The sequence below is a fragment of the Quercus lobata genome, chromosome 5 (assembly GCF_001633185.2).
Source record: "Quercus lobata isolate SW786 chromosome 5, ValleyOak3.0 Primary Assembly, whole genome shotgun sequence".
NCBI lineage: Eukaryota > Viridiplantae > Streptophyta > Magnoliopsida > Fagales > Fagaceae > Quercus > Quercus lobata.
Genome location: NC_044908.1, coordinates 67099372 through 67171460, shown reverse-complemented (window position 1 = coordinate 67171460; position 72089 = coordinate 67099372). Strand labels below are relative to the sequence as shown.

The window sequence follows — 72089 nt, the reverse complement described above, 5'->3', positions numbered from 1 at the left end:
ACAGAGCCAACATGGTGGCTAGGTTAGCTAGAGCATCTGCCATCCTATTCTCGTTTCTGGGGATATGCTCCAAGGAAACTTTGTCGAACTTCTCAATTAGTCGCGTAGCCATTTGGAAGTAAGGAATCAACCCTTCACGTTTCACTTCATAGTGTGTCAAAAGTTGATTGATTACCAACTTGGAATCGCCGTAGACTTCTAAGTATGAGATCTTCATATCAAGGGCCATTTGGAGGCTGGCAATAAGGGCTTGATACTCAGCAACGTTGTTTGAACATGATTCACTAAGCACGAAGGTGAATGGTAACACTTGTTTCTGTGGCGAAACAAAAACAACTCCAGCACCAGATTCTTCTCGTCGCGCGGCCCCATCGAAGAACATCATCCAAGGTGGGAGGACTTCAGTGTACAATACATCTTCATCTGGAAAGTCATCTGAGAGCTCCCAATCGGTAGGAATAGGATGATCAGCAAGGAAATTTGCTAGTGCTTGCCCTTTGATGGCTTTTTGGGGCACATACATGATTTCAAACTCTTGAAAGGCCACAGCCCATTTTGCCAACTGACCAGACATGATTGCCCTAGACAAGACATATTTTACTGGATCTGTCTTTGCAACCAAGTGTATTACGTGTGCTTGCATGTAATGCCTTAATTTTTGAATGGAGAAGAAAAGCACAAGACACATCTTCTCTATTGGAGAATACCTCAATTCTGCCCCAGTTAGCTTTCGACTAAGGTAATACAATGCTTTCTCTTTCTCTTCTTCATTTTTTTGAGCTAAGAGGGCCCCAAGTGATTGTTCTTGTGCAGCAATGTAGAGCACTAGAGGTTTTCCTGGCATAGGCACTCCTAAGACAGGTGGATTAAGCAAATACCTTTTAATGTTCTTAAATGCATTCCTGCAAGCCTCATCCCATTCAAAGGTGGCATCTTTCCTCATCAATCGACTGAATGGTTGACACCGTCCTGCTAGATTCGATATGAAACGTCGAATGTATGCAAGATGGCCTTGTAAGCTTCGAAGTTCTCGCAGGTTCTTTGGTTCGGGCATCCTTTGGATAGCATCTATTTTAGATTGGTCCACTTCAATACCTCGATGTCGAACAATAAAGCCTAGAAACTTCCCAGACGTGACGCCAAACGCGCATTTGAGAGGATTCATTTTAAGTTGATATTTCCTTAGTCGATTAAATACGATGCGCAAGTCCCGTAAATGATCCCCTCTTTTCTTTGTCTTAACAACTAAATCGTCAACATAACATTGCACAATTTTGTGGAGTATGTCATCGAAAATTCGTTGCATTGCCCGTTGATATGTAGCGCTAGCATTCTTGAGCCCAAAAGGCATCACCTTATAACAGTAAATCCCCTTTGGAGTTCGAAAAGCGGTGAGCTCTTCATCCTCGGGTGCCATTCGAATTTGGTTGTATCCTGATGAGCCATCCATGAATGATAATGCTTTATGACCAATAGTTGCATCAACCATAAGCTCTGTATTTGGGAGTGGGAAGTCATCCTTTGGGAACTCTTTATTCAGGTCTCGAAAATCAACACAGACTCGAATTTGTCCATTCTTCTTTTTGACAGGGACAATGTTTGCAATCCACTTCGGGAATTGTACCTTTCGGATGAATCCTGCCTGCTCGAGTTTGTTAACTTCTACCTCAATTTGTGGGAGGAGTTCGGGTCGAAAACGACGTTGGGCCTGCTTGATTGGGCGCACTCCTTGCTTTATTGCCAATCGGTGAACTGCAATTGTTGGGTCTAAACCTGGCATCTCCTTGTACGTCCAGGCGAACACATCTTTGTACTCCATTAAAAGCTCAAAGTATTTATTTTCTTCCTCCGGCGTCAAAAGCGAACTCATGTAGATTGGGCGAGGTTCCTCATCAGTCCCTAAGTTTAATTCTTTGAGCTCATCTACAGTTGCTTGCCCCCCATCTTCTATTACCCGAGGGGCTTCATTCGATTCATCATCTGATGCATCTGATTCGGAATCGGTTTCTGCTGTCACGTGGCAAGAAGGAAGGACTAGTGTCTCGTGGTCCTCCTTCCTATCTTCAACTTGCTTCTCGAGCTCTCGTGTATGCACAATAGTTCGCCGCTTCACTTTAAGGGAGTTTCCTGTACTAACTTCTACGATCAACTCACGTTTCATGCGTGAAGGGACAAGGCTATAAGCTTCGGTGTCATTTCTCTTTTGTAGATCACTTTTCCCTTCCTTGGGTCGTGGGGTGTCAATTGAGCTACTCGTAGACCCAAGCCTATCAAATGCCAACCTACGTGTACGTGAGGTTCCTTCCTTTGTAGGGAGAGAAATGCTTAATCTATTAAATACTGACTCTCGAGGAGTAGATGTTCCTAGACGGTCAAATACAGAAGATCTTGACACGGGCTCCGGCTTCCCCTCCTCCTCAACTTCAAAGGTGATGTGTTGAGACGTCACCTTTTTTCCTTTTCCTTTGGCCAAGATTCGAACCGGCTCTTGTGACGAATACCCCAGCCCGGTTCTAGGAATCTTGATCGCATAGCCTTGTTGCTTTAATTTGCTTTGGGTCGAGTTAAGCCCATGAGACTACTCTTCCACATAATCTGAGTAAAGTTGCCCCAATTGCAGAGGATTTTTGAAATCATAGCCTGATTTTGCCAAAAGTTTATACGCTTTAGGGTCAAAACCCTCTTCTGTTCTTTTGACTGGCAATGAATCTTCTTCAACAAGGCTACGTGTAGCTCTAGTGAAACCCTTGAGTGGGGGTTTTATTGAAGCCACTTGGTCTAACTTTGGTAATGGCAAGGTGAAATCACTTTTAAGGATAGTGATATCTTCCTCTTGAAGAGGCTTTTTGTGCTTATCCTTAGTCTCCATCGTCAACCCGAATGGGGATTGCCCTTCCTTCCGTTTAGACGCGGGCACATATCGTAAGACCATGGGTGCCTCCTTCTTCTCTTCACGAAACTTCTGTCTTACTTCAGAGTTAGGTTTTGGACCTTCCGTGAGGGGCTCGCCTCCTTCCTTATGTTTTGCCTTCTTCTTTTCTGTAGACTCTTTTTGTGGTACATCGTAGGTTGTGTCGCAATCCAAGTAAAACTTGGCGTCTGCGAAGTGAGATTCTGCCGCTGTAAATGGTTGTAAATCTACTGTCACCACCTTTATTTGCTTGCCATCGCAATACTTGAAGCATTGATGCAATGTAGAAGGTACAACACCATTCCCATGAATCCATGGTCTTCCTAACAACAGGTTATAAGAGGTCTTTGAATCGATCACATGGAAGAGAGGTCTTGCTCTCAACTCATCAATAGTCACATCTAACCGAATCATGCCGATTGCCCTTTATCCTTCTTGGTTAAAGCCTTGGATGACGAGTCGACTTTTGGATAACTCTTCCACAGATATGCCTAAGCATTTCATTGTTCCTTTGGGCATTATGTTGACGGTAGACCCGTTGTCTATGAGGATGCGGCTTACTCTTTCCCCTCGTGTGTAACCTGAGACAAAAAGTGGTCGATTGTGGGGTTTGGAGCCCAATAAGAGATCGTCATCAGCAAACGTCATCTTGTCGAGGTAGTGAGCACATGTAGCAACTGTTTCTTCTGAGGCATGGGTCTCACTTTCCTCTCCCTTTGTTCCTTTGGTTTCTTCAAGGTCCACTTTTCCCTCTTTTTTGGTGAGGTCTTCTTGATCATCAGCATCATGGCAAGAGACCATGTAAGTGGATGTCATTAGGCTCTCTGTAAGAAAGCCTTTAGGGAAAAACTCATGCAACGTGACCGACAGGGGGCCTTCATTCGGACGGGCTCCCTTTCTTTGTTTCTTCGGACCATTTGTTCCCTTTCTCTTGGGAGCAACTTTTGAATCGCTTACTCGAAGTTCCCTTTTCTTGCAAGGAATATGGGGCTTTGGTTTATGCTGTTTTCGAAGTCCCTTGTAGGTCACAAAAGTCCAACCCTCTTCGTCTCCTACCAATTCGTCGGCAGCTCTATCATCATCTTGAGGGTTGAAGCATGACGTGTGCATAGGCTCAAGTGTTCCAAATTGGATGTGCTTGCAATATGCCCTTGATGTTGATGGCAAGGTGGACTGCACTTTTGTTGGAGTTAGTGACTTCACAGAGATTGGGGATCCAACAGCGAATGTAGCATGATTTGCCTCAGCAGTTTCATCTAGGTCTAAGAGAATTTTACCATCCTTTGCAAGCCTTAAGATAAGGTCCTTTAGAACAAAACATTTTTCCACAGGGTGACTTACAACTCAATGGTATACGCAGGATTTTGGGTCGTTGGTACGCCCTATTTCCTCTGGACGCTTGCATTCTGGAAGCTTGATCACATTCTTCTCTAATAAGTCCTCGAGCATGCATCGAACGTCAGCATCTGGAAATGGATATGTCTTTTCTTCCATCTCCTTCAAAGTCAATCGACGCTTCTCTTGTTCTTGCATTGGACTGGCCCTTTTCTCCATTCTCTTATTCTTTTTACTGGAGATCTTCACAGGCTCCACAGCAACGGCCATGGATTCTTTAACCATGGGTCTGGAAGATTTATCCCCCCTCCTCGTATCTTTCTTCTCTTTACGCTGCTGGTCAACAGGCAAGCCCTTTTCTCCATGGTTAGACAGACTAAGCTCCATGTCATGGGCTCGGGTAGCAAGCTCCTCAAAGGTGTGAGGTTTGATTCCTTGGAGGATGTAAAGCAACCCCCAATGCATACCTTGGATGCACATCACCACTCCTGATGACTCAGAAAGGCGATCTTTGCAATCGAGACTTAATAAGCGCCAACGATTGATGTAGTCTACCACTGGTTCATCTTTCCATTGCTTCATGTTGGTTAATTCCACCATGCTTACAGTACGTCGGGTACTGTAGAAACGATTCAAGAATTCCCTTTCCATTTGCTCCCAACTATCAATAGACTCAGGCTCGAGATCCATGTACCAATCAAAGGCATTTCCTCGAAGAGTACGCACGAATTGCTTAGTGCGCAAGTCCCCATCCATACCAGCGTTATTGCAAGTCTCAATGAAATGAGCGATATGTTGCTTTGGATTCCCTTTCCCGTCGAACTGCTAAAACTTAGGAGGTTGGTAACCCGCAGGCATCTATAAAATGTCAATTCTCTTGGTGTATGGTTTTGAATACATCAGAGAGCTTTGTGGTGCCCCAACATATTGAGCTCGAATGGTGTTCGTTATCATGTCCTGCAACTGCTGGACCGATAAAGATGAAATAGAGGTGGAGCTCCCTTGTGGACCATCAACCTTCTTCGGAGAAGATGTATGAGCTCATTGGGATGTATGTTGCTGCGTGTGAGAATGACCTTTGCTGGACTCCCCTCGATTCTGAACCTTGAGCTTGTTTATAAGCGTGGCAATTTGGAGGTCTTTCTCCTCCACGGTCTTGGTAAGCTTAGCTATGGCATGTCCCATTTCAACAATCTTTTCGTCAATGGTGGCAGTCTCCGTCATCATGGCCGCCACAGCTATTGTACGAGAAGAATTCTCTAAGAAGATAGATGAAGTGACTTCTCGGGGGGATCCTTGGGAAGAACCTGCCTGTGAAGGGGTACTCGACCCAGCATCTGATGCAGAATAGTGATATTCGCTCCCTATTGTTGAGTCCTCTAGAGCAAATGCTGAATCTCCCCTTCTAGAGGAAATATACTTGCTTGTCCTCAAAGTGTTCAAGGAGATGACAGTCTTTGCTTGGGCTGGGGCACTTATGAGTTTGGTGACAGGAGCCTTTCCCTCAAATTCTTGTGATGTGAGGAGCCTCATTGCCTTGGTTTTGTTTCGAGTCATGGGACCTGTGGAAGTACTGCTGCTTGTTGACCCTCCAATGCTCTTGGTAGCATTCTTGGGCATCTGAGACTTCTTCGAGGCCATTGATCTTGGTAGATTGGAGACTTGAAGATTTCTAGGATGGAGAAAGAGATGAGAGGCAGAGATGTCCCACCGGGCATGCCAGAAATTTGTACACACAATTTTCGTAAAAGATAGATCACACGATCACGAAATAGTGTAACAAATAATCAACTTGTATTTGATCTGTATATATGTGTGTGATTACAATTCTCTGTATGAATCTTTACAATGAAAGAATACAATAAATTCCCCTGATTCGATCTCCAAGAAACGTTACAATCCAAAGGGGCTATGAAGCTTGATCTTGAATCGTGATGTGATGTCTCCAAGTTGAATGAATAGTTGAACGTGCTTGATTTGATGCGAGGGCTGTTGGCTTGATCTCGAGCTAGGTTAAAGGAGAATCCCCACTTTGATTTGAAGAAGTAGGAATAGGCCTTGATAAACAATGGACTTCTTGTGAACTTAGAGATGACTCTCTATTTTGGCAGAGTGTCGGTAGTGTTTTTTCTCTCAGTGTTCTCCCTCTTCTCATATGAGAAGCCTCTATTTATAGACAACTCAATCATATTTAATTTGGAATTTTCTCTCAGTATTTATTGAGAGTTAATTATGGATTTAATTTAGTCTCCCATTTAATAAGAACTTTCCATATAGGTCTTTTCTTCTGACATTGCCATATGGCTTTCTTATTTGATGTTGCCACGTGGCTTGATTTCATTTGCTGATCGTCCGCTTCATCAATTGAAGATTAATTTGATCACAAATATTTTATCATGAACAATCGGATAGTTGTGAGTACATCATAAAATTTTGATGTCTACACCTCCCTCCTCCCCCCCCCCCCAAAGATTAGATTATATCGTTGATTTTCGTTATGGATGCACTTCCACTCATGGATTCTAAGAATAACCTTCTAATGTATTCTTAAAAAAAAATATAAATTGCAGAAAATATATATATATGTGAGAGAGAAAGGGAACCAAATTTGTGTATCTGGAAAACAATGGCAAAAGAAATCTTATAGGAAATTGTGTTTTGATCATTATATAAGCCAACAGTGACAACAATAGTCAATGGTTACTAATAACCCATAAATACCCAACAACTAGATTAGAGAGAAAAATAAAAAGTATTTGGAATATGCACTTGCATCAACAACTTTCACTCTTGTGAAATTGTTCACAATGTACTTTTTTGAGTAGCTTCAAGATACTTTTTATAAACCCTTTATAATGAATAGATTTTTACCAAAACTTGAGTTTTGATTACAACCAAAGTTATGGAATGGTTATCACATTAAAATCCTATTATATATGTTTCTAAAAAATAAAAATAAAAATTGTAAGTTCACATATGTATTTATGTGTGTGTATATATATATATATATTTTAAACCCTAAATGTCTTGGAAATACTAGGAAGTACCAACCAGATGATCTATAAAGCTCTTTGCAAGTTCATTTTTTTTTTAGTATGAAAGTTTACTTCATATGCAATGCACCTTAAAAACATAAACACACACATATATATTTATATACACACACACACACGAATCTTTTCATTTGCTTCATCTAAAAGACAAGCAAAATGTTTAAATTTGAAATTATGAGTTCTAGATAGTTCAAATTTTTGTTGTGGACATTGCATTGGATTAGCACACTTGAAGTTGCAATTAATGAGATTATTTATGGTAACTGTATCCTCATTGAATAGACTATTTTAAAAAATTTTATTTTGTTTTTTTCCCCTCAAAAGTTAGAAATAAATTGCTTAATTCCAAGTAAAAAATGTAACACTAAACACAATCATAGCTCTCAGTCATAAACACTCGGACCGAGAATATGGAGGCATAAACTGGTTAAGTAATGTTCCTTAACTAAATTATGAATTTTCAAATTAGTCCTAAAATTTAATCTTTTTCTAAACATAAGACTAGATTATGGATTTTCAACTTAGTCCTAATTAAAGTCTTAGAGAATTAGGTCAGCATTATATCAATTAAGAACCAAATTTTGTTGCAATCAATCTAATTTGAGGGCGAATACAAATTGATATGAAGAAATATAACATGTTTTAGGAGACCTTGCTGACATAATTCGTAACCAGTGATATTCTAGATTTACAAGTACGCTACTTCTTGTAAAAAGACCAGTTTATATATAAAGGAAACTTGCTAAAAAACCAATAAAAACAAAACCAAAACTCTGAGAGAAACAATCCCATCCAAACCCATCTCCCAGCTTCTTTTTCTTCTGGTAGTGGACCAGTCTATATACAAAGATCAAGCATATTCCCACGAAAATTGAAAGTGCATAGAATTGGAAAAGGATGCGTCCCTTTGCTGACTTTGTTACAAAAAGAGGAAGATTATCATCGTTTCCCATCTGTGTGTGTGTGTATGAAAATGAAGTACTAGTGTACTACCAAAAAGATTTTAACAAAAAGAATGAGGTAGGAGATGAGCAAACGTGGATAAGAGTAGGGCAAATGCAAACTTTGCTGGCCAACAAAATTGTGGAGAGATGGTGATCACCTCGTTAGTTTTAACAGTCATTAGAAAACAAAACAAAAATGGACAAAAAAAGTTGTTTCCTCGTGACTTTGATTCCTTTTCACAGTGCAAGGCAATAAATTAAGAGATTACATTAAATACAGATTATATACGCATATATATGGTAAACTAAAACTTGCAATTTTAAGCCCCGGAAAGCAATTCCAAAGATATGTATTGAGGTTCCTAAACTAAGGGCATGTTTGGTAGACTGTAATAGGCGTTGTAATGTAATAGTTATTCATATAGTTTAATTATTCTTTAGTTTGGTTATGTTTTTTATTACAAGGAATAATCATTCCTTATGAATAGCTATTCTTCAAAATGAGGAATAACTACTCCTCTTTAAAAGGTTATATTAATTATTTCTTAGTAAGTACAATAATTTCAAAACATAATATATTTCCAAGTAAACAAACTTTCCATATATATCTAACAATTATAAAAATAAAAAATCATAAAAAAAAAAACACATATCTCTCTTAAATTTAAAAATAAAAATTTTTAAGGAAATATAATTGTATGAGTAAGAAATTTCCAAAAATAAATGTTAAGTTTTATTTTAATGTTATAACCCACAACCAAACTAATAAATAGGTTTAGTTGTGAGGACACGATTTGCAGCAACCCAAAACGATACTGGGTTCGCACGTAAATAGGCCCAAACAATATAATTTATAGAGCGTGGGTATTGAGAACTAGATTAACTTTTGTGGAATGAAAAGTTTCACCCTCGCGTATATTGAAGGCCCAGAGTTAGCACAACGATAGTTTTGTTTTGGTGTTTAATACAATTCTTGTGTGTTTTTTTTTTTTTTTTTTTTTTTACGTTCTTCTTCAGTCTATACTTTATTTCTTTCCTTTTTTGTTCCAATCCCCTTTTTGCATGTTCTTCTTTCAATTTGTATACCATCTTCTGTGTTCCATCCTCACTACACACGTGTAGGTTGGGTTCTGAGAATTTCTTTCTGTTCCATCTAGCACCTCCTGGAACTTCCTATGGGCTGCTGTAAGGTTGTCTCCTTACTGTTCAGGTATCATTTCCACATTAATGCGGTCAGAGAGTTGGTTGAGAGATAATTAATGCGAAGGCAGCTGTAGTTATAGATATTTGTTTGCCTTTTCTTTCTTACCCTTGGTTTGTTATCCCATCTTCAGTGGTGACATAATTCCGAAGTCCGGTTGTAACAAGACTGCGTCCCGATTGTCCTCAGACGCATACTACCGAGGAGTGTGGTGTCCTCGAACTAACACAGAACTCTACTTTCGTGATACTGACTACCACCCCCCCTGGTAATTGCTTTATGACCTGACTTGGTCTCCTTAGATGAATATGCATCCTCAGATGGGCCACAGGCCCAACGATCCTGACCTTAATGGGCCTGTTGATTGACTGGCCCTCACATTAGTTATTACATTACAACATATTTTATTTCTAGTAATAAAGATTACAATTCTTGTCGTAATTGTCATTTAGTGTACCAAACGTACCCTAAAACCTTTGTATGAATGGCAATAAGTCAATCCCCATTTTCCTTAATCGCTCCCACAGTGCTTCAATCCAGTATGGGATGCCACATGGAATGGTAGTTACTCTAGATATACCTCAACCATATATTGCTTCATTTTCTCTTCAAGACACAACCAAATTACACAACCTTTACTAGTCCTTCAAACGGTTGAAGACCCAATTTGAAAAAGATGAGGAAAATCACAGGCGGTGTGGTCAGAATTAATATTGGAACGTACAAAACAGATCCATGACCACAAATCCTTGGAACATACACATTTATAATGTTATCCCTAGTTGACCTCATCTGTAGTCAATTAGAGATGAAGTGGAATTTCTAAGCTAGCTATAATATTAGTTTGAGTTTTTTAGCTGTTAGGAATTAGGATTGTCTTCTCTACCATTACTATTTAATGAGATTTTAGTCGTTAAGGGTCTATTTGGTTAGAGGAGTGGAAAATTAGGAGGATAGAAAATTATGGGAGGACTGAAAGTGGAAGAATGGAAAAGATTTAATTTTCCTCATGTGTGTTTGGTTGGAGTGATGGAAAAGTGATGAGATAGAAAACTTTTTTATCTAGTTGAGAAGAAAAATGAGATGATGAAAAATGAAATTGATTTAAATTTACAATTATGTCCATGTTAAATAAAACAAAAAATAACATTTTTTTAAAAATTGTGTAAGAACACTTCAAAATTTTTATTTTTTTTAAAGGAACACAAGCCAAAGGGAGATGAGCACCAAAAAAGGAAGAAGAGAAGTACAGGAAAAGAAAAAAAAAGAATAAAGGAAAAAAAACGCAAAACAAAAAGAAAAGATAGTACAAACGGACAGATCGAAAAAAATTGAAGGGAAAAAAAAAAAAAAAAAAAAAAAAAAAAAAAAAAAAAAAAAAAAAAAGAATAAAGGGAAAAAAATGAAAAACGAAAAGAGAGATTTTATTTATTTATTTATTAATTTTTTTGGATTACCGCAAAAAAAGATAGTACAGCAGATAGTACACACACAGTTTTTATCTCAGTTTTCTCCCCATTTTGAGGAGAAAACATTTTGGTGGGGCCAGGAAAAAAAAATCTAAATCCTACTTTTTTTTTTTTTTCCTTCCTCCCTCTCAACCAAACACAAACTAAAAATACTGTCTCTTTACTTTTCACTCCTCATATTTTCATTCTTCCTAAAATTCCTTCAAACAAACATACCCTAAAGCTGACAAGACTTCCAACTCTAGCCAAATTCAATACTTAGTTCTCCTTGTTGAATCTCCAATGCCATAATTAAGTCTGAATTTATATTTTTTAATAAATTCAGATTTAGAATATGCACACTCAATCCAATTACTTGTTATTTTTATTTTTGTATAAAAGTGAACTAAAATATTACACTGATGTGGCTCAATAAGAACATAACAACAATAAATATCAAATAGAAGTTTTGTGCGGCACAAACATAGAAATTAATATAGGGCTATTGCACAAACCAATAGAGCAAAGATAGTTGATTGGTATGAAACTGAGGTGGGCAGGCTAGCAACATCTTTCCTGAAGAAAAGTCCTTGGTAAACAGGAAGGTTGATTAAAACTAATAGACCACATAGAAGAATTTGTAATGCAAATCGCTCCCAAACCAAAGTTTCCAAATCTGCAATCAACTTCTTCAGTCCTCCGAAGAAACTAAAGGCATTTAGTAATGCAAGTGTCGCTAAAATGGTAAACATTGGAGAAGAAGTACCAAACTCCATGACCTCTTGCTCATATCTCTGTGACACATCATCATTAGCCACCTTTGTTGTGATGACAAAGGCTGACTTTGTAAACCCCAGTCGTTTTAGGATATAGTCCAACAAGCCAAAGAAGTAGGAACTTGTTCTTTTATACAACCACATCCTTTGATCATTCCACCAACCTTTGAATGTGCCCCCAAACCAAATACATTCTCCAAGGCTGTATGCACGGTGGAGAAAGATGACAAATGCAAATGTGAGAACCCACGAATCTGAAATCTGTTAGTGCAAGATGATTCTAGTCTTAGAAGACAGTTTAGCAACAATAATACACAACTTCAATTTAAAAAATAAAAGTCTATTACCTGTGGAAACAAGGATATGCCTCTAAGCAAGCATAGGGATGGCACAGTAGCATAGTACAGTGTAGTCAAGCTGGTTGGAGCCCATAGTAAATAGATACAGTACGAAAGTTGAAGTTTTAAGGGAATCTTTTTATATCCAAGCACAAAGGGACAATTCCTAGAGGCAAATATATAAAAATCACCTTCAGACCATCTCTTGTGTTGTACAAGTGACTGTAGTAGTGTTGTTGGAGCAACACCAAGAAAGCCCTTCCTTTCTGGATTGAAATATATGGACCTCCAACCTCGACATTGTATGGTTAATCCTGTTAATACATCTTCCACTGCACAGTTATACTTCAAACCTATCTACAAATAAATGTATAGGAGGTTCAAATGAATTGTGCACACACATCACAAATAAGAATATAGAAGGTTCAAATGAATTCTACACACACAAACCTCTTTTCCCCACTGAGTGTTCTCCTCATAGCTAAAACTTGCAAGGACTTTGCTTGTCTCTTCTAGTACACTTGTACTCTCCTCTGCACTTCTATTGCTCCATCTTTTCCAATCTGCCTTATAATTCTTCTTATACTTTTTCCCAGAAAGAATCTCCCTTCTATGGAAGCACCCAGTACCAATATAGCAAGGCCCTCCATTCCCATCAAATCCTGGCAACTCCAGCTTTATTGCAATGTATAACATGAGTAAATTTTGTTAAAATTTCTTCTCTAATCAAGGGTACACATTTTCAATTCAACATATTAGAAAAACTATAAGTAATTTTTTTTATGCTTACCTCCATTATTACATTCAAGGAACTACTGTAAACATCATTTTTTGTTATGTTCTCGAATGCTTGTGGAAACTGTATGAAGCCAACTTCATTTCCTTTTTCTTCATCCATAAAAAAGCATAAAGCATCTCTCACTGACTTTGAATTGTTTGAATACATATCGCAATCCACGTTAAGAATTATTGGACTATTGCTTATCCTCGATGACACCCTTATCTAATATGTTTGATTATGAAAAATAATTATGAGTACAAAATACTTACAAACTTATAACATATGGATTTTATGGGTATTGAGAGTTGAAACAACAAAAAATAGAACTAGTTTGGAGAAGCATTTTGCATGTGGACATGATGTATGGCTTACCAATGCATTCATGGCTCCTGCCTTAAAATGGTGGTGGTATTGGGTTCTCTTTTCACGTGCCAAATATACCAAAGTAGGCAAAGGTTGTCCTTGAATGTCCACAGCCTCAGAATCTCTCCCATCAATAAGGATCTATAAATTAGTTATTATTAATTAACTAAGCCATGAAATCAAATAAAATTTAATTATTCAATTAAGTATATTCAGCTCATGAGAAAAGAGAATATATGGTATGTACTTGAAGAATTGTTTGATGATCATCTCGGCTTGCACCCAATATCCACTCGTTGAATCCCTTGTGTTCTTTGCTTATTTCTTCGGATATTTGACCTAGTTTTGTGGTGTTTTCAACCCGTTTCTTCATGTCTTCATATAACACCTACATACATGAAACATGATTTTTTTTTTCATCACATGTGAATTGAAAAATAAACTAATTTCTAACCTAATCGTAAAATAGATACAAAATAAATAGACGACTTTGCAAATGTCACGTATCAAAAAGATACAAGATAAATATTACAACCTTCCTAGCTAGAAGCCTTTTGATGGGTTTATAATGGTGGGTTATAATTGAGGGATATTATGGAAATTAAGTAAAGTAGATAAATGATTTCATTTTTGGGATTCTTTCACATGTATTGAGATGGATTTACAATTGTGTGTCAAAATATATATATATATATATATATAAAAGAATGCCAAAAGTGACATAAAAAAAAATAAAAAATTCTCTCATTTGACATTCCACCTCATTTTTTGATTAATTCCATATATCAATCTTCTTTGAAAGGGATATAGGTATTATCCATTTAACCTCTTTCATTAAGTAAAGGTTTTAATGAATTAATTTATTAACCTTTTAACTAAGAAAATGGTTTAATAAAATATTTAATCTTTATTATTTATTTGTATTCAAAAATAAATAATTTTATTTCTTTAGTTTTATATTTTTAATTATAAAAACTTTTGGACGACTACTTAGCAAGAAAATAAGAGATACTCTAAATTTTTCCTTCCGTATCAACAAAAATTTTAACCATTTTTTTTAATTATTTTTAGTTTTTTTCCATTCGGCAAAAAAATAATAGTGTTTTCTTTAATATTAATTTTTTTTAGTTATGTGTTTTTGAGATACATGAGCATTCCACTAATTATTAATATAAAAGATAATTTATATGTTTTCTTTTTCACACAAAAAGTGGGGAGGGGGATTCAAATTTATGTTGTTCTTGGAAAGTATATGGTTATTATTTAAGATTTATATCAAAAAACAATTTATTTGAAATATGACACACATGTTCAAATTTAATAATTTTAACAACTGGAAAAAAAAAAAAAAAAAAAAAAAAAAAAAAAAAAAAAAACTAAAAGGCACAAAAGTAAAATATAGAAAATGTTTTGCAAATAAATTAGTTAAAGTAATTAAATATTTGTAAATTCATTCAAAAACATGTTCGTAAATGAATTATATTAATCACAAAAATTCATATTTCTTCTTTTTAATGACATGTGATATAACTAATTATCAAATATAATATAATGAATAAGTATTGTACATGAATTATATTTTATATGAACTTGCAATGTACTCACATATTGCAAGAGATATCCATTTTATAATGGTAAAAGTATTAGTCCAACCTAATTCCCTAAATACTATTAAGTCAGTTAACATTTTTCTTTAACTCTTTTAAGGGTTGACTTTTGGAACAAAAAAAAGATCAATTTTGAAATATTTTAGACTTCATTCAGTGATTTGTATTAGCCCAATCCTTGTTAATGGAATTTACCTATTTCTATTTCATTCGTTTCAGGACAGGCAATAAGTTGCCAAAGCCGACACCAAAAAAATCAATGCACACTGACAACTGTCCTGAGGATTTGGATAGTGTTAATTTTGGAGGGTCCCATTGAATGATGTCGTTTCTTGTCAACTAGTGACGCTGTTTTTGTAACTTTTTTCCAAAACGGAACAAGAATATAGAAAGAATATGATCAGATTATTGAACACGGAAGACAACTTTTGTGCGTGTGTGTTTGGCTGTGCTTGCACAGGTAAAATACGGAAAGTTTGATTTTGACGGGGCTAATAGGACATTTTCTATCTCAGTCACTGGAATCAATAATCAGATGCCAAATTATAGCGCAAACAAAGAATATTACACTCCATGTGCCCTACAATAATACTTTTCGCCGTATGTTTGTCTACACGCCTCACCAACTTATACCATCATTAATTAAAGATCCGTTTGATTAGAGGTGTGGAAAAAATAAGAGAATAAAAAATTAAAAAAAGATAAAAAAAAAATGAAAGGATAGGAAAATTTTTAATTTTATTTCAAAGTCTTTACTTTGAGAGTAAAAAAAAAGTAGAAAAATAGATAATTTGTATAAATTTTCTTTTATGTCCCTAATAGATAAAAAATAACAAATAAGAAAAAAAATACAGATGAACAAAAAAAATAAAAGCACCAAAAGTGTACAGAGAAGGACAAAAAAAAAAAAAAGCTAAAGAAGGAAGTTTATAAATTAAAAAAAAGAAAAGAAAACGACCAAAAAAACAAACTGAAGAAAAAGGACAGAAAAACTAAAGAAGGAAATTTATTAAAAAAAAGAAACAGCTCACACGTATAAAAAAAAAAAAAAGACAACGTGTAAAAAAATTGACAAAACGGAAAAGAAAGTAGGAAAAAAAAAAAAAAAAAACTGTGAACTACACCCAACATGTTAGCTGAGGGGAGTTTTTTGTCCAAACATTTTCTCATTTGTTTTCTTTTCATTTTGGAGAAAAAAATTTTTGGTAGGCTCTGAGAAAAAACATTTAAGTCTCACCATTTATTTTTCTTCCTCTTCATCCAATTAAATATACTCTAAAAAGTTTTCCTTCCTATTTTCCTTCCAAAGTTTTCCATTTATCATATTTCACTTCCAAACAAATATACCCTAAGAGAAAAAAAAAAAATTATTGTATATATTCTATGCATAAAAAAAAAAAATTTCTTGTATATATTCTATGCATAATATTTATGTGAGGCTAACATGTGAGCTCCACAGACTTATGTAAAATTGACAAGTAGGCATTGTAGGGTCCACATGTTAGTTTCACATGAGTTTTATATGCCAAACTAATAAGATAACTTTTTTTTTTTTGGGTAAAACAAGCTTAATCATTACTTAGGAATTCACAAGTCTATTACAACGTAAATTAGCCTTATCAAAAGTTAATATATCCTCTACCACAGATGGCGGGTTACAAAAAGTTACAAAGCTAGACAAAAATTGCGCTCCTAATTTAGCCAAAGCATCAATGCATTAGTTTGCTTCTAATAAGATAACTTTTTTAGATGAAGAGAGCATAATACTTACAAAATTAAAAGAAGAAAAAGAAAAAAGAGAGTCGTATGCTTGGGAGACTGTAACAACAAAATTCTTTACTAGTATGTTTGGATGATATGATTTGAGTATTTGGATTTGGATTTAGGTGATTAAAATCCAGATAATTAACTTGTTTGGGAAGTTCAAAAAAGGTCAAGGATAAATCCACAAAGAATTTTAAACCTTTAAAATGCTTGAATTTAAAATAACTCCTAAAATTAATGGATTTAAAATCCCTTGACTTCAAATATATTAATTTCAAATCTAAATCCAAGTTCCTAAACTCAACCTACTAGTATTTACAGCGTATTGCTCAAGTTGCATATCCTTGCTTTTATGCATGGTATTTCACCCGTCTACTTGTAATAAATTTCACTACAGTTTTTTTTGACAGTTATTCACTTTAATTCTTCTTGGTCATGTTGGCCTAGCTAGTAAGGTTTTATTTTTTTTATTTTTAAGTTGAGTTGTATGAATTTCAACTATAAATGTCTCTGTTAAAAATACTAAAAAAAAAAAAACTTACCATTAAATTGTAAAACTCTTAATAACTATTAAAGTATATAAATGTAAGTAAGGAAGTTAATTTTGTACCACACCGACTGATATATACCGTACTGACTAGTATACCGGTACAGAGATTCTTGTTTCGTACCGAAAAAATACCGGCCATACCGGCTTCATACCAGCGAAATCCGACTGTTCGGTCCGTTAGTGGATACTGGACATGTACATTTTCTCACGCCACACTAAACTTCTATCTCTCTTTGCCTCCTCTATATCACATCGGTGACGATGAAATACCGATTGGTGGTGAGGAGAGGCGTTGGTGATATTGATTCATGCACTGGAAATCGGTTTGTAGTGAAGAAAAAAAATAGGATGGACTGATGCTAAAAGAGTTATACTGATCTGAATTGTGTGATACTGTGAGAGCGATAGAGATAAATAAATCTGTAACTAATGGGGGAAGAAATGAAATAAAAATTGAAAGAATGAAGACAAAATTAATTTGAAAGAGGAAGAGATAATGTGTGGTTGGAAAGTGATAGCGTGTGAAGCTATGATGTGTTGGAACTTGAAAATCAGAAAGATAGATTGGCATTGCGACAAGAGAGAGCTATGAATTCTGATAGATTGGCAGACAACTAGCTTTACTGCTTCAGGCGTGCCTGCCAATTTTTGGAAGATGTGGAGCGTTAGACACCTGTGAATGTAGTTCTTTTTGGAAGATGTGGAGCATTGGACAGTAGATAATGAATGTAGTCCTTTTTGGTACTAGCAAAGTTAATATTTAATGTTAAAAAAAAAAGTTTCAAACGTGCAACAGTAGAAAAAAATAAATGAAAGGATAAAATAAATGTAGGACAAGGGAAGAGAAAACTAAAATAAGAAAAGTGTTGGATTTTTTTTTTTTTTTTTTTACAAGTACTCAATATTTGGAATGGCAATATCATTAACTTTTTTTTTTTCTCTTTTTTATTTTATGTGTATATATATATATATATATATATAAAATAACGGTAAATTCGAAACGATATATCGATATTGATCGATATCTGAAATATATCGTATCAGTGATCAAACTAGTATAACTTTCGGTACAATATTGACTCCCTTAAATGTAAGACTTTTATATACTTACATTGTAATTTTAATGTAAATTTACACTATCAATACACAAAAGGTGACAAATTTTATACTTCTCTGCAAAAATAGCTAAATATTGTACAATTTTTGCTACTTTTTTCCGTGCTACTCTTTTCTGTCACTACGATATAAATTTACATGGTAAAAAAAAGAAGTATTTCTCATAATAATATATATGTATATATATATTTTTTTTGAGAATCATATATGTGTATATATTTATATATTTGTGATCTAAGAAATAATAAAACATCAATAACCGTGAAGTATAGTCTTTTTTTTCTTTTTCTTTTTTCAATTGAAATGATGAGGGTCATATTATTCCATCCAACAATGAATGGTGTTTTGCAAATGATGAGGAGAGAATGATAGTGTCAGATTTACCTTGACAGTAGACCACTCCTTGGCCAAGACAGGCTCCCCAAGTGGCTCAACAGCTGTGCGGAAATAAGCCTCCGGCGATCTTGGTTCTATTTTGAACTTCTTGCAAAATGGCAGCCAAATCTTTGAGAAACGTGAGGCCTCCAGCATAGCATAGAACGTCAAATCTGAACCACCATCATCTGATAGATAAACGCTTAGCTTCTCAGGTGGATAGTCATAAGCCATGACTGATAGGACTGTGTTAATCACCATAACTGGTGCTTCTATCACAGGATCTGCTGTGCAAACAAATATGTCTACGCCCGGCAAAGCCTTTTCATATCTGTTTATTATATACAACCACACTCAGCAAGAAAAGCATGTAATAGACAAACGCATACATAGAAAATCAAGTTTGCATGCAATATATATAAGCTAGCTAGGCATGTTAAACAGAGAGATATACCTGTGAGAGAGGCGATCTTTGAAAGTGTTACGATAGATGGGGTTCCATCGGACAACCGTAGTGGCAAACCAATAAAAACAAAACCAAAGCTCTGAGAAAAACAATCCCATCCATGCCCATCTTCCTGGTTCTCCTTTTGCTGGTATGTGGCTCAGTCTATATGCGAAGATGAAGCATGTTCCCACGAAAATTAAAAGTGAATAGAATTGGAAAAGGATTCGTCCCTTGGCTAACTTTGTTTCAAAAAGAGGAAGATTATCATCTTTTGCCATCTCTCTCACTCTTTCTAGCTCCTATGGTGCTTTAAATGAGTTACACTGCATGAATATATATATATATATAGTACAGCCAGAAGATAAAAAGAAAAAGGATGGGGAAAAAAAGGAAAAAAGTGATAGTACTGGCAAACGTTAAAAAGAAAAAGGAGGGGGAAAGGCATGTATAATAGGAGCCAAGCAGAAGAGTAGATAAGACTAGCAAGTATGATTGATTGACCAAAGGGTAATTGTCAATACAAACCGTACACACAAATAACAAGGTTAGCTAGAGCAACAAATTTGTAGAGGGGAAATTCTTAGGTGAACCGGGACAGCAAGCCACCTTGTAGTCCCAGCCAATAGAAAAGACACACATCATTGAAAATAGCTGATATCAACTTACCTGCCATGTCACTGAAAAACAATACTAGAAAGTCCGCATATTTTGACCAATTCAGGGTAAAAAATGGGGTTACTCCCTCAGCAAAATTGGGATAAAGTTGAGCCAAAAGACCCCGATTCAAGATAAATTCAAAAGGAAATAGGATCTCTTTAGGATCCACTCCAGCATTTAAAAATTGGTTAGTTAATCGGTAAAGATACATGTACTTGATACTCCGTCCAAGAAAGAGACCCAAGTCCTAATAACCCTGCTAAATGGTGATTCAACATAGATTCAACAGAAGGTTAACGTTTATCCAGAAACGTTAACCTTCTGTTGAAATTCAAATTTTGAATTGGAAATTGGGCGGGTTCGGTCAAGGTAAAAACTGAAAAACCAAAAAGCTTTTCATTTTCAATCTTCATTTTTTGAGCTCTATCTGTTCATCATCACCACTACCGTTTGGCTGCCACTTCCTTCCATCTTAACGTTGGCAACATTTCTGCACTTGTAAGGTACCAATTTTGCTCCCTTTTTTGTGGTACAGAAACTGCTTGTTGAAATGCTTCATAGAGATTCTTTTTTCCAAACTTCTTGTTGTTGTGGCCTTGTGTTCTTATTATTAGGGGCTGTGGGTTCATGTTAGCGTGGTGCTGAAATCTGATTTTTTTATTTTTTTTTTTTTGGTTTTAATTGGTTAGGATTTGATATGGACAACAGTTATAATGATATGAGGTGCTTGCACCAAATGTATCAAGTGGCCTCAGCCCTCAGATGGATGTTGTAGTTGGCTCAACAGTTGATAAGCTGACTTTATTTACATTTCTTGTTGTGCTTGTGGGTAGCTCTGTATTTAGGTGGAACCGTGGAAGGCCTTTTATAAAGAAGGAAATTAATTTCTAGCATGGCACAAGGACATCACAGCCTGGGTACAGAGTTGCTATTGCTCTTTTTTTTTACACCATTTTCATTACACTGCACTAAAGTTTCATATTTTTCAAGCAATTTTTGGGTTCATTTTAATGATAGTAGGTTCTAAAATTAATTTGCTCTAGGATACCTTTAGGCATATTTTGGTATATCATGTGTCACCATGAAACCTGCTTATTGGAAGGCCAAAAGTTTAAATTTTTACTGTGTTTCTGTTCTTGCAAAGAAATTAGTTCTTATACCATTAAAAAAAAAAAAAGAACAGTGGACATTAAATTACAAAATTATATTCCCTATAATGCTTTTGTGTGAACCATTGTTCATTATGCAGGAGTGGTAAGTTGGATTTTTTATTCTGTTGTGTTGTTTATTGTTTGTTTGTGTGGGCTGCTGTTAAAGTATCTTAACTTCATGCACTTTTTTTTTCAGGTTTAGTATCAGTCGGATCAATATTTAGAAAAAAGTAGAGAATACGTTGTTGCTGAACGACAAGATTTGTTGAATTCTTTCACTTGTCCGTTTGTAGCAGGCCTTTAACCTTCTCTATTTACCCTGTGTTCATGTCTCTTGTTTGAAAGCTAAATTGGGACACAAGACGATGCCTCTTTCACTTTTGCCGTCTGTCAATTCTCAAGGTATCCTTGCCTCTGAACCTGTGGTTGTTCTGCAGACTAGATCATGCCAGCTACGCAATAGAACCATTACTCAGCTTTTGATTTAGTGGCAAGGGGGCTCCTCTGATGATGCTACTTGGGAGGACTTGTTTGCTCTTCAGCAGCAATTTCCACATCTTGTGGGCAAAATGTTTTAGTGGAGGGGGTAATGTTAGGAGTCTAGTTTAATGGTGTACTGAAAGATTGGTGTAATGCATTGTATGTTAGTATTACTGAATTGCTGGTATGTGTTGGTATGTTAGTTACTGGTTTGTTAGTTGAGGTGTTCAATTAGTTTTTGCGGGAAAAGAATTAAGGAACTCTTGTATATAACTAATAAGCAACATAATGAGAAGCATCCTGGAAATTAACCAAATTGTTCTTATCTCTCTCTCTCAATTCAGGATGTTGGTTACCCTTCAAGTAACTATTTCTTCTTCTCTACTTCTAAAATTCTGATTCACCAAGAGCTTAACTTAACAACTCTTCTCAATTAAGTATATGGACAGGACTCGACGTTAGAGTGCTACAGGCCTTTATTCCTTTACACAAGATGAAAATGACCAATTATCACTTTCATACTAGACTATTCTTGAGAAAATTTATGATACTTTAGTGTTAAAAGATTTATTGAACACTCAAAACATCAAAACAGATTTCCAATGACTTGTAAAATAAATTTGCATAATAAAGGCAAAAACAAATAGTTTTTCTTCAAATAGATTGTAAAATAATCCAAATAAATGACATAATTCACAAATGTGATTTATTTAAGTGTCATTTAGCCAAAATAATATCAAATACAAAAGAACCAACAGGATATACATAGACCAAACACAATATAATGTCTACATCAAACCTTGAACAAATTTTAGCTACCCTCAACGCTTCTAGCTACAACCAACAAGAGGATAATTTCTAGAATTAATGTCTACTTTATTATTCAAATCCCATTGTTTTTTTTTTTTTTTTTTACAAGATAAAAATTATTCTTTTTGTTTTTTCAGTTTTTACCTTCACCTAACCCGCCCAATTTCCAAATCAAAATTTGAATTTCAACAGAGGGTTAACGTTTTTGTATTAATGGAAGTTGAAGTGTGTATTGTTTTTCAGTGACGTGGCAGGTAAGTTGATATCAGCTGTTTTTAATGATGTGTTTCTTTTCTATTGGCTGGGACTACAAGGTCAGCAAGCTGACCTTGTAGTCCCGGATCACCTAATAATTTCCCTTTGTGGAGAGGCTTAAATGGGTGCAGCTAGCGCTGGTTGAAGTCAAAGTTGAATAGTATCAATTTTGATAAACTAACAAAACAAGGAGAGAGAGGGAGAGATGACAGGCCATGATCGTGCCTGCGACGTTGCAAACAAATATGAGGCTATTATACAAGGCTACAACACAATCACGTTAAAATAAATTTGAGTTTGTGTGATTATCAAAAAAAAGAAAAGAAAAAAATTGAGTTTGTGTGGGTTATCGTGGAATAAGAAACTTGTGTTCAACTTCTAGCACAAAAACGTAACTCTCAAAAGCTGAGTAAAAAGTAGAGGTCCTTTAGGTAGTGGTGTTTAAGTATTGGTATTTAAAATGATATGAAAATTTTGGTTTGTCACGTATCATGAAAACACTTGTTTAAATTACTTATTATACAAGAAATATGTTTAATACCATATTTTAAATAACATATTTTAAAATGTGAAAAAACATAATTGTGTGTTATTACTATTTATTTATAATTTTTTTGAAGTGATGACTTGTATAGTTAAAGTATACTATTTTATTTAAGGAAAGAGAAAAAAAAAGAAAAAAAAAGAAAAGAGAAGGAGAACAGGCAGGACGAATCGTGGCAGAAAAAGAAGGAAAAAAAAGAAAGAAGTTGAAGTGTGCGTGAGAGTTCCAATTATGTTTGATTTTGTGAAGTGAGTCCCACGGTTTTCAACTTATTTACAAAACGGCCACTCAGCAGTGTTACTTGAACAATAAATACTAATATGTATAAGTTCTCAAAATATGTGTTTTAAATACCATAATTTGAGAATTGTAACTCAAAACGCTCTTAATAAATTATTCTTACCAAACACTTTATATTTTTTAAATACTGAAAATTGTTGTTTGAAATTTATTACCAAATAGGCCATATTTCACTCAAACTTTGCTCGAGTGTAGAATTGAGCAAAACAATTTGAGATTCAAAAAATTTGTAAGATTACATAAAATATATGTGCTTTAAGCGAGGGATGACTATTTGAAGGTTGTGATTCGTCAATTGTATCTTTTCATTTTTTTTTTTTTTGAGAAAGTATCTTTTCATTGGTATCTCTTTATTGACTATTTATATAATTATTCATCCTCTTATCATGCATTTCATATCTTTTGACCTAAAATTTGGGGTTTTTGAAAATGTTTGGAATTTTTCAAAATTGCTGAGTTATTTGCAAAAATTTTGGGATGGGTTTGTGTTCAAATGATGTAAAATCATCATACATTGCATTACATGAGCATTCTAACTATATTGTCATGCATTTTAGATGTGTGCTATATATGATGTCTCATTGTGTGCGGCTAGGTTTGGATTGGGCTAAGCCCATGATGTATTTGTGTTTGCATGTCACATGTTCATGCATTTTCATGCATACATACCTTCAAGTTTCTATATTTGTTATATTTTATCTTGTTGGTGCGTTTTTGATTCTCTCTCTCTCTCTCTCTCTCTCTCTCTCTCTCGTGTTAGTTGTTTCATGGCACTCAAATGCCAATCTACTTCATCTTAGAACCCTTTGCGTTCTGGGGGCTTCCTCTTCCTCTGACCCCACTTCTTCTGTTTGGTTCCATGATGAGAGGGCCCATAAGGACTACTTAGAGAACTTTTCTAGATGAGGCATTCATTCAGAACGCCAAGTCATCCAATCGAATTTTTCCAATACTGACCTACCTATTGTCATCTGCAATCGGGGTTGGGAGTCACTGTGTGGCGTCCTTGTCACATGTCCCTCCGTAATCAAACAAGAGTTCTACTCCAATATGCACAGATTTGATTCTTTAGTACCTCAGTTTTCCACTCACATTCGAGGTACGCGCATTGTGGTCACTCTGGATATTGTATTTGAGGTGCTCCATGTCTTGAGGGTAGTACATCCTGACTACCTCGGTTGTGATCGCCTGAGGATTGTGTCCAAAGATGAGCTTATGTCTTTATTTTGTGAGACTCTTTCTTTTTGGGGTGATCGTCAGAGCACTCGTTGCTTAACCTTTGCTAAAGGTCCAAGATTTTTGAACATGGTGATGACATTTATCCTTCATCCTTTATCACACTATAACACTATCACAGAGACTCGTGCTCACTTTTTGTTGTCCCTCATTGAGGATCTATTTATTGACTTTCCTTTTCACTTTATCTTTTCCCTCATAGATGTCTATAGGGATATGACAACCCGTGATAAGCTCATCTTTCCTTCAACTATCATAGGATTCTTCACCATTTTTCTATCTCCCATCCTCTGTTCGATCACTTCTTCGTCATAGGTGCCATTGACGTAGCTACTATTAAATGGAGTGATGCTCAGCTTTGCCCGAGGCGAATGCAAACCGAGACGGTAACTCCTCCAGCTTCTTTAGCTCCATCAACCTCCACTTCCTTTTCTTCTACGGGTGGAGTGACACTTGAGGCCATCATGGCATAGCTTGTGCTTATGGATGCTTGCGTTGACACTCTCAGTGATGAGTTGTGTCAGGTGAACACCTGTGTTGGTCGTATCGCACGACGACAGACTGTCATGGGTGGTTTCTCTGTGGCCTTCTCTCCTTCTCCCGTGGCATCTGAGGATGATGATGATGACTTTGACGACGATGATGCTGATGAGAATGATAGTGCTAGCTCGCCTAGTGATGATGAGATGTCTACTTGATGTACTTGCACTTTGTCACTCGTGACAAAAAGAGGGAGTAGTTTTAAGATGAGAGTAGTCATACTCATATGGGGAGGGTTAGCATAGGAGATTTTTGTTAGTTTTGGGCGTGTTCATATTTTTTGAGGGAAGTAGTGAGGTTCTTATGTATTTTCTTATAAAAATCATCTTCAGACCATCTTTTGTGTTGTACAAGTGACTATGGTAGTGTTGTGGGAGCAACTCCTAGAAAGCCCTTCCTTTTTGGATTGAAATATATGGATCTCCAACCTCGACATTGCATGGCTAATATCAATAAATCTTCTACTGCACAGTCATACTTCAAACCCATTTGCAAATAAGTGTATAAGAGTTTCAAATGAATTGTACACATACACACACATCACAAATAAGCATGTAGGTGGTTCACATGAATTGAACACACACACACACACATGCAGACCTCTTTTCCCCATTGAGAGTTCTTTTCATAGCTAGAACTTGCAAAGACTTTGCATTTCTCTTCTAATACACTTGTACTCTCCTCTACACTTCTATTGCTTAATCTCTTCCAATCTGCCTTAAAAATCTTGCTATACTTTTGCCCATAAAGAGTCTCTCTTCTGTGGAAGCACCCAGTACCAATATAGCTACATCCTCCATTCCCATCATATCTTGGCATCTCCATCTTTGTTTCAGTGTATAGCACGATAGAAATTTCGTTACAATCTTCTCTAGTCAAAGGCATGCATTTTCAATTCAACATATTGAAATCACTATAAGTTAATTTTTGAAGCTTACCTCCATTATTACATTCAAGGAACTACTATAAACATCATTTTTTGTTAGGTTCTCGAATGCTTGTGGAAACTATACAAAACTAACTGCATTTCCCTTTTCTTCATCCATAAAAAAGCATAAAGCTTCTCTAACTGACTTTGAATTGTTTGAGTATATATCGCAATCCACGTTAAGAATTATTGGACTCTTGCTTATTCTCGATGTCATCCTTATCTAATTTTTTTTATTAGGAAAGATGATTATGAGTATAACATACTTACAAACTAAGAATTAGCTTGGTGAAGCATTTTGCATGCAGATATGATGTATGGTTTACCATTGCATTCATGGTTCTTGCCTTAAAATGGTGATGGTATTGGGGTCTCTTTTCACATTATACCAAGGTAGGTAAAGGTTGTCCTTGAATGTCGACAGCCTCAAAGTCTCTCCCATCAATAAGTATCTACAAATTTTTTATTATTAATTAATTAACTAAGCCATGCAATTGAATAAAATTTAGATACTAAAGTATACTTAATTCATGAGACAAAGAGAATATAAAGTATGTACTTGAAGAATTGTTTGATGGTCACGTTAGCTTGCAACCAATATCCACTCATTGAATCCCTTGTGTTCTTTGCTTATCTCTTTAGATATTCGACCTAGTTTTGTGATGTTTTCAATCTTTTTCTTCATGTCTTCATCAATATAGCTATTTTCGGCCCTTAATTCAGAAATAAGTTTATTTTTTAGTTCATAAAGGCCCATACCCATCAACAAACAAACATTCCTTCTATTTTCTAATGAAACCCATCACCATAAAGATCTTATAGTTAGCTACAATTGGTCTCTCTTCACCATGGCCCAAATTAGCAAAGTTTCTTTACCATTTTATTCCCACATCACCATATATTTACTCACCCATTCATATAAGAGTAGTTTTCATCATTTACCACACATCCTTCCACATATTCCATTATGGGCATAAGAACCTTGGTTAAATATTTGCTGCACTAAGTTGGGGGTCTCTCTCCTTTCATTCGATCCTAATTTTCCTCTTTTACTTGTAATAATGAAACCTTTAATCATTGTTTATTTCTATTATAATGAAGGTCATAATATCTTGGATATGATGGAAATTTTCCTTCATGTTAACTTAATAATAATGAGGAAAATATGTGATTTTTATCATGTAAACACATTTATTAACTAATCCAACGTTACAACTAGATGTCTATCATATTCACTACTAGACCATTTTCCTCTTGTGTTAATGGGCTCACTTTATATTAACTGACTATGTAAAAAATGCATAATTTTTACTATGCGAATACATTTATTAATATTATAGACATCTACCGCTGGACATTTCTCTTATTTACCACTAGACTATTAATTAAGCACTTATTATGGTAAGTCATCCATTGTGCTAGCTTGTCTTTGTAGAAAGTATTTTTTGGAGCCTTATTATAAGACTAGGCTTTTCTTGCTTCATTGATAGCCTTTAGGCCATATTCTAAGCCTAAAGTGGAGTCTTGGTCTTGGCTTCCCAAATATCATATTCACAATGAAAAGACTCCTCCTAACAAAAGTTTACTTACAATGCATCTAAAAAAACATAAGCATATATATAAGTTTATGTTTATATATATACACACACGAAGTTTAGCATTTTTGCTTCATCTAAAAGATAAAAAAAAAGGTTTATTTTTGAAATTATGAGTTCTAGATAGTTCAAATTTTTATTAATTTTGGACATTGCATTGAATTAGCACTTAAAGTTGTAATTAATGAGATAATTTATGGTAATTGTATTCTCATTTAATTGACTATTTTAAATATTTTTATTTTGTTTTTTCCATCTAAAATTAGAAATAACTTGGTTAAATCCTAGTAACAAATGTACACTAAAAACAATCATAGTTCTCAGTCATAAACACTTGGACTGAGAATATGGGGACATAAACTGGTTAAGTAATGTTCCTTGACTAAATTATGAATTTTCAAATTAGTCTTAAAATTTAGTCTCTAAACATAAGAGTAGATTATGAATTATCAAATTAGTCCTAATTAAAATCTTAGAGAATTAGGTCAACATTATATCTATTAAGAACTAAATTTTGTAGCAATCCGTCTACTTTGAGGGTGAATGTGAATGTATAAGTTGAGTGGAAATATCTTTAAAAAAAATCATAATGACTACGTGCTTCGTAACCTTTGATATTCTAAATTTTCTTATAAACTAATAATTGTCGAAAGACTAGATTATATATAAAGGAAACTTACTAAAACCTTTATTCCATTGAAGTTGAAAAAAAAATTACAAAGTAGAAGAACCCTTTTTTTTTTTTTTTTGTTTAGAAAGAACACTGTAATTTTATTCAAAAGATGCCAAATTGGCTTGAATTACAACAGAAAGATGTGGAGGAACACCCTTTATCCACACCATATACTCGCTAAAATGTCTTGCATATTTAGCAGTGTTATGTGCAGCACAATTGCACTATCTGCTAAAATGACTATAATTCACCTCAACAAACTGACTTGACAGCCACTTAGCTTCCTCTATCAGGTTTCCAAACTCAACATGCTCCATGTTATCCCCTAACAGAGCGTCAACGGTGATCTTGGAGTCCCCCTCAAGGATGAGAGACTTAAGACCAATGTCTCTAGCAAATCTCAAGGCTTTTATTGCAGCGAGAACTTCCACTACAGTAACCGAGTAGGGGAGTGAGATCTTTTCCGCAATTACAGCCACCATAAGACCGTTATCGTCTCGAATCACGACACCGACACCTACTAAGTCGTTCTCCCTAAACATAGCCCCATCAAAGTTCACTTTGAGTCTCGGCCAGGGTGGAGGTTTCCAGATGACCCGATTTGAACCTTGAGATGATGGGTGAGGGGGTTTAGGTGGAATGGAGTGAACATAAGCAGCTCGGACTGCCCGCACCTCAGGAAGCACTTGCTGAATCGGGAAGATCTTGTTGGTAGTTCTCAAAGCATTCATCCGATGCCACACCATCCACACAATAGTAGCAAAGTTAGCCAAATCCAAACCTTCCTCAATAATGAGCTCAACCAAGTCCCTGAAACTCTGAAATGTCCTGGTATAGCAGTTCCTCCAGCTTTGATCCTGAGACCACACCTGAGACAGAGAGGGGCATGACCACAATGCATGTAAGGTATTCTCCGAGGTGTTATGATAGTGATCGCAGCAGTCACTTAGGACTACTCTTCGCCGTTTGAGATTAGTTTTTGTCGGAATGGTGTCTTTAATTGCATGCAAAAGAAAATTCCTAATCTTTGGCTGCATGGCGAGCCCCCACACCTTCTTCCATATAACATCACTGTTTGGTTGGTATGAATGGTCATCAAAGCTCTGGGACTTGCATAGAAAATGGTACCCCGACTTGACAGAATATATGCCTAAAGGAGTGAAGGGCCATAGGAGCTTGTCTTCTACTACTTTGTTGCTCAGTGGGATAGACTTGATTAAAGCAATGTCTCTTGGGAGGAAAAGAACATGTAACAGAGGAGTGTTTCAAGACACCTTCTTCCATATACCATCATTGTTTGGTTGGTATGAGTGGTCATCAGAGCTCTGGGACTTGCATAGAAAATGGTACCCCGACTTGACAGAATATATGCCCAAAGGAGTGAAGGGCCATAGGAGCTTGTCTTCTACTACTTTGTTGCTCAGTGGGATAGACTTGATTAAGCAATGTCTCTTGGGAGGAAAAGAACATGTAACAGAGGAGTGTTTCAAGAAGCTGATTTCGGATTGATAAGGGCAGACACAGTCACGTCTTCAAAGCCACTGACTGATAGGGAAGTAATATAAGGATAGAATTCTGATGGAATCCAGGGGTCAAGCTAGGCCTGGATCTTTGCACTCGTGCCCACCCTCCATCTCATCCCCTCTTTTAACACCTCCCTACCTACTAAAATACTCCATCTGTATGAACCCGAGTAGCACTCTGCTGCTGCCATGATGGAACAATGGGGAAAGAACTTAGATTTGAAAACTTTATAGAAGAGGGAATTTGTGTTATGGAGTAATCTCCAAGCTTGTTTTGCTAGGAGGGCATTGTTGAATAATGCTAAGTCCTTGAAACCCATCCTACCCTCACTTTTAGGCTTACCAAGCTCCTCCCATCTTACCCAATGTATTTTCCTCCTATCTCCCCTTTGACCCCACCAAAACTTCCTAATAAACCCCTCAATCTCGTTGCACAAACCAATAGGAAGCTTGAAACAACTCTTTGAATAGGCAGGAATTGCTTGAGCCACCGCTTTTATCAAGATTTCTCTACCGCCTTGAGAAAGTAATTTTTCTTCCCAACCTTAAAGCTTCCTCTACACATGCTCCTTGATGTAGTTGAAACTGCTTTTTTATTTCTACCCACTAAGGATGGTAGTCCCAAGTACTTTTCATAACTCCGAATCTCTTCCACACCCAAACAATCTTTAATCATTTGCCTACTCTCTTCATTGGTGGATTTGCTAAAGAAAACTATGGTTTTTGCTTTGTTGAGTTGTTGACTTGAACCCACCTCATATATTTGCAACACTTCCACAACTTTCCGACATTCCCCAACATTAGATCTGCAAAACAACAAGCTATCATGTGCAAAAAGTAGATGGGCTAGTGAAGGGCTCCTCTTATTAAGAGAGAAACCATGTATATCTCCCCTCGAGGCTGCTTAAGAGAGTAAGCCATGGAGGCCTTCGATGCATAATAAGAACAAGAACGGGGAGAAGGGGTCCCCTTACCTTATTCCCCTTGTAGGTTTAATGAACCCCATTGGTGCACCATTTATTAGGATGGAATACGATACAGTTGAGATACAAAGCATTATAAGTGATATCCATTGCTTATGAAAACCCAGTTTCCTCATAATAGCCTCTAAAAAAGTTCACTCCACCCAGTCATATGCCTTACTCATATCAAGCTTAAAAGCCATGTAACCCCGCTTTGTAGAATTATGAATTTGCATGCTATGAAGGGACTTAAAAGCTAAAAGGATATAAGGATATTATCTATAATCAACCGGTTTTTTGTAAAGGCACTTTGATTTTTAGTGGTTATATGAGGAAGGATTCTTTTCAAACGATTTGCCAACACCTTGGAGAATATTTTATACAAAACATTGCATAGACTTAAGGGGCAAAATTCAGACACTAACTCTGGATTTTTGACTTTTGGGATTAAGGTGATAAAGGTGCGGTTTATGTGTTTCGGAAGGGAAGTAGAATTTTTTTTTTTAAAAAAAAAGAAAAAAGAACAGATTGAGTGATATCCTTACCCACCAAATCCCAATAGTGCTAATAGAATATGGGGGGCATCCCATCCAAACCCAGCGCTTTCAGAGGGGCCATTTGATTAAGAGGCACATGCACTTCATTCTTAGAAAATTCCTCCAAGAGCAGCCTATTCATATCATTGGTCACAATGCACTGTATTGAGTCCAATACCACTTTGGGTTGGTAGGTTTAGGGAGAAGAGAACAGGTTACTGTAAAAATCTAGAATTGTCGAAGCCACCTCTTTTGGATCTGAACACCACCTTCCTTATGAATCCTTGATCCCATCAATCCGGTTCCTCCTAAGTCTTTGGGTTGCCCTCCAGTGAAAGTATTTAGAGTTTTTATCTCCATGTATGGACCACAAAGATCTAGACTACTGGAACCACATCCTGGTTTCCTTGTCAAAGAGATCGTTCACCTCGGTTTTGAGCATTCTGGCTTTAAAGTTCACTCCCATGGTAAGAGCTTCCAACTCTACTTGAGCCAACAGTTTCTATTTGTGATTCAGTTCTCTATAGACACTGCCAAAGCTATTACAGCTCCACTTTGTTAAAGCTTTACCACAATCCTCAATTTTCTTGACAATACTCGATGGACTATTGTTGTTTTTGCACTTCCCCCACTCGGCCTTGACAGTACCTGAACACCCTTTCTCAGCAAGCCACATTTCTTTAAAACGGAATGGCTTGTTTGAAGTAACCGCCACTAGATTTTCGGGTATGATCCATAGGGGTGAGTGTAGGTCAGATGATGCACTGTAGATCCCCCAAAGCAAACCATCCACTCATTGTTTGCCAAACACCTATCCAGTCATTCTCCAATTGTTCGCCCATCACTAAAAAATTTCTTCCATGTGAACGGATGTCCCTTATAACCCATGTCTAGGAAGCCACATTCATCTATAGTGTCTCTAAAAAGTTGCATTTGTGTTTGACTTCTGGTACTCCTTCCCACCTTCTTCGATCCTCTTAAAATCTCGTTAAAGTCACCATTACACAGCCAAGGTAATCCAAATTGCCTATTTAATCGTCTCAACAAATCCCATGACTCAAACCTTTTATGGGTGACTGGCTCACCATAGAATCCCATAAACCGCCACACATCTTCACTTCCCTTTTCTATGATGCAATCAATGTGGTTTTTTGATGAAGTTTCCACATTCAATTTGATAGAATCCTTCCAGAGTAGCACAAGTCCCCCACCTCTATGAATCTGAGGGACAATGAACATGTGATTGAACTGTAACTTATGTTTTATTGTTTTTAGCCTATCTTCATCTGCCCATATTTCGGCAATGAACATAACAGAGGGATTTTTTGCCTGGGAAATCTCACCAAGCTCTTTCTCTATCACTAGGTTCCCAAGTCCATGACAATTCCATACTAGTAGACTCATGGCTCTTGGCGGGACTGCCCCACAGCCTCCAACAATACATTGGATGTGTTCTGATCAACTTGAACAACCTGCATGATTTTCTAGGTACATTGTGCTAACCTGTTAACTCAGTGCATGATTTTCTTTTTTTCCCTTGTTCAACTTTGGACTGTGCCTCACTAGGTTTTGGTTAATGCATGATACATTTCCATGTTCTGAGATTGGAAGGTTTTGACACGTCCTCATTAATGACTTCGATTGAAGGCGCATTGATGGTAGGGTTATGAGCATGATTGGCAGTGTTAGAGTCAACTAGGGTTTTTTGCATTAACTCTGGAACCCTACTGGTGGTGGCTGACTTGAAAATCTTGGGATTTAAATTTGTATCTCCAAGATTAATGCCAATATTTAATGCACTTAACGTGATCTTTTCCTCAACTGATCTTGTTGAGTTGGGCACATTCATTACGTCTTCAGTCGCGTTAGGTTTTGCTGGGAAACCCGTATAGTACACCCCACCTTGTGCTTCAAAGACTGCGAGATATTCGGAATGGAGTTGATGTGTTTAAGGCTTTCCTTTGTAATGGACACCCAACACCCCCCCCCCCCCCCCCCCCCCCCGAATTAATAGGAGACTCTTGGCAAGTAACGGCTTTAGCATTCAATACTCCGCTTGTCCACTCCACTTCCATGTCAGGCTCTACATCCACTGGTTGCGCCACCACTGTTCTGCTTTGAGGTTGCCGAGCTTTACCCTCAAAAAACCCCGAGACATAGATAACATCTCTACCCGCTGTCTTATATGGTGGTGTTCTTAGATTCGGACCAGACTTTTGCTGATTAGTGGTCAACGTGCCCTTACTTTCTATCCAAAGCTCACAATCCCTGTCATTGTGCTCCAATCGCCCACACCAATATCACACAGTCGACAGCCACTCGTACTTAAAATTTACCCAGCTCTTGCTTCCATTGGTTAGAGAGATGACCCTTCCTCTGCACAAAGGAAGAGTGATATCCACCATAACCCGAACTTGGAAAAAACTACCTCCATCGTCGTCCACTGCGCCTATTGATTTCTGGACATCGCCCACTATCACACAACTTCTTTGCCACCTTTCTCGTTAAAAAACTATAGGGGATATCGTGGACTTGCACCCAGAATGGAACTTTGTTAAAAGCTAGCTCGTTGACGGGAACATCATTCGTGTACCTTTGCATGATAATCAAGTGTTTGTCAAAACTCCAAGGTTGACTATTCAGGATTTTATCAACATCAGCAAGGTTATTAAAGACAAACAGGACGATATTGTTCCCTTGATTGCGAATTTTGAATCTGTTGTTGAAAAACGCCATAACTGCTTAAAAGTTCTTGCTACTGCTTCCATCTGAAGAAAACGCAAAGTGAAGAACTTAGCAGCAATTACAAACTCTCCCTTTCTATGATCCTCAGGGATTGTGAAATCCATTCGCTCCTTATCTGAAAGTGACAAATTTTCCCACCTCCTGGTCAGTTGCTCCATTCTCTTCTGATGATAGGATCACGCGAGAATGAAAGGAAAGTATATGAGAACTGTTTCCCAAACCCCTAGAAAAAAACCCCCACAAGCTCTAAGAGTATTCGTGATACTCCCAGAGAACAATGAAACAACACAAGAACAAACTCTCCTTCCAAGAAGGGACAGAATTTCTACAACCTAAGAGAAGTAGAGAAACCTACTTTCTTAGCGACAGAGAGACTTTTGAATGAGACCTTTGACTAACTAACTGAACTTAAAATAGAATAAAAGAGGTCCTCTTTCCCATTACTAAGGTAGATATAAAATTCGGCAACCGGTTTGCAGTAGAAGAACTAAAGGAGATGCAGAGTCAAAATATATATCTAAACAAAACTATTTATTATCGAATCAACATACTATTATTTTTTTACTCATTTGACTACTTCATTATTATTAATTTTAAATATTGATTCTAATTTTTTATTTTAAAATTTCTTATGCTGAAACACTTCATAAAGGATTTCACTTATGTTTCTATATAGACATGTCTTGAACCAACTAGTGAAACTTCTCTCTTTTTGGGTGCAATTAATATTAAATGTTGGGTTGTTGATGATGAATTTAACAAGAGCACTCTAAAGTTTCACACATTTGTGGGCAATGAATGTTTGTGTTTATGTATATATATATATATCTATTTATACTTTTCTCACATATATGCATTTAGGAACATATATGTATGGTTATGGTTATGTACTTGCTCCCATATGCATTGCATGTGAAATAAAATTTTCATATGGATAAAAGTCATGAATTAAATTAGAATATATATATATATATATATATATATATATAGAATACTAAGTATTTTAACACACACACGCACACATGGGGAGATGGGAGAAGGTTTTAGAGAAACTGACAGTGGTGTATATTAATTAACTTAAAAATTAGATTGTTCTAAAACAGGGGAAACCAATTTCTCACATAGAGAATATATATATATATATATATATATATATATATATATAATATTTTCAAATTTAATTTAACATATTATGAATAAATCAATAAATATATAAAAGTATGAACCTTACTCATAATGACCTAAGATTTTGTGACGCATTCATTGGGAATTCTTTTTATTTAGCCTTCCATACCATCAAACACTCGCATTTGTTTGAAAGTATTAATTTCAATTATTATGTGTTAAAGGATATATGCATTTATTTATATGCACTAATTATTTCTTACCAAGAAGTTTATGTGATCTCTATATATTAATTATAGTCCCAAAACCAGTACATCAAATGAAAAACATATAATTGCAGCGACATCCTAAATTATTACAGGTTTGAATCGTAGGTTTTAGTTTTACCTTTGAATGTGGATCGTAGAGGAAGAGAGATATGAAGCAGGAGAGAAGCTGTGGAACCTATGTGAGTTTTCCTTTATAATTTGTAGAGATTTTAGGGAATTTGATCAAATACATATAGTTTATATTTTAGATAGCTTGAGGTTAATGAAAACCTTTATGAATACGGGTTCCTTTGGTAGCCAATTGTACCACAACATTGTTAGCCAATAAAGCATGTGTTTCAGTTTTGTTTTTTTTTTTTTTTTTTTTTTGGGACAAAATTTAAGTATAGTATTTTAAGTATTATTCCTTAGATTCTCTTTTTAAAATTCAACTATGTGGCTATTTAACTAAAAATACACTTCTATCTCATGAGAAAAAAGTTACATGACTGAATTTTAAGAGAAGAACCTAAGGAATTACACATAAATATTATACCTAAGTTTCATTCATATATATATATAATTTATTTTATAGGTAATCAATAGAAACCTTTAAGCTAAATGTTGTAGAAACCTTTAACCTTCAAGGCACATTTTACAATACTTTAGGATAAAAAATGAACTTTTAACACTACAAAAAAATGGGACTATCCCAACGTTTGCAAAACAGCTAGGATAGCCCCAAAAAGTGCCAGAATATGGTCAAAATGCCTATCCCGGTGCTTCAAACTACCGGGCAGTAACAGTAGGTATAGGGTCGCCGGACTTGCACCAGCGTTTTTCAAAAGCGCCGGAATAGGTCTCGGTGCTTTTTAGACCCAATTCCAGTGTTTTTATTTGTACCGGGACAGTATTTACCAATAGTTTTGAAAACTTGTACCGGCGAATTTCAGGGGCTATACCAACGCTTTTAAAAGCGCTGACATAGGAAGTACCTATTCCAGTGTTTTCAAAAGCGTTGGTATAGGTTTTCAATGGATATATCCACTGAAGACCTATACTAGTGCTTTTAAAAGTGCCGGCATAGGTAGTACCTATGAGCTTCAATGATAATATTAAAAATTCTACCATGCTCTAAAAGAAGGTTATGCAGCTTTATTCAAATAGTATACATAATTTGGACCCTTCTTTTCAAAACTTTAAATCATAAGTTAAGGTTTTTAAATGTAGCCACAGGTTTTGGATAGAAAGAGTTATTTCCAAAGTAACTATACTGATGGATATCCATTTCTCATCAAACCAACAATACCAGAAAACAAATGTGGTTCTCTGATGCACACAATTAGTCTTTAGCCGACTCCTCTCAAATATTTGCATAAATTTAGTTTTCTTGTGTTGCTATGAACTGACTTTCATAAAATTTTCAAAACAATATGTGTGAGGAGGATTTTGTCAGAAATTTTGTACTACTTAACGAACCTCTAACTATCTAATGTGACATCACAATCAAAATCATTTGACACTTCTGAAAATTACCATTATAAACTTATGAAGCAAGAAAAAAGGTAAAACACAACCTTATAAGGCCGGTAAGATTCATTGAAAAGAAACTCACAGCTATCAATATTGCAAGATAAAATTGGCAGGAAGCAGAGAGGAAAATGGACCTATTGCAATGGACTCTGTCTTTATTTCCATGCTGACATATTCCACGCCACTTTGATGGGATGGGACCAATCCCTTCATCACTAAAGCTCTTTGATTCAGGCCAAACGCCCATCACAACCACATTATAAAAGGTGATATGCGAAAAGGTGTCAAAACAAGATAGCAATTGACAATGAAACAGTGGGACAGATATGTACCACACAAAAGGGAAGCAAAAGCAAATATGATTAGGCCAGATCTCTTTTTTTCTTTTTTTGACCGCACCACTATCAAATGATTGGTATTATACAAAAGAGAAAATATAGTTATGAGCGCCGCCAATAGAAATAAATCGGTATTTACTTGAGTTATAGAAAATAGATAACTTCTTGTACATCATCACTCTTATTGGTAATATTTTTTTTTTTTTTTTTTTTTTTTATAGAAAATTATAGGTAATAGTTTATAGGCCATATTAAGATAAAGTTGATTTTATATGCTTCTAGAATCCAAACTCCTAAACATTAATAATCAGCACTTTTCACGTCCTATTATTTTTACAACTCGCTTGGCTACACCATCTACACCTCTTTAAACTCCATTTGATTTTGGGAAAATTAGCTTCCCGACTAAACTAAACTCCATTCAGTAACAATGTAGACACACTTAGGGTCCGTTTGGATTGAGCTTATTTTTGCTGAAAATGAAAACTGAAACTGAAAATACTGTAGCGAAATAATTTTTAAATATGTAAATAGTGCTGTGAGACCCATTTTTTAATGAAAAAGTTGCTGAAAAATGTAATTTGTGATATCCGTGAACAGTGCACAGATATACTATTCACAATTGACTTGTCAACAATTGCGGGCTAAACAAAAAAAAAAAAACACTTGTAAAACGCAAACGCCATTTTAAGTTGAATCCAAACGGGTGCTTAGTATAAGCATGTAGATAAAGGAAATAGCCAGAGCATGAGATTTGACTCTAACAAAAAAAAAAAAAAAAAAGCATATTGGAGTATATGCTTTAATATACCACTATTTACTCTCACTCTGGTCATTAAAGAAAGCTAAATATAGAAAAAGTGCACAATCTGAAATCATTAATAGACTCTTTGTTCGATCTAGCGACACCCATGCTCTCACACGCTTGAATGAGCTTAGAGTATCTGATAATCTCTTTGCCTTCCATAACAAGCTTTCTCTTCAATGCTTCCACGTTCACCAATCTCATCAGCCTCCTCGTCTCCACGAATGACATTGCACTATCTTTATCTTTATCATTATCATTATTGTTGCTGTTGCTATCGCTGTTGTGGTAACCATCGCCTCCTGCTTCTCCTCCTCCAATACCACCACCACCACCATTGATGGCGGCAGCAGAATCGCATAGTGTTCTCCTTAAATACACTAAAATCGACAACGTTGCAGCCAAAGATCCATTACCTACTATAATAATAGATCCCAGTCCCGTTGGACCACCACCACTAATCCACCATCGCCTCCACATTTTTTCTTTCTTTCTTTCTAATTTAGTATCAATTTGGTTTCGACAAAATCAACGGCCACAAACTCTTACATCATACTTCCCAATCAGAGTAAACCCTAATATTGCTTTTCAAAATATTCTCAAAGTTTCTAATAGTAAATAACAAGAAAAAGAAAAGAAAAGCTCTCTATGCTTCTCTTTATTTGGTGGTATAGATTATTTAAATTGTAAATGAAAAATTAAAATTAAAAAAAGAAAAAAGAAAAAAGAAGAAGAAGAAGAAGAAGAAGAAGAAGTGGACAGAGAAAAACTATACAGGCTAGCTTAAACTCCAGCAACGGGGAAGGTAGAAGTTGTGAATTGTGAGCTGCAAGCCTTACAACTTTTACAATGGTGGGCCGGGTAGGCTGAGCGATGAGGGAGTAAGGGGGAGAGTGAGGAAGAATGAGAGAGAGAGAGAGAGAGTTTAAGAATTTTGAGTGTTTGATTTTATTGAGAGAGTAAGTCAGAGACCCTAATTTTTGACAAAGTGTTGAAACCTAAAAATTTTGGTGGGAACCCCAAGAGTTTTAGAGGGAATTCAGTATATTTTTATTGTGACAAAATTTTGACCTATTATAATAGATTTAAAGCCATTGCAATAGAGAAAAAGTTGGCTAAGGTTTATTATGAAAGGAATATGACTTGTTGTGGCGAAACTCAAGTCCGCCGTAATAGCTCTTTACGGATTTTTCTAATAAAATAATATTTAATACTTCAAATTAATAAAATATAATTTAATAATTAAAAAATAATAATTTATTCCAACAAATTAACAAATATATAATTTAATACTTCAAATTACTAAAATAAAACTTAATACTACAATTTTCAATAAAATATAATTTACTAATTAATAACAATGTAGTTAATACTTCTAATTATGTAAATATATTTTAATACTCCAAATTAATTGAGTATAATTTAATAATTAATAAGATTTAATATAATACTTCAAATTAATAAAATATAATTTAACACTACAAATTAATAAAATAAAATATATTAATTGATAAAAATATAATTTAATATTACTTTGGAATGACTAAAATACCTCTAAAACTAAAAGAAGGCCAACTTACCTCCATAAACATAGAAAATGACTGAAACACCCCTACCACCCAAAAAATGGCTAAAACACCCCTGAAGCAAGAAAAATAACTGAAATACCTTTGAAGCCTAAAAAAAGACCACAATACCCTTGAATCCTAAGAAAACACCAAAATTGGAGGCCAACCGACCCCTAAGACTAAAAGGAGGCCAACCGACCCCACAAACTCAAAAAATGACTGAGACATCCCTACCACCCAAAAAATAACTGAAATGCCCCCGAAGCAAGAAAATAATTGAAATACCATTGAAGCCTATAAAAAGACCACAATACCCTTGAATCATAACAAAAAACCAAAATTGGTGGAAATGTAATTTAATATTCATTAAAAATGATTGAAATACCCCTAAGACTAAAAGAAGACCAACCTACCCCCACAAACTAAAAAAATGGTTAAGACACCCCTACCATCCAAAAAATGCCAGAAATACCTCCGAAGTAAGAGAAATAACTTAAATACCATTGAAGCCCTAAAAAAGACCACAATACCCTTGAATCATAAGAAAATACCCCAATGTTTGGGAGTATTTTGGTCATTTTTAGGTTTTGGGGAGTGTTTCGGTTGTTATAATTTACTAATTACTAAAAATATAATTAATACTTCCAATTATGTAAATATATTTTAATGCTACAAATTAATTGAGTATAATTGAATAACTAATAAGAAGTAATATAATACTTCAAATTAATAAAATATAATTTAACACTACAAATTAATAGAATGAAATATATTAATTAATAAAAATATATTATAATATTTTAATTTAAAAAAATTAATTGAATTTAATACTTCAAACTAATTTAATACTTCAAATTAATAAAATATAATTCCTTGCTACGAAATACTAAAATATAATGATAACTAAAAAAAAAAAATGTAAGATGAGATTGGAGGACCAAAAAATTAAAATATAATTTAATATTACTTTGGAATGACTAAAATACCCCTAAAACTAAAAGAAGGCCAACTTACCTCCATAACCATAGAAAATGACCGAAACACCCATACCACCCAAAAAATGGCTGAAATACCTTTAAAGCCTAAAAAAAGACCACAATACCCTTGAATCCTATGAAAACACCAAAATTGGAGGAAATATAATGTATTATTCGGTGAAAACGACTGAAATTCCCCTAAGATTAAAAGTAGGCCAACCTACCCCACAACCACCAAAAATGGCTGAGACACCCCTACCACCCCAAAAATGACTAAAATACCCCCGAAGCAAGAAAAATAATTGAAATACCATTGAAGCCTATAAAAAGACCACAATACTCTTGATTTATAAGAAAAAACCAAAATTGGAAGAAATATAATTCATTATTCATTTAAAAACGACTAAAATACCCCTAAGACTAAAAGAAGGCTAACCTACTCGACAGCTGAAAGTGAACCAAATACCCCATATGCATTAAAAATGTCCACTATACACCTTAAGCCAAAAGGTGACCAAAATACCCTGGAAACTTTGAAAACGACCAAAGTACCCCTAAACTCTAAAAATGGCCAAAAATACACTCTAAGACTAAGAAAATGACCAAAATAACGTAGAAAATGACCAAATACCCCTTATGCATTAAAATATTTTACACGTATACATCCTAAGCCTAAAAAATGACCTAAATGCCCTTGGAAATTAAAAAATTATTAAAATGTTTAAAGAGTATGAGATCATTTCTTATGTTTTGGGGCGTATTTCGGTCATGCTATAACATTTCTCTAATTTTTCTGTCATTATAACGCTGCCTTCACAAGTTCTTTGATCATTTTATATGCTTTAGGGGTGTATTGATTATTTTTTAGGTTCCAAGTGCATTTCAAACAGCTCTAATGATAACGAGGACATTGTGGTTATTTTTTTTATTTATAGGGTATATTGGTCATATTTTACTCATTGAGGGGTATTTTGGTCTTTTCAAAACATAGGGGGATATTTATGGTCAGTTTCTATGTTTCGGGGGGTATTATGATAATTCTATGTGCTTTTTTGGGGAGGGGGTTTGGTCATTTTTTAAAGTTTGGAAAGTGTTTGGGTCATTATTTAGGTTTCAAAGGTAAATCGGTCTTATGTTTGTTTGTTTGTTTGGTGCATTGTTCTTTCTTTCGATATCAGGTGTATTTTGGACATTTTTTGTGGTTACGAGGGCATTGTGGCCATTTTTTCGATTTATAGGTCTATTTAGGTATTCTTCAAGTAATCGAGAAGTTTCCACCCTTTTCAGGCATGGGGGGTACTTTTGTCATTTTCTAGCTTTTAGGAGGTATTTCGGTCATTTCGATGTTTTGGGGATATTTTGGTAATTTTTTATGTTTCAGGGGTGTATCAATCTTTTTCTGGGTGTCCGATGTGTTTTGGACATTTTTTTTATCTTTCTAGGGGAATTTTGGTCATTTACCAACTTATAGGGGTATTTTGGTCTTATTCAGGTAATCAAGGGTATTTTCGCTAGTTTTAGGTACAAGGGGTGCTTGGGTCATTTTTTATGTTTTGGGGGTATTTTAGTCATTTATTAGGTTTCGAGGGTATATTGGTCTTTTTCTAAGTATCAGGGGTGTTTTTGCTCTTGTTCAATGTTTTGGAGGGTATTTTGGTCTTTTTCTAGGTTTAAGGGAGTACTGGTCATTTGTTAATTAAAAAATCCCTATAGGTGACCTATCCTAGCGATTTTGGAGCGTTGGGATAGGTCTCTATCCATTCCTTTATGGAGTGATCCTATCCTAGCACTTTTGGAGCGCTGCAATAGGTGGACCTTGTTCCAGTGCTTCCAAAAGCCCTGGGATAGGTCTCTCTCCATAACGGAATGGAGTGATCCTATCCCAGCGCTTTTGGAGTGCTGAAATAGGTGGACCCTATTCTAGCGCTTCAAAAAGTGCTGGGATAGGTCTCTCTAAATAAGAGAATGGAGTGATTCTATCCCAGCGCTTTCGGAGCACCGGAATAGGTGGACCTTATTCTAGCGCTTCTAAAAGCACCGGGATAGGTCTTTCCTATAAGGGAAATTGGTAACCTCATTCCAGCACAATATAGCTTCCTATACCAGCGTTTTGGAAAACCGCCGCTATAGGCCTCTTTCAGCTGCGTTCTTACTTTCAAGGCATTTCAATAAACTAAAAATATTAGATAGTATGATTTTGAATAAAGTAAAATCACATAACAAAATAGATACGATCATTTTTAATATGAGTCTGTAAAGTTATGATTTACAACTATATTTTATGTTGGCTTTATTCCATAACAAAAAGTGTTTTAATTGCTTTAATTTATTTTCTTGTATTTTGTGGGATCTTATTGTATTTGGTTTAGAATTAAGTTGGTGAAGACTCAAGCTTAATTGAAGACTAGTGCATTTCACGACTAACTCGCGAGAAGTTCTCGAGAAGGGTTCCCGTGAAAAAGGGCATGTGAGAAGCACATGACTGGAGGTTGAAGAGTCTACCAGGCTATCAATTTCACGTGTATTTCGTTGGTAAGGCCTTCCCGCGAGATACCCTTAAGACTCTCTGCCTGGAGGATTTTTAAGTGTAACTTTCTTACCCTTCACCCATACTATATATACCATCATTATCCACAAATTGTAAGGGGGTGATTCAAAGAGAAAAATTCTAGATAGGTTTTCTACAACATACACACCCATCTTTTAGAGAGAGAGAGCTACCCATCCTTAGTGAGAAATCATTGTAACTTCTTATCCTTTCCTCTCCCATTGTCATACTTTGAGAGGAGATTTGTACCCAAACACAACCCACACCTATTCAAAGTGTAGAAAGTGTTTTGGAGTTTAGGAAGCTTTAAGGAATTACCAAAAGAGGCCGGTAAGGCTTAGCGGATGCAATCAGGCGTATTGTGGAATCCGGAAAGCTAGACAAGATACGATTCCGAGAAGCCTTGTTGGAGTAGGAGCTTGGAGGGCTTAGGTACATTAAGTGGATGAGGCTTGGAGGGTCTCTTACTATTTGTGTATCCCAACTTATTGTCTAGTGGATCGATTTACCGCTTGGAGGGCAGTGGAGAGGTTTTTTGCAGAGTTTTTTGGTTTCCTCTTCGATGAGATTTGGCGGATGCAATCGTGCGTATTGTGGGATCTGGAAAACTAGACAAGACACAATTTCGAGAAGTCTTGTTGGAGTAAGAGCTTAGAACGCTTATGTACATTGAGTAGATTAGGCTTGGAGGGTCTCTTGCTATTCATGTATCCTGATAGGACATATGTGTTTCACATGTTATGAACATATGTCATGATTTTATGTAATTGGCTTATCCTTTGACAAAAGGCACTTTACTTGTATTAGGGTAGATTTAGGATGTTTTAAATACTTCCAAAAACCTTGTTTCAAGATCATGTATTGAAACTTTCAAGTCTGTTTAAGAAAACAAGTTCAAAGTGCAAAATCATTAAAGCTCGACTGCTGGTCAACAGATGCATCTATCGAGCTTAAGGAAGCTGTTCTTCATTCGGTGTGCTCGACACTTGCTCGACACCTGCTCGACACCTGCTATCTATCGAGGTTTAAGATTTTCATAATTTCAATATGATTTTCTTGGGATCCGTGAATACGTCTTTGGGCCCTCTTTTCTTCTAAACCTAGACATATAAAAGGATCAGTTTAAGGGCCGTCAAATAGTTCACAAGTTGCACAAACTTTGAGCAAACTCTGCTCAAGAAAATTGTGACCGTAGACGAAGCTCTTGCCCTAGTTCATCTCTTTCTCTTCAAGAAGTTACTGTGTATGTGCACCGTAGGGTTTTTTGACCAAGTATCTTCGTGATCTTCATCATATGGATGAACTGAAGAACTTTGCAACCAACGACCTTCTTAGTTGGTGATTGAAGTCGCGTACTGGGATCCGCGCAATTGGTTAGTCACATACTGGGAGTCATGCATCTGAAAGGGAAACTGTCACTACAGAACAAGTTCAATTGGGTATCGGGGTAAGGGTTCAACTGTAGGTTGGTAAGGTACTTGGATTCCTTTACTTGTAACCGCTTATTGTGATAATAGTGAAGTTTCAGGAGTGGTGACCTGAAAATCACTCGGTGGGATTTTTACCATTAGGTTTTTCCCATTCGTAAACACATCACCGTGTCTTCTATTTTCCGTTGCGTATTTAGTTTATTGGTGATTTGTTTGTGCTACCATGCATTTGCATGATAAATTGATTAATTAATAACTTGACTAATTAATTAATTAATTTCGATCATAAGGGGTCATTCAGTTTGTGGCCTATCATATCCCAACTTATTGTCTAGTGGATCGATTTACCGCTTGGAGTGCGACGAAGAGGTTTTTCGCAGAGTTCTTCGGTTTCCTCTTCGATAACACATCGCCGTGTTATTTTGTGTTTGTATCTCTCTTCCCTTATTCTTGTGCTTTACTTTTATTGTTTGTTGTTCATGTTTATGCACTAGATTAGTTATCGGTTTATTACACTTTCTTTACTTTTGTTTTGTACTTAGATAAGTTAAAGTAAAAATAATCTTGCTGTAATTTTTAATTGGGGGTCTAAATAAGTTCTTGTGTTTTTACACATTTTCGAGCTTTCAGAATCTTTTGAGGACCCTAAAGTTTTAAGTCTAAAACTTGGTTGTTATTGTAGTTGTTTTATTCCCTTCAATTTCTCTTGGTCATGCTGTTCTCGAAAATTTGATGTTAACAAGTGAGAGTCTGAGGGATATATATTACAATAAATATTGAGTAATGCTACTGAAAGTTCAAATAGTGTATAAAACACCCTTGAATGTTTAGACCCCCAATAACAAAAATATCATTTCAAGCTTTATGACAAACAATAAGTGTACAGAAAATGAACACAAGCTATAAACAGAATTGATAAACAATTTAAGCCAATTAAAATCACATCCACAGCAGAAAATAAAAGGTAAAGATTGAGGGAAGAGAAATACAAATACAAGGACAACACAACGATGTGTTATCGAAGAGGAAACCGAAGCCCTCGACGTAAAACCTCTCCGTCACCCTCCAAGCTGTAATTAATCCACTAGAAAATGTAGTTGGGATACATGAACAACAATAGACCCTCCAAGCCTAATTTACCTAGTGTACCTAAGCCCTCCAAGTTTCTTGCTCTAACGAGGTTGCTCCGAACCTATTTCTTTTCTAACTTCCCGAATTCCGCTACTTGACCATAGCATTAACCAATATGAAATTGGTTCCTTCCTAACTACTTCCCAGAACACCAAACAGCCCTCTCACAGAAATGGATATGATGAGAAAAGGTTTTGGTAAAAGGCTTCTCAAAGATTAGCAATGGAGAGGAAGAGAGTAGAGGAATTTGAAGAGTTTCTTTTGTGAAGATTGTGGATGAATCAATCTTGTTTTACTCTAGGGTTTCTCTCTCAAAATTCTCTTACTTTCGTGAGTATGAGGGGTATTTATACTTGGGTGAGAATGGAATGTGAAGAGTCAGGTTTTTCAAAACAGGGCTGGCTTGCAGCGTGGCCTCGCGGCTTGACTGAGTCACGAAATCTAGCTGCGAGATAACTGAACGGTCAATTGTCCTATTTTGTCTTGTAGTGCTCTAGCTAGCATGACGCTTCAACTTCTGGCATGCCTGGCACCTGTGCAGCTTCTAGCGGCTTGTAACTGCGAGTCACCAGCGAGATCCAGTCGTGAGTCTCTGTTTTTCTTGCACACTCTTGAACATTTCTTCACACTATCTCACTCACTACCCTTACAAAAATCCCACCTAAATACAGGGTTACTAATTGTTGAAATACAAGCAAATTTGGCACAGAATAAAGCCAACAAGATGGTTGATTAAATTCAACCTTACAATCTCCCCCTTTGGCTATTCTATGACAAAACTCTAAAACAGACTCTAGAAACTGTGAAGTTTTTGAATCATATGAACATGAATCTCCTGAAACATAACAATACACCATGATCATTGTATGCAGAAAAGCATGAAATGCATATGAAGCAGGCATGATGTGATCAAGCAAAGATGGAGTAAAGAAACAAACCATGGCTTGATCAAACAATTAATCACTACAAGATAGTGACCACAATGCTCATTCACACTTGGAATGAATACTTGGACATACAAGCTAACAAGAACAATGCAAGTCACTTGTATCCCCAACACTCAACCAATGCATAATACACTAAGTATGTGCATCTAGGAACAATCCTATAAGGGCACAAGAGTGACAGTGCTTAACAAGAAAATACATGACATTTAGTTAGAAGTACTGATTTAACAAAGTATAAAGGCTGCATAAAGTAAGGTACAAACCATAAAGCTTATAGAATGAAAAGAAACCCTAAAAGCTTACAAAAGCAACATGGGTACAAACCACATTATATACTGAAAAACATTATCAATATATAAAAAGTAACAAAGTTTCAAAACCATCCATGAGTTATGAGTTTGAACCAAACATAAACCATAACCACAGTGTATCAAATCCATAGTAACAACAATTATCCAAACCATAATACTATAACCATAAGCATTAACCAAGTAAACAAGATATACATAGTTTTTTACTACTCCCCCTCAAATTAGTACTCCCCTTCAAAGGTTGCTTCAAAAAAAACTTCTCCCCCTTTTTGACTGGAATGGCCAAAAGGTCATTGCTCATGATGTGTGGTGATGCTGTCAAATTTTGCTGTGAGAACATTAAGTTGGTCCTGCATGGCTGCTATCCTCTCAGACTGCTTGGTTTGGACCTCTTTGAGCCCATCAAGTCTATCCAAGATGACCTGAAATGCATTTGGAGGTATATCTGAAGAAGTTGATGCTCTAGTCCTTTTACCTTTCCTTCTGGGTGTTGAAGTTGATGCTTGACCTGCTGCCTCTGCCTTAGTCTCCATTGGGACGCCTTCTCCTTCATCACCTTCATCTTCTTCACCTAGAAGACGAACACTTATCCTCTTGAAGGTTTGCTTGTTAATTGTTAAAGGTGTAGACATGGGACTGATGTCTTGAGGGATTGCAACACCCTTCTTTCTGAAAATCCTCATGAGTAGGCTAGAAAAGATCAGTTTAGGCCAAGAAGTGGTTCTAGTCTCATCCACAATAGTATCAAATATGTGGGAACTGATATCAATGAATGCCTTTTCCTTGAGCTCCATCAGAAAAATAGTTTTGGCATTGTTAATTGTAGTCAACTTCTTTATAGGATACAGGTTAAACATCATGATAATAGTGAGACACCTCATGTCCACTGGAAAAGCTATGGTATTAAGGCATTTCCCTTCTGTCTGTCCACCAATCCTCTACTGTTTAGTTTCTATAGAAAACATCCTATCCTTATAGTTGATGGAACTCATGATCTTCTAACCCCTCAAGACCTAACACATCATCAATGTCTTGTGCATCTAAGGTGAATTTTGTTCCTATAACCCGGCAGCTCAACTCTTCTTCCCTTATCACAGCATTGGAGTAAAACTCCCTAATCATGAGTTCACACACAACTGGTAAATCACTTAGCAGCTTTTCCCATCCTCTCCCCTCAAAACAACTTGGGATAAAGGTGTCTCTCAAATCCTCCAAATCCACATACCTTTCTTGCATGATTCCTGCCTTTAAGAAAAAAATTCTTGTATCTCTCAAAATGGGAAACAGACCTAAACAGATTATGGTTCATTTTCATTCTCTTATTTGCTTTCTTGGTAGGTGTTTTCTTCTTTGGGGATGAAGGAGTCATCTGTAGACAAGCAGAAAAGGCCACAACAACAAAGCACAGTACATGTATAAAAAAAATTAGTACTCTATTAGTATCATAAAGAGATAAGAATAGAGCAACAAGACCAAAGATGGCTTAAACGCAGGTAAAGAAGAAATGGCTCAAATCATAAACCAACAACTCAAATGAGTGTACCCATTGGTAGATACTCAAGACCAAACAACATTTTGGAGAAAAGTTCTAAAGATGCATAGAATAACATCACACAAGGGGCAAACATATGTCAATGAGACATATCTTGATGAGAATGAGATGACACAAAATACTCAAGACAGAAGCACACACAAGATATACAAACACAGAATCAAATCAATATATCCCAACAAACAAAACTCAATTATTTTGAAACAACAAACCAAAGTAAGATCAAACAAAATGGGTATAAGTCTATCAACAAACCCTAAGCTTAGAGTAAGACAAGTGATAATGAACAAATCTAGCAACCTAAACAAGTTCATATAAACCAAGATCCTCAACACGCCATACAAGGACAAAGCTCAACACCGAATCACTAACCCAACGCAAATTAGAAAATCAACTCATAGAATCAAGAGAGAAATGCTCAAATCAAGAAATATTGAGTGAGAAAGTGAGAACCCATACCTTTTTCTTGAAGACTTTGAGTTGAAATGAAGCAAAAATGGATTTGGTAGAGAGTGACATAGAGTGTTTGGGTTAGTTTCAGTCGAAAGAGAAAGTGAATAATCACAAAAAGTTCGAGGAAAAACTGAAAAAGATTTTAAAAAACTACCCTTACTGTGCAAAACACGCGTTTTTCGTGACTGAGATAAGTCGCCAGGAAGTCGCCAACATCACCTGCCAAAAACACTTCAATTCAAAAGTTTTGAAAATTTTGCTAAGTGTTTTTCACGACTGGAAGTCTCATTCGCAAGAGAGTCACGAGTTGAGCTACGAAAATCTCTGTGTACCCCTCATGACTGGACCTTCTACTCGCAAACAAGTCATCAAAACTGACCCGCGAGCTCGCGATTGTGGCATGCGACTTTATTGACACGCAACTGAGTTGCCAAAACAGGGCAACACTGTTTTTGAAATTTTCAGTTTTTGTGAGAACAAAATGCTTTCCAAAACCAACTAAAACGCTCAAAAAATCTTTTTGTGTTTGAATCAACAAAGATTGAGCATTTGAAAACACATTTTATCAAGTACAATCACACAAATGAATTTGGTATTCATTGAATATAAACTTGTGTATTATGTGTGGATATCAACAATGAGATAGTCCTTAGTCTAATGTGAAGTTTCAAGGATCAATTCAACCAAGGCATACACAATTAGCACTAGATTATGTGACCCATCTCAATTATAGAAGTATGCATATATGACCTCCCACAAGACTTGATTACATAATTTGGAGCTTTACATTTTCCTCTACTTTTAATCATAACATTTGATCTTTTTGATCTTATTGAAACAATCACCTCTCATTGTGAGAATGATATTTGATATTTCAACTTGATGAGATAGCCTTTGGCTTTTTGAACAATCATACACTTTATTTTTGGTCGCTTTCCCTTTTTCCTAGTCGAATACTAGTATGTGCGACATGCTTTTGCAGCTCAATATCTTTTTACATTTGGAGATTTACATTTGGTGAGCTCTTTTTAGCAAAAAAATAAATAAATAAATAAAGAGTGGGAAGATATATAGCCACAAGTCTATGCATGTCTCAATATCAACATAACCATTCACTAATCATTCATGACAAGTTTGAAGATCTATTTACAACAGTCACATAGATTTCAAGATTTTTTCCACAGTGATAAGAGTGCAAAGGAACAAGTTATACTCGTAAATGCACAAGGCCATTAGCACAAAGGTACACAACAAAATAAGTTTTGAGACAAAACTCAACAATGTCGATCAAACTTTTTGATTTTCTACTTTTTATGTGGTTTTTGGATCTTTTGATACAAGATAAGGAAAAGATTGATCAAAAGCAACATTAAAAAAATTTTGAATGATAGAATGCAAAAACAAACAAACAAATTTCAACCCACACAATTAATAAGCAAACAACCAAACAAAGTCACAAAGTATAGGAAGTATTGATGCATGAACATGTTATAATGCTTATACATGAGTACCCTTTTTTACCCACACGTCACTTGTGTTTGTGTGATTTCCTTATAGGATTGGGTACGAGATTTAGGGCTTTCAAACCTTCGTGCGAAGCTTTCAAAGCAGTTGGTGAAAGCACCAATTATCTTTATTACGTCCATCATTCTGGGATCACCACTTTGATCTCTTGATGGTTCACCAGCCCAATTTCTCCTATCATTTCTAGGTCCTCGTGACCTTGGAGCAGTTGCACTATTCATTACTCTCAGCTTTTGACAATTTGGTCGAGTATGCCTTTGAAGTCCGCGGTGATGACACACATAGTTTGATCTAGGACCTCTTTGTGGTCGTGAACGAGACTTGGCTCGGGATTCAGACCTGCCCACAGATTGATTACAGGGGTTGTTCAACATCCGTTGGTTCTCCACATTCCTCTTCTCCTCCATCTTGGACTTCTCAACAGTAGGGTCAACTTCAAATGGCTCTTTGGCCTTTATAAACTTCACTTCTTTGGTGATATTGCCAGATGGGCTACTCCTTCCGATATATCCCAACTCGGATTTGTCTGAAAAATGCTTTTGAGATGAAATAACATCATCTAGCTTCTTGGTGGAGACCCTCTCTATCTTAGCATTTGCCTGAACAACCTCTTGCTCAAGAAATCTCACTTTTGTGTAGGCTTCTGACAGCTCACCATTCAGTGTCTTTATCTCACATTTGACCTCCTTGTAGCGAATTAGGAGACTTTTATAGTCCTCATTTGCCTTCTTCATCTTTCTCATAGCTGCCTTGACCACCCTTGTGCACTCACCCGACTTCTCTAGGAATAAGTTATAATTTTTCTTGAAGATTGGCTGTGCTTTCATCTTCTTCAGCATCTGATTCTTTAACAACTCCCAGTTATTTTTCAACACTATGTTCTCTAAGTTCTCGTACAAGCAAATTCAACTCGTCTGAAGACTCAACATGGGCAATAGTCATAAAAGCAGAATAATTCCCTTCTTCGTCACTACTTTCCTCAGAATCTGAGTTGGATGAATCTGAGTCACTCGGTGTTGTGGCATGCACCTTGCCTTTCGATTTCAAATAATTCGGACATTCTTTCTTAAAGTGTTCATACCCGCTGCATTCAAAACAAGTGACACCTTGTGTAGATTGGGATTCTTTTCCATATTTCTTTTTGAATTCCCTTTTCTCCCTTCCTGAACTTTGGAATTTCCCTTTATCACCAAATTTACCATTATTCTTGAATTTCAAGAATTTTCAGAAAATTTTCACAATGTATGCAACATCTTTGTCAACCACATCCTCATCCGATGATTCATGAACTTTCAACTTTTCATTAATGGTCTTAAGAGCAAGAGATTTGCTCTTCCGTTGAGTGGACAGTGACATTTCATAAGTCTGAAGAGAACCAATCAGCTCTTGGACTTTGATGTCATCAAGGTCGTTACTCTCTTCAATCGCTGTCACTTTGGCACGAAAACTTTCCAGTAATGACCGAAGGATCTTCCTTACTATTTTAGAATCCTTTGTTTTCTCCCCTAAATTGAACTTGCTAACAATCACCTCATTCAGCTTGCTACAGAAAGAGTCAAAGGACTCATCTTCACTCATTTTGAGCTCCTCAAACCAAGTGGTCAGTATCTGCAGCTTGGTGTCTTTCACTTCCTTTGTGCCTTCGTAGGTGGTCTCCAATATCTCCCATGTTTCTTTGGCAATGGTAATGTGAGAAATCCTGTGAAACTCATCTGGAGACACACCACAGAAAATCGCGTTAAGTGCTTTACTGTTAGCATTAGATGTGGCAAGTACTGCCTTATCCCATGTGGATTTAGCTTCCTCAGGCCTGGTCCAACCTATATCAACAACATCTCAAACTAATTCATCAATGAAATATAAAAATGCTCTCATGCGGACCTTCCAAAAAGTATAATTACTACCATCAAAATATGGAGGTGCATTTAGGGATTAAGACCGGTCCATCTCAATATGGGGTCAAGGATCACACTATGGTAATGAAACCAATAAAAGTGTACCCGTTCTAATACCAATTGAAAGTTCAAATGATATATAAAACACCTTCAACGTTTAGACCCCCAATAACAAAAATACCAATTCAAGCTTTATGACAAACAATAAGTGTGCGGAAAATGAACACAAGCTATAAACAGAATTGGTAAACAATCTAAGTCAATTAAAATCATATCCACAGCAGAAAATAAAAGGCAAAGATTGAGGGAAGAGAGATGCAAACACAAGGACAACACAATAATGTGTTATCGAAGAGAAAACTGAAACTCTCGGCGTAAAACCTCTCCGCCGCCCTCCAAGCGGTAAGTAATCCACTAGAAAATATAGTTTGGATACATGAACAGCAATAGACCCTCCACGCCTAATCTACCTAGTGTACCTAAGCCCTCCAAGCTTCTTGCTCCAACGAGATTGCTCCGAACCTATTTCTTTTCTAGCTTCCCGGATTCCGCTACTTGACCATAGCATCAACGAATGTGAAATTGGCTCCTTCTTAACTGCTTCCTAGAATACCAAACAGCCCTCTCACAGATATGGATATGGTGAGAAAATATTTTGGTAAAAGGCCTCTCAAGGATTTAACAATGGAGAGGAAGAGAGTAAAGGAATTTGAAGAGTCTATTTTGTGATGATTGTAGATGAAACAATCTTGTTTTACTCTAGGGTTTCTCTCTCAAAATTCTCTCTGGAAGCTCTCTTACTTTTGTGGGTATGAGGGGTATTTATACTTGGGTAAGAATGGAATGTGAAGAGTCAGGTTTTTTAAAACAGGGCTGGCTCGCTGCTTGGCCTCGCGGCTTAACTGAGTCGCGAGATCCAACCGCGAGATAACTGAACAGCCAGTTGTCTTATTTTGTCCTGTAGTACTCCAGCTAGCATGACGCTTCAACTTCTAGCATGCTTGGCGCGTGTGCAGCTTCTAGCGGCTTGCAACTATGAGTCACCTACGAGTCTCTGTTTTTCTTGCACACTCTTAAGCATTTCTTCACACTATCTTACTCACTACCCTTACAAAAATCCCACCTAAATACAAGGTTACTAATTGCTGAAATACAAGCAAATTTGGCACAAAATAAAGCCAACAAAATGGTTGAATAAATTCAACCTTACAGCTACCGTCACAAATTTAATAACAATAACAAGGTGGATACCCTAACGAAGTTCCCCTAATAGGCTTCCTAAGTGGCTTAGCTACTGTGTGGCAATTAGCCTCCCGCAATCTTGGTTCTACTCTGAACTTTTTGCAGAATGGAAGCCAAATCTTGGAGAAACATGAGGCCTCCTGCAGCATAGCATTAAATGTCAAAACTGAACCACCATCGTGCGATATATAAACACTTAGCTTCTCAAGTGGATAGGCATAAGCCATGACTGATAGGACTATGTTAATCACCATAACTGGTGGTTCTATCATGGGATCTTCAATGCAAACGAATATGTCTATGCCTGGAAAAGCCTTTTGGTATCTGTTTATTATATATACAATCACACTCAGCAAAAAAAGTGTAAACACACAAACGCATACATAGATTATGAAGTTTGTATGCAATACACATGTACATACACATATTATAGCAAGCTTGTTAGCATGATAAATATGTACATGCACATATTAGCTAAGCATGTGAAATAGGGAGATATACCTGTGAGAGAGGTGATCTTTGAAAGTGTTAAGATAGATTGGGTTCCATTGGACAACCGTAGTGACAAACCAATAAAAACAAAACTGGAGCTCTGAGAAAAACAATCCCATCCAATTAAAAGCGAATAGAATTGGAAGAAGAAGACTATCATCTTTTGCCTTGTCCAAATAATCATTGGTTTATGATTTTTGTGAAATTGGCTCCTGGCTTAAAAGGTTTAGGCTTAAAAGGTTTGGTGAAATTACTCTCTTGTCCCTTGCCGTCGCCTACTTCATCCCAATTCCCAAGCCATTGCCTTGCCTCCCTTGCTATCACCATTCCCTCGTGACTCTCTGTGATTGTGCCCAGGTAAAGATTTTCGGAATCCTTACTCTCCATAATAGTTTGTTGGGTCCTGTCTTTTGCTAGTTCTGTTGCCATGTTCTGAGTTTTTCGTTCTCTGTCAATTTGCTATCTAATGATCTTGATTTGTATGTTTTGGAAAAATGTGAGGATAAGAAGATTGAACTATTTCGTTTACTGGTTGTTGAACTAGAACAAAAATTTCATTCAGTTAAGTTGCTTAAATTTTGATTTTCATTCCTAAAGTTTAAAAAATTCTTGTTTTTTTGTCTCTAAATTATTAAAAATGTTACATCTGTCTTTCGGTCCATTCTCGGTAGTTTTTATTATTCTGCCTATCGAATTTGGTGACATTATTTTTAAATTTTAACCTTAGACAATTTGACACGTACGCCTGACCTACCAGATAGAGTGATGACAAACATTTTGATTCTTCCTGTTGTTCTAAACCCATTTGATTAAAAGGAGATACAAATTAATATAATCCGATCAATTTCTATTATTACTCTAAAATCACTAATAAATTAATATATGGTTTTGTAACTTTTGTCAAATGCAAACGTATTTCTTAGCCAGCAGAAGTTTTAAAATTTGTATAGAGTAAGGAAGTCAATACCGTACCGGCCAGTATGAATACCGGTATCGAAACATCAATGTTTCGTACCAGTTTAAATACTGGCCGTACCGGCCATGTACCGGCCAATTTTTGGTTATACCGATTGGTACCAAGCGTACCGGTCGATACTGAAAAATGTTGTTGCTGTTGTTGTTGTTGTCGTTTTTTTCTTTTCTTTTTTTTTTTTTAAGTTTTGTAATTTTTGAATTTTTGTTAAGGCAGAATGATAACTTATTTGCATTAACTTATTAGTATTATTTGTTTTCTTAGTATTCAATGGTAACTTTTAATCTTTCTATTTTTTATATTGTGTTTTTTTTTCTTTTAATTGATACTAAAGTCTAAAACCATGAATAATTAGTTCTGAATTGAGAAAATGTTTTATGGTAAACTTTTATATTTATTATAATACACACACACACACATATATATTTATTTATTTATAAATACAAAAAATAGCGGTAAACCCGAAACGGTACACTGGTATTAATCGGTATCTAAAATATATCGTACCACTGGCCAAACTGGTACAACCTCCGGTACGGTATTGACTCCCTTTGTATAGAGTGGACAAATTTCACAACTGTCTGATATGTCAACTAATTAATCGTGAATAATAATAACTTGCCAACTCATTTGTTGTGATTTTTTTTTTTTTTTTTATTTGGCAGCAATACTCTGTTTTGCATGGCAATAACAACTAAGTGTTAGTTTGGATGAGTGTTATGACGAATTTAACCTGTTTTTTCAACTTATTTAGTTTATTTACAAATCTTTTAAAGTTTTATTTTTTTTAATAATCATATTTTTATCGAACTTATTTTTTAAACCCAATATAACAACAACAAAAATAATAATAATAACTCTCTCAAATGTGAGACTCAAATAATACAATCACTGTCATTTGCAAAATAGGCAAGACATCCCTCGATAGCTATGCTAAAGTTAGTATTAAAGATGATAACAGAGATCTAAAAGTTGTTTAGGTACTACTAATCAAAAACCATGTTTATTGGACCCTAGGAGGGCAGGTTGGATGTTTTTTTTTTTTTTTTAGATTTTTTTTTTAACCCTTGTTGGGTTTAAAAATTTCCAACTAATCATATGTGTAAAAACCAACCTAATAATGGATTAGTGGGTTGTAGTTATTTTGTTTTATGCCTTGTAAAAGTTGGACTTTTTTTTTAATGAATTTTTTTTTTTGTTGAACTTTCATCAATTATTTAAGAAATATTTTCAAAAAATTATTACAATTTATGTAAGTCTAAATTATATTCCAAATTTTGAAATCCATCAGATGTCACGACCCAAATCCATGGAACATGAATTTAGATGCATGACTAACCTGCTAAACTTATCTAACTCCATAAACATAATTAATCCAAAATAAATTAAAACTCCAAAGAAACAATACTCTTAAATAAAACCTCTTACAAAAAATCCAAACTCCATAAATGGAAAAATTAATCTCCACCATAACAAAAACATGAATTACAAAATAAGGGTAACTAAAATCCTTTAAGGCTTCAAGTAATACTAACGTTGCCTAAAACTCCCACGCTCTACCTTGCACCTTACGAAGCAATCCAAAGGTTCTGTTACCCAACTAAACTTTAATCTGAAAAAAAAAATGTAATTGATGGGGTGAGCCACACATCCAGTAAGTAATTATACAGAATACACAACGGAATAGAGTCAAGCCAGGCACGAGTATTTTGATTTTTCACAAACTCATTCAACGATATCAAAAATAATTATTCCACAAAGCATATAATGAATCACTTAATACATATATAATCACATCTTAAAATCATTTGAAATCACATACATAAAATTGATCAGAGCACAGTTTCACATATACACATCACATATTCTCACATACAATCCTGTGAGCGGATACCAACATCTAACCCCTGCTGGTGAGGGATCAACACATATTCTCACATACAATCCTATGAGCGGATTTACATATATAGCTGATATATCTGATCAATTCTAAAAACATTTATTTTGAGTCACATATCACAAAGCAAAAATTTATACAAAATATAATAATTCACTTGATATTAACAATTTCTTTTCAAATACAGAGGCATATCAAAGATCACAATATCGAATAGAACATAAATCAAGGATGCTTGACTCTCTTAGGGAATGAATAAGAACTGAAGAGTTTATATAAATATTTTTACAATTCTTGAGTAAGTTTGAAAACCCAATTTGCTAAAAGAAATGTCTTAAATACCATTTGAAAAATAAGAATATGACTTGAGATCACATGGTTTTAAACAAACTTAAAGAACGAGAATCTTTTTAGAAAACTTACATTGAAACTCAATTATTTTCGGAAAATAGTTTAGTTTAGAAATCATATTTTAAATGGGATTTGGACATTCAAAACTTATTTAGAATTCGAAGTATCTCTTTATTTAATAGTCAAATTTTCTCTTTCAATGATACAAAAATACTTTTGACAACTTTAGAAAATACAAGTTTGAAATACAAGATTTTTGGAAACTTTTAACTTTTAAGAACCTAATGGACAAAATTTGTGCATATTATGCATAATTACTTACAGCACTTGAATCCCTCTGAAAGTCCAGCCGAAACAACCTCCAAAGGCCTCAAAACACTCTTAAATAAGACCTATATTCAATCATAGAAATTACTTACTATCCTCCACAAAATATAAAACTTATTGAATTATACAAACTGACTCACTAGGAAAAAAATACTGTGCTGAACAGATAACACCTTAACACTAAATTAAAGTTTCTCTAACTAATAATATTCCCTTGCATTAATCGAAACTCATATCGCCATGAGGAAAGCAGTAGCCAAAATATCATTGACCTAAGATTTATTATAAAACCCCAATGAAAAATGTAAGAGCCATATACCTAAATAGATATTTGTAATCCATGGCTTGTTCTAGAGACACACAGTGGCCAACTTAGGACTTAATTATATAACTCCGATGAAAAACGTGAAGGCCATGATTATTACTAATATTTTGATCCATGTCTATTTTCATGGGTACACACGGTGGCAAGATCATTGACTTCAAATATATTATATATGTACATGTCCGTAGGAAGACATATGCCATAACCATAGATCCTTGAAATTCAGTGGCTCAACTTTTGGATTATATATATATTTATATCCCAACGAAACCATCTTAAAGTCATCCAAACGTAAGCCATCCTTTAATATATATATATATATATATATATATATATATATATATATATAACCCAAGAAACACGATAAAGCTACCTAATATACAAACATCTTTATGCCAAAACCATAAATATATCTCAAGGTTTATAACAGTATAATAGTATTAAGATGGAGTTCTCACCTTGATTTCGTAGCCCAAATCTTATGCCCCTAAACAATTTTGCCTCTTCAATCGTATGTGCTCTAAACTCCAAGAAAAAAAACACATCTTAGCCTCCTTAGTGATGAAACCCTAAATTATCTTTTCCTCCACTTTATATTTTAATTTGATGTGGGCTTGGTGGAATAATGGGCTGGACTTTAAAATCCTCTTGAGCTTATCTCTTTAGTCTCCAAGAAGCCCATAAAACATTTTCATCCTTTTTATTTATTATTTTAATTTCCGCACCAAATTGTATGCACTAAAATTTTAATTTCTCACCTATTTATAGCACCACAAAAATTGTCTACTCCCATCTTACTGTGCACACATATATACTACCTCAACTCTATAATAAAATTGACAAGGTACAGTGATAATCATAAAAACAAAAAAATTGGGGTATTACACTAAATAACAATCCAAGAAAAAACGCTAGCCACATCTGCGCTATACCTCAAAAGGACTAGTCACAATTGAGACTCCTTGTAGTTATTAATAAAGCCCAATTCAACCCAGTAAATACCCGATGTGGGACTCATCACACACCCACACATCACACAATCAATCAAATTGGGGCATCACAATCTCCCCCACTTAAATCCCTAACGTCCTCGTTAGGGCCCACTTTGTGGGGTAGTGTCTTTGAGCCCACATGAGATTACCGGCTGGCTCTGATACCATAAATAACAACCCAAGGAAAAACGCTAGCCACATCTGCGCTGTACCTCAAAAGGACTAGTCACAATAGAGGCTCCTTGTAGTTGTTAATAAAGCCCAATTCAACCCAGTAAATATCCGATGTAGGACTCATCACACACCCACACACATCACACAATCAATCAAATTGGGGCATCATAATCTCCCCCACTTAAATCCCTAACGTCCTCGTTAGGGCCTACTTTGTGGGGTAGTGTCTCCAAGCCCACACGGGGTTACCAGGCCGGCTCTGATACCATATGTAACAACCCAAGGAAAAGCGCTAGCCACATTTGCACTATACCTCAAAAGGACTAGTCACAATTGAGGCTCCTTGTAGTTGTTAATAAAGCCCAGATCTACCCAGTAAATACCCGATGTAGGACTCATCACACACCCACACACATCACACAATCAATCAAATTGGGGCATCACAATCTCCCCCACTTAAATCCCTAACGTCCTCGTTAGGGCCCACTTTGTGGGGTAGTATCTCCAAGCCCACACGAGGTTACCGGGCCGGCTCTGATACCATATGTAACGACTCAAGGAAAAACGCTAGTCACATCTGCGCTGTATCTCAAAAGGACTAGTCACAATAGAGGCTCCTTGTAGTTGTTAATAAAGCCCAGTTCAACCCAGTAAATACTCGATGTAGGACTCATCACACACCCACACACATCACACAATCAATCAAATTGGGACATCACATCAGAAGCCAATTCTTAAAATTCCATAATAAATCAAACTTAAAATATATATATATATATATATATGCATAATAAAATAAACTTATATGTATTGAGCCTTGAAAAAGCTATTAACCTAAACTAAATCTAACCCAAGGCTCAAAATAAAATCACAACCTAACCCATCAACTCTTAAAAAACCAACCCAATGCAAATAGGTTGGGTTGGGTAGCTTTCATCGGGTTGAATCAATTTCATCGGATTGGTAGGTTAGATACACACCTCTAGGCACTAGTTTCTTTTGGTTGTAAGTGTTGAGTGTAGTATGACTATGACCACAATAGGGGGATGATTAGGAAATGTGTTTGTTCTTTTCACCCAAAGGTAGGCGTGAATCCAACTATATTCATTTTGCAATTAAGCGTGAAACTTAACTCTTTAGGGTCCATCAAATTTATTCTTAATACAAATAAATCTAAACTTAATTTTTTTTCTTTTTCATAATTGTGTTGTGATTGGTACATAATAAAAAAAAATACGTTAATGATGGACCCATATAAAATGACATTATTTTGATTTCTTTCATATAAAAGTGATATTAAAGGTGTGAGAAAAAATTCTTTCCTCTTGGGGATCTTTTTTGGAATTGAAATAAGGGTGCCAAAGTTTCTCGTACCCTTCTCTAAAGTGGGCCATTGTTGGGCTGATATCCAAATAGGGAATACATTTGTTTGGGTTTGGGCGCATATGTACTAGGAGAAATTGTGGATTCAAATTTTCATATAAGCCCAAAGGAAGCAAGGTGGTTCAATGGATAACTGATCACTCTTAGGGACACTTTCCACATATATATTGAGATTGTTTTATAAGGAAAGCACTTCATTATTTTGGGACGGAAGTATTAGTTTTAATGATTTCATGTAATAGGTTGATTATTGCTTCAATCCAACTCAACCTTTCTATATGAGTGCCGTGACAGCGTGACTGCAATGCGTCGCTTTTCATAACCATTGACATGACATATTGTTAATCATAGAAAATATCACGATATCACTGATTAAAGTAAAAAAATATAACGTTTATAGCATTGATAGCAAAGGATATGACAAATAGACAAATAATTAACAATAATACCATAGATATGCCAAATTTCATACTTAATTTTCATAATATGTTAAAGTGGTTAACTACAAATGATGAATTTTTATAAAAATTAATAGCAAGAAGGTATCAATTACTCACAATCAACCACTTTAACATACTATGAAATTGTCTACGGTTACAACTATTTCCATAACTAAATCCTTAACATGTATCATAGCCATACTAATTAATGGCTATGTATCATCACTTGCACATAAATCAACATTGGTAATTGTGAAAAAGTGAATTTGAGTGTATCAATCACAAGCTAATACTTGATTATGTTGTGAAATTTGGGTGTGAAAATAATTGTCCTTAGATTTTTTTCATAAAAATTTTGTGTACCCCAATTAATTAAAAAATAGATAGAAACATCATTTTGATCCTTCTATTTGTGAATAATTTCCATTTTGGTCCAATTGTTTTACCCTAACTATATTTTGGTCCCAAAACTAAAAAATTATTCTCAACATAAGGACTACTTATTTTGGTCCAATTGTTTTTTTTTTTTTTTTCTTTTTTGCAGTTATATTTACTACGTCATAATTGTAACAAAAAATTATAAAATATTTTATAGTCTTGACTTTTTCATTCCGGACAGAGTCAAGCGGTGGAAAATGGAAAGCACACAAGTATGTGACTCGATAATTTGATGGCATTAAATCTGGAGGATCCCAAATGAATTATGTTGTCTCGTACATTTGCCTTTTTCTTCTGTTTTGAGCACCTACTTATTATTATGACAGTGTATTTGTACTGAAAAATTATGTGATCCTCATCTTAGACTTTTCCACAAAGAAGGCAAGAACCAAGTACACGAAGTTGTGCTTCTTTTTTTTTTTTGGAAACAAGTTGTGCTTCTAGATAAACAGTATTTAATTTTGACTAAAATACCAATTTAGTCTACTATCGTAGATGGAGCTGGTCTTTTTTCACAAAAAAAAAAGAAAAAAAGAAAAAAAAGAGAGACTTACATCTATGTACACTACAGTGATACTTTCATGTTTTAATGTTTTATCATATTAACTATTAAGACATTCAGCAAAAAAAAAACCTATTAAGACCAACAACGATAGGGAAAAAATCTTGACTTCTATACCCACAATAGATTGAAATCATATTATATATTCTATGACTCACAACGTTTCATGATATATCAGCAATTGTTGGATATATTTAAGAGTTGCCTAGCTTAGAGGCATAGTTTACTCTTCTTAATTAGGAGAATTAAGATTCAAATCCCCTCTAATTATAATAACTCTCAAATTATAAAAAAATAATAAAAAAAAAAAAAAATTACTAGTTTCATTTTTTGGTTGCTGGCATGGTATTAGGGTTGTTCAACTTGACAAACCGATCGATCCCCAAAAAGGTGCAACAAGTTTTAAAAATTGGGCTATAGGTTAGGTGTCGATCTAAGAACTTACTAGACAAATCTGGCTTGATCAAGTATACATGTGACAATGTTTTTTATACATAGTTAATTTTTGTTAGAGATACTATTGTTTAAGAGGTAAAAACCTATATTATCAAACCATGCACTAATGGTACATTATAAGGTTAATAAAAAATAGTACAACATAAATAAGCATAAAAAGAAATTTTTATAATAATCCTTTAAGAGAAATCTTTTCAATTAACTAAAAACTACTTTTAAAATTCATAAATTGCATAGGTATTATTCTTAAATAAAAAGTTAATTTAGTAATATTTAATATGTTGAGAAAGATGACATAGAAGTTTAGAAACTATAAATCATGTAAATTTAATATAAATTTAATAATATTGCATATTAGCTCCCAAGAAGAGCACTTGGTCCGTTGGCCATGACTTTAGTCTTGCTTACAAGGTGTGAGAGCTTAGGTTCGAATCCTCACAACTCACTGAAACCTAGTTCTCTAAGCTTAAAAAACTGGATTTCAGTCCGGTTTTTGATTTTCCCGATTGGACTACCCGGTTCGGTTCGGGTTTCAAAAACCTTGGATGTGGGGACCCAATTATGACCATGCTAAGAACATCAGCAAGTTGGCAACCTTCAAACTAATGATTTTTTCTTAATTTTTATATAGGGTTTGGTTTCATGACTGCCCTTAAGGCATACGTCAAGCAGTATTTTGGTTTCACAACTGTCGTACATTAATGTGGCTATTTTGCAATGAGTTGCACATGTACAAGGTTTTACCATGTCAATCAAACATTAGTGTGTCACATCACCCATCATGTTATCAATGTCATGTTAGCATAAATATCACACCAATTATCGTGTCAGCGTCTCACTGGGCCTGGGCTGCGAATTTACTGGGCCCACAAATTAAGAGGTATTTCCATAGTCTTTGATCACGCGGTACTTTTTGGCGTCCCAGTGTTCGAGGTGCGCCTTCTCGAGACTCCTTTAACCTCAGGGCTGCAGACGACGTTGGAAATCGAGCCAGAGACGTTTTGTCTGTAGCGTTCCTTGGGACGCTGCGTGAATTAAATGCCACCGGTTTACTTTTGGGTATAAATGGGATAGGGGGTCACTTCACTTGCACATGAACTCTCCTGTTCCCTTCAGAACCATATTTCTTCCATATCCGCGATCTCTCTTTCTAGTGCCACTGCCTCAAAGCAAGATGTTTGAGGCGTGGATGGGGATGAAAGGTCTCCGCCCGCTTCAGAGGCACCGAATCCTCAAGGTGATATGGTATGGACAAGGATGGCACAGATTCAAGCCAGTCCTCCGTCTTGGCAGGAGGAAGATGGTATTCCTCCTTCTTTTAGCCAAAATCCGAAGCAGGTTCTGGTCATGCCAGATTTTTGGTATGTCAGAAAAAGGAATTTCCGCCATCAGCGCCATCTGCCTTGTAGCAGGCAAATTTTTGGGGGGCTCCCCAACTTCCGGCTCCCTGCACCTTTTCTGTAGATGGTGTTAGCCTGAGGTCAGGTTCCCTGCACCTTTTCTGTACCGGTGCAGGCCCCAAGTTGGGTTCTTTTGCTGCCTGAGTTATGGGCGTGCAAAAGCATTGAGGAGGAATAAGGTCTCGAGGCAGTAGCCAACTTCTCCTCTGTGCTACCTCCTCGGCTTTATCTTCACTCTCTTGTATTTTTCGTTACTTACGTAGTTAGCTTCAATGTAGGCTTTGTTTCAGCTTTTCATTGTACACTGTACTGTTCCTTTGTCTTCATAAAATATGTGTCTATTTCTCTATACATATCTTTCTTCTCCGTAACCACTACTTTATGCATGAATATTAAATATAAGCTTGCCCTTAATGATATTCTAGGCAGAAAAATGCCTTAACACAGATTCCTACTAGTTTAAACTTACAAATATTATCGAGCATAACAAGGTTAATCATCAATAAATTAAACTCTTGGAACTAACCGGGATAACCGCTGAGTGCTGCGCGATGCATGCTAGAGCGATGTCCGAGAACGATAAACTCTAAGTCATTCGTCCGAGAGGGTAGCCGAGTAGCGAGGGGCTTTGGTTGTGCTTTTGGGTAATATGTTGCGCCGTATCGCATCAACCCCTTTGATACTGGGGATCAGAGGGTAGATTGAGGAATCCGCGCAATCAAGGTATTAACCCATCTATTAACGCGGAGTTCTCTTCGGATGGATTTCGAGATTTATGTGCCATAGTTTTTTTTTAGATAGTTGGTTCCTCATCCAGGTAGTTGGTTTCCCCATAGGCTTGAGTCCGAGGACTATGCAATGCCTTGGTTCTGTCCAAAACCTAGTTTTCCTCATCCAGGTAGTTGGTTTCCCCATAGGCTTGAGTCCGTGGACCATGCAATGCCCTGGTTCTGTCCAAAACCTAGTTTTCCTCATCCAGGTAGTTGGTTTCCCCATAGGCTTGAGTCCGTGGACCATGCAATGCCCTGGTTCTGTCCAAAACCTAGTTTTCTCTTTGTGTGGGATCTTGGCTTTATGGGAGTTAGCTCCTCAACCAAGTCCCTAGAGTTTATCCATACGATTAACGCTATCAGGTGCCTAGTTTGCTCTTTACGGGGGACCTTGGCTCTAAGGGAGTTAGCTCCTCAGCTAAGCCCCTAGTCAAGAAACGTAGCCCCTAGCAGAACTTTGTACTAGAACTCTATAACCAACGGTTAGAAATAACGAAGAAACTCTATCGACCCACATCCTATACCAACACGCAAGCCTTTCCCACAGACGGCGCCAATTGTAAGGACGCGATTCGTGGCGGACCGTAATAGTGTCGGGTTCGCACGTAAAAAGGCCCCTAACAATATCATTTGTAGAGCGTGGGTTTGGAAGGCTAGGCCCAGGTTGACAGGCGGTGGGTTTTTCGCGGTGTTCGTACAAGTTTAAGTTTTCCTTCACCCCTGGAGTCTTTCTCCTGGAGGTGGGCTGGGAGGCTCTGGTTTTTGGCCATTTTTCCCCAACCTCCTCTTTAGGTTATTTGTTTTTCCTTTTATCTTTTTCTGTGTTCATTGTCCTTCGTCCACGTATAGGATCAACCTTTCCAAGATTGATACTTGTCCCATCAGCCCATATTCAAAGTCGTTGGGGGTGGTTGTAAAAGCCAAAGAATGCGGCTCTGTCAGGTTCAGAGCATTGAATGGCAGTAAGGGCAGCTTTCCCTGGATATTTTAGATCTTTCTTCCTAGTTTCAGTCCTATACCCTTTTTACCCTTCTTTCAGGGGGGACTTTGGGTCTGCCGAGGACTGAGCTGTCCTCGGTGGTATCCAAAGGCTATTTTATCGAGCTTGGGCCATAGCCCTCCTCGGCTTGGGCCTTCGGATTCTCCCCGGATAGATGGGCCTGGCCCATAAATCATTTGGGCCCCACAGGTATCAATCATCATCATCAACTATGACTGTTCGCTATCATCAACATTTTTTTTTTTTTTTTGATAACTATCACCAACATATGTTTTGTGTGTTTCTAATTAGTCACTTTACATTCAAGACTAGTCACATTTTTTTTTTTTTTATGGGGTATCAATAGTCTTGTTCAAGGTGATTAATGATTATCATTTGCTTTTTGGTGATGTCTAACCTTGATGGGTTCGATTTTCTATAATGGCAAAGATAGGGTTTTATTTAGGTGTATTTATTTGTCTAGTTATTTTTTCCTTAAATACGAACAAAATAAAACTGGTTAGCCTTATTTCATGGTAGCAGTAGATAACAGCACTCTTACTACATGCTAAGTTCGAGTCTATATGGAATTGTAATAACCTATTCCACGGATTGTACTCTATTTTGTATTCTATCAATCATAATTAGCCACATATTCACTGTTAATAAGAATCTAATCTCAAACAGAATAGTAGCTTTTGTTAATTTTCACACTGTTCACATCTCTTTTAGTCTTTCTTTGTCACATTTCTCACCCAAGAGAAATTGCCCTACTAAAGTATTAGGGGTTGAATCTACAATCTAACTTCACCTCATTAAAATAACTTTTTCTAAGGTGTTGCCTTTTAGAGCCTTGGCAGCATGGGGCATTAGAGAGTCTAGGCCCCGACATAACGAGATAGCCTCTAGAAGTAGCATACATTTATCTTAAGAACAATCCCTTAAATCCTTGGGGGCGACAAGGAAAACTACTTTGGAATCCACTAGAAAAATAAGTGACACTCTCAAAATTTTTAATCCTGAATAGCCTGAGAATCCAGTGGGCTACAACCAGTAATTTATATTAGAAGATATCTTAAACAATTTTCAAAGGATTAAGAAAGCTTTAGTGAAACCCTAATTTGTATTAGGCATGAAATTATACTAACAAACGTGAAGGATTATTAAAAAAAAAAAAAAAATGACACAATTGGGAAAACTACATAAACTACTATTACCGACTCTAAGAAACATCATAAAATTGACAAGACCTTATTTTGAACTTTGATTTGAAAATTAAAACAAAAAGCAATAATTACTAAAAATAGTAAATCGATAAAATGGAGACTTAAATGAAGGATTTGATGATAAGAAAACAGGTATTACCTTTATATCACCAAATATCACATGATTCTATAACATTTTTATTAGTGTCTTTTACTTTCTAAACTTTTTGTGCATGATCAGACTTGAGATTATCCTTTTATTCAAGGAAAGTTTGAGTTGTGTGTTCTATGTCAACTGAACTTGAATACCCGAATTTCAAAAGAGGGCTTAACCTTCACTAATGTCTAGAAAAAAGGATGACGGACTACGTGGAATATGTTTGTTTTAGCTAAGAAACATGTGAAAGACTAGAAAATAGGTTGGACCGGATGGTTAGGGTTACCTTTTAAAATCTGTTTTAATTTTTGTTTTTTTGTTTTTTTTTTTAAAGAAAAAAACGAATAAATAATATTGATTGATATAACATATAATGACATGAATCTTACGGAGTATGTGTGCGCACACGCACACACACATACACACACACACACACACACACACACACACACACACATATATATATATATATATGATTTTATAAATTCATTAGTTGCAACGAGCAGCAATGAAGTTAATAATGTCTCTATATAGAACCAAGGGCAGCTCCAGATTAAAGTCAGGGTGGTCACAGTCATAGACCCACACAGTACTACCCTAACCTGGAAAAAAATTATTATTATATATAATATTTATAAAAAAGGTGAAAATCACATTTTCATCCCTACATTTTCACGCAATTCCACTTTGGTTCCTAAGTTTTATTTCTACTGCTTTTAGTCCCTATCCTAAAAAACGTGTCTCATTTTTGTCCTTGCCGCTATATCAAAGACAGAAAATATACATGTGGCAAACAAAATGCACTGTTTGCACACTAAAAGCTAACGTGACCATTAAAATAATAATAAAAAATGTTATTTGATATTAAAAAATGCCACGTCAACACCTACATTAAAAAATTAATTTATTAATTTTAACTAAATTAAAAAATTAAAAACAGAATTAAAACCAAAAATCACATGAATTGAATCTAAGTGTGTCTTGAACAAGAACATAAACCCAGATCCAAGATCACAAACCCAAAAAAAAAAAAATAATAATAATAATAATAATAATAAAAAATAAACAATAAATCAAAACCCAGCCAAATCAATGACAAAACATCTAAATCATTGAACATTAACAACAAAACAACATAGCACCAATCAGACCACAGATCATCAACAAACCCTAGAGAAAACCCAATCATAAACCCAAAATCCATAAATTACATCATCAAACTACAAATCCTCAACAAATCCCAAAGAAAACCCAGATCCTCTATGCTTCTCTCTTTCAGATCTAGACTGATAGACCACCCAATCACTACCAATTGGCCATGGGGTTAAAGAGAGAGACAAAGATGATGAGTTAGAGAGAGAACGAACTAGACATCAAGAGATTGAACTAAGAAGATGAAAGATCTAGGTTTTAATCATAGAGCGAGATCTTGGTGCAAAGCTCTTCGGGACTGAGATTGTAAGAGCAATCTAGCAAATTCTTTGAGAAGGTTCAGCCCAGCCTTGCAAAGCTTCTCCGCTACCAAAACTGTCGGCTTTGCATCCAAAGAGCCAGAAGCTTTAACGATCACCACCAAGGGCTTCGAGAATCTCCGGCTAGGACGGAAAGCTACGGAGAAAGCCGAGCTGAGTGACTTTCTAGAAGACAGTGACAACGACGGCGTTTTGAGAAATGGAGTTGTTCAGAGATAGTGTGGTATTTATTTATATATGGTGTCACTGGGGTTTGGTTGGTAGAGATCCTAAAGAGAAAAAAAAAAAGTCAAACTAGCAAAGAAACGAAACTCATGTGCACCTGCACATGGGCATTTTTGGCTTCTCTATACACAGAGTTTTCCTTTCAGTTTTCTTCCCATTTTGGGTAGAAGACATTTTGGTGAGCCTGGGAGAAAACACCCAGCCCTCACCACTTTTTTTTTCCTCCATCCCTCCCAATCAAACACCCACGAAAAAACTCCACTTTTCTCTCATCAATTTTTCATTTTCCCTAAAATCCCTCCAAACAAACACACCCTAAAGCTAGCAAGACTTCCAACTCTAGCCAAATTCAGCATTTAGTTCTCCGTGTTGAATTTTTAATGCCACAAGATTGAAATCTATATATATTTTTTAATAAATTCAAATTTAGAATATGCACTCCCAATCTAAACTAGTTATGTTTCATTCATAAGTGTATAAAAATGGATTGCATTGCTATAATGATGTAGTTCAACAAAAGCGTAACAACAATAAATATCAACTTTCAACTTCTAAATATTAATAAATTTGAGTAATGAAGCCAAAAAAAAAAGGAGACGAAGAAACAGAAGAAGAACGAAGATAAAAATCAAATCCTGATAAATTCTTTTGACAAGATATGGTTCCATCAGAGTATATCTTAGCAAGAAGAAGTTTTGTGAGGCACAAACATAGAAATTAATATAGGGCTATTACGCAAGCCAATAGAGCAAAGATAGTTGATTGGTATGAAACTGAGGTGGGCAGGCTAGCAACGTCTTTCCTAAAGAAAAGTCCTTGGTAAACAGGAAGGTTGATAAAAACTAACAGACCACATAGAAGTATCTGTAATGCAAATTGCTCCCAAACCATAGTTTCCAAATCGGCAATCACCCTCTTCAGTCCTCCGAAGAAACAAAAGGCATTTAGCAACGCAAGTGTTGCTAAAATGGTAAACATTGGAGACGAAGTACCAAACTCCATGACCTCTTGGTCATATCTCTGTGACACATCATCATCAGCCACCTTTGCTGTGATAAAAAAGGTCGACTTTGTAAACCCCAGTTGTTTTAGGATATAGTCCAACAAGCCAAAGAAGTAGGAAGTTATTCTTCTATATAGCCACATCCTTTGATCATTCCACCAACCCTTGAATGTGCCCCCAAACCAAATACATTCTCCAAGGCTGTATGCACGGTGGAGAAAGATGACAAATACAAATGCGAGAACCCATGGATTTGAAATCTGTTTGTGCAAGATGATTCTATTCTTACAAGATAGTTTAGCAACAATAATACACAACTTCAATTTAAAAAATAAAAGTCTCTTACCTGTGGAAACAAGGATATGCCTTTAAGCAAGCATAAAGATGGCACAATAACATAGTACAATGTAGTCAAGCTGGTTGGAGCCCATAGTGGATAGATACAATACGAAAGTTGAAGTTTTAAGGGAATCTTTTTATATCCAAGCACAAAGGGACAATGCCTAGAGGCAAATATTTGAAAATCACCATCAGACCATCTCCTGTGTTGTACAAGTGACTGTAGTAGTGTTGTGGGAGCAACTCCAAGAAAGCCTTTCCTTTCTGGATTGAAATATATGGATCTCCAACCTCGACATTGTATGGCTAATCCTGTTAATACATCTTCCACTGTACTGTCATACTTCACACCTATCTGCAAATAAATGTATGGGAGGTTCAAATGAATTGTACACACATCACAAATAAGAATATAAGAGGTTCAAATGAATTGTACACACAAAAACCTCTTTTCCCCACTGAGTGTTCTCTTCATAGTTACAACTTGCAAGGACTTTGCTTGTCTCTTCTAGTACCCTTGTACTCTTCTCTACACTTCTATTGCTCCATCTCTTCCAATCTTCCTTAAAATTCTTGTTGTACTTTTTCCCAGAAAGAGTCTCCCTTCTGTGGAAGCACCCAGTACCAATATAGCAAGGCCCGCCATTCCCATCAAATCCTGGCATCTCCATCTTTATTTCAATGTATACCGTGGGTATAAATTTTGTTAAAATGTCTTCTCTAACACATTTTCAATTGAACATATTGGAATTAGTCTAAGTAATTTTTTGATGCTTACCTGCATTGTTACATTCAAGGAGCTACTGTGAACATCATTTTTTGTTAGGTTCTCAAATGCTTGTGGAAACTGTACGAAACCAACTTCATTTCCCTTTTCTTCATCCATAAAAAAGCATAAAGCATCTCTCACTGACTTTGAATTGTTTGAATACATATCGCAATCCACGTTAAGAATTATTGGACTATTGCTTATCCTCGATGACACCCTTATCTAATATGTTTGATTATGAAAAATAATTATGAGTACAAAATACTTACAAACCTATAACATATGGATTTTATGGCTATCGAGTGTTGAGACTACAAAAAATAGAACTAGTTTGGAGAAGCATTTTGCATGTGAATATGATGTATGGCTTACCAATGCATTCATGGCTCCTGCCTTAAAATGGTGGTGGTATTGGGTTCTCTTTTCACGTGCCAAGTATACCAAAGCAGGCAAAGGTTGTCCTTGAATGTCCACAGCCTCAGAATCTCTCCCATCAATAAGTATCTATAAATTAGTTATTATTAATTAACTAAGCCATGAAATCAAATAAAATTTAATTATTCAATTAAGTATATTCAGCTCATGAGAAAAGAGAATATATGGTATGTACTTGAAGAATTGTTTGATGATCATGTCGGCTTGCAACCAATATCCACTCATTGAATCCCTTGTGTTCTTTGCTTATTTCTTCGGATATTTGACCTAGTTTTGTAGTGTTTTCAATCCGTTTCTTCATGTCTTCATATAACATCTACATACATGAAACATGATTTTTTTTTTTTTTTTTATCACATGTGAATTGAAAAATAAAGTAAAGAGGAAAATTAAGTGATATTTGTCTACGTTTCAAAACAAAAAGAGATATTTGTCTACTAATTTCCAACCTAATCGTAAAATAGATACAAAATAAATAGACGACTTTGCAAATGTCACGCATCAAAAAGATACAAGATAAATATTACAACCTTCCTAGCCAGAAGCCTATTGATGGGTTTATAATAGTGGGTTATAATTGAGGGATATTATGGAAATTAAGTAAAGTAGATAAATGACTTCATTTTTGGGATTCTTTCATATGTTTTGAGATGGATTTACAATTGTGTGTCAATATATATATATATATATATATATATATATATAAGTAAGAACGTCAAAACTCAAAAGTGACATTTTTTTTTTTTTTTAAATTCTCTCATTTGACATTCCACCTCATTTTTTGATTAATTCCATATATCAATCTTCTTTGAAAGGGATATAGGTATTATCCATTTAACCTCTTTCATTAAGTAAAGGTTTTAATGAATTAATTTATTAACCTGTTAACTAAGAAATGGTTTAATAAAATATTTAATCTTTATTATTTATCTGTATTCAAAGATAAACAATTT

General features: G+C 35.7%; 2 protein-coding genes, 1 long non-coding RNA gene and 1 pseudogene across 8 annotated transcripts in view; 1 reads left to right on the top strand and 3 right to left on the bottom strand.

Annotated features, from left to right (window-relative positions):
- Positions 1-11327: 11327 nt before the first annotated feature.
- On the bottom strand, positions 11328-19579 carry LOC115991717 (cellulose synthase-like protein E6). Of its 3 annotated transcripts, none has more exons than XM_031115583.1 (8): positions 19017-19579; positions 18572-18893; positions 13398-13538; positions 13160-13291; positions 12797-13009; positions 12457-12681; positions 12016-12363; positions 11328-11929 (listed from the first exon to the last, which is right to left on the bottom strand). In XM_031115583.1, the coding sequence occupies exons 1-8, from the start codon at positions 19286-19288 to the stop codon at positions 11384-11386; spliced, it is 2199 nt and encodes a 732-aa protein (XP_030971443.1). In that variant the 5' UTR covers positions 19289-19579; the 3' UTR covers positions 11328-11383. The 3 variants fall into 3 exon arrangements, with proteins under 3 accessions (XP_030971443.1, XP_030971444.1, XP_030971445.1); XM_031115585.1 differs by having other exon boundaries at positions 11725-11870; XM_031115584.1 differs by lacking the exon at positions 12797-13009.
- Positions 19580-19649: 70 nt separating this feature from the next.
- Positions 19650-21614, top strand: LOC115991718. The gene is made up of 3 exons (XR_004092297.1): positions 19650-20170; positions 20357-20584; positions 21015-21614. It is a non-coding gene; the product is annotated as an uncharacterized LOC115991718 (long non-coding RNA).
- Positions 21615-25238: 3624 nt separating this feature from the next.
- Positions 25239-54493, bottom strand: LOC115990983 (annotated as a pseudogene).
- A 14715-nt stretch (positions 54494-69208) lies between these two features.
- The window catches only part of LOC115988624 (cellulose synthase-like protein E6), a 6489-nt gene continuing 3608 nt past the window's right edge, over positions 69209-72089 (bottom strand). The window contains exons 3-8 of one of the 4 annotated variants that reach the window (XM_031112198.1): positions 71312-71452; positions 71074-71205; positions 70711-70923; positions 70373-70603; positions 69940-70287; positions 69209-69853 (exon numbers count right to left, since the gene is read on the bottom strand). In XM_031112198.1, the coding sequence (XP_030968058.1) occupies positions 69308-69853; positions 69940-70287; positions 70373-70603; positions 70711-70923; positions 71074-71205; positions 71312-71452 (1611 nt within the window). In that variant the 3' untranslated portion in view covers positions 69209-69307. The remainder of the gene's footprint in view (positions 69854-69939; positions 70288-70372; positions 70604-70710; positions 70924-71073; positions 71206-71311; positions 71453-72089) is intronic. The other 3 variants (XM_031112199.1, XM_031112201.1, XM_031112202.1) reach the window with 3 other exon arrangements.

What these genes read in the sequence shown, in the direction of transcription:
- LOC115991717 (XM_031115583.1), bottom strand. Translation starts at nt 19,288, where the DNA reads ATGGCAAAAGATGATAATCTTCCTCTTTTTGAAACAAAGTTAGCCAAG. An exon ending in AGGAGTGGTCTACTGTCAAG is followed by an intron (nt 13,539 to 18,571) that starts GTAAATCTGACA and finishes TCATGTATGTAG; the next exon opens with GTGTTATATGAAGACATGAA. An exon ending in GCATATCCTTGTTTCCACAG is followed by an intron (nt 11,930 to 12,015) that starts GTAATAGACTTT and finishes TTGCACTAACAG; the next exon opens with ATTTCAGATTCGTGGGTTCT.